Source organism: Apteryx rowi, unplaced genomic scaffold (genome assembly GCF_003343035.1).
Source record: "Apteryx rowi isolate R43461 unplaced genomic scaffold, aptRow1 scaffold_87, whole genome shotgun sequence".
Classification (NCBI taxonomy): Eukaryota; Metazoa; Chordata; class Aves; order Apterygiformes; family Apterygidae; genus Apteryx; species Apteryx rowi.
This window is the reverse complement of record NW_020451171.1, coordinates 976,508-1,048,596: the sequence shown is the minus strand read 5'-3', so window position 1 is coordinate 1,048,596 and position 72,089 is coordinate 976,508.

Genomic DNA, 72,089 nt, shown 5'->3' with positions numbered 1-72,089 from the left:
GACTTAAAAAAATTAAGAGTCATTAATTGCATGGTTGACATTCTTGCTGTAGCGATAAAGTGGAAACCTTCATGAAAGTTATGTTTACTTCAGCTACCTAGTGAAACAACAGTAACATATTCACCAGATTAGTCATTCATTTTCTTCCATGGAGAGCAAAGTTTGAATTTAGCCCGACCAAAGTCAGCAAAATAGTAAGGTCAGATAGCTATAACAATAATAAAAATATTGATAAAATAAGTTCAGTGATCCCAGTTAAAAGTGAATAAGCTGGCATCCACATCAGAAAACCATGATATGTTTGACACATTTGATAGCATGTGCTCCGAAGAGAGGTTTAAAATTAATTGAGCATGGCAAGTGAACAAGCTTCACAATATACTGCCCTCTAGTTAAAGGTTGATATGCTCTGGTGAAGCCAGAGACAATATCAGGTATATCTGTCTCATTGAAGTGTCACTATCTTACACTACAGAGTAGCTGTGACTTAAAATGAAAAAAAATATATATGTATATATATATAATATATACATATATAAATATATATAAAATAATAACAGCCTGGTAGCATGTGCTAGTTGGGGAAAAAAACTGACAGCTCTACCCTTTCACCTGCAGACAGTGATTTTGCTTCATTTACCAAGCTTGCTGAGTGTGTTTAACTTTGCTACCAGTAACGGTGAAGTTAAGACAAAAGAGCTAAATCCACCTCCACTTGTGCCAGGTCTAGATTTATACAACAAAAATAAGGTATGTCTAGATCTCTTTTTCAGCTTTAGGATCAGGAAATCAGTGTGATCATTTAAGAAATAGATTGTCTAGTATCCAGAACGAATGATCAAGAGCTTGGTGAAATATTTATAATAATAGAAAAACATCCATTTCTTGGAAGAGCTAGAAGATTTTCACTTCTAGTTCTTTTTGTACTGTACAGGCTAGAGATGCATTTAGTCCCAAACAGGGTTACACTATTTTTCTGTACTGTTGTTACATTGAAGTGTCAGTTGAGTTACTGAATTATTTCTGACTTATTCCAGATAGGTTTCTGGCTTCCCATATAATAAAAACAAATAATAATGGTAACAACAGCAAGAGTAGCAATTTGAATTTACTTTATTTAAAAATTGCTTACCCCCAAGCCTGTTGGCATGCGAGTACTCTGTTGACCATATGACATTACACTTCATCAGGGTTGTGCTGCCGTTCAGAGAGATCTTGACAGGTAGGAGAAATGGGCCAACAGGAATCTCATGAAATTTGATAAAGTGAAATGCCAGGAAAACCCCATGCAGCCTGGGGGTCAACTGGCTGGAAAACAGCTTTGTGGAGAGCAGGACCTGGGGGTCCTGCTAGACTACAAGTTGGACACGAGCCAGCAATGTGTCCTTGCGGCCAAGAAAGCCAATGGTATCCTGGGCTGCAGTAGGAAGGGCATTGCCAGAAGGTTGAGGGATGTGATCCTCCCCCTTGACTCAGCACAGGGGAGACCACATCTGGAGTGCTGTGTCCAGTGCTGGGCTCCCCAGTACAAGGGAGACAAGGAATGAGTCCAGCAGAGGGCCACGAAGATGATTATGGGCTTGGAGCATTTGTCATATGAGGAGAGCCTGAGAGAGCTGGAAGTTTTTAGCTTGGAGAAGAGAAGACTGAGGGGGTATCTTATCCATGTGTGTAAGTACCTGGTGGGGGAGGACTAAAGAAGACAGAGCTCTTCTCATTGGTGCCCAGAAACAGGACAAGAAACAATGGGCACAAATTAAAAGACAGAAAATTCCATGTAAACATAAAAAAACCTTTTTACTGTAAGGGTGGTCAGACAACGGAACAGGTTGGCCAGAGCAATTGTGGAGTCTCCATCCTTAGAGATACTCAGAACCTGACTGGTCAATGTCCTGAGCAACCTGCTGTAGCTGACCATGCTCTGAGCTGGGGGTGCGAATTCAAACATACGTCTCCAGGTGCTCTCCCCTGTTGTTTCTGCTCTTGCAGAAAGAAAGAAAATTGTACATAGAAAAAATCTGAACTTGGTAAGTTTAGGCAATATTTGTCCACCATTCTGGTTACAGAACATATTTTGAGGGGATTTGAGGAACAACAGACAACCAGCCAAGAAGTCTTAGAGCCCTCACACTGACAATTCTGAAGGTTTGATCAGCTAGACTTTTTGAGGAAAAAGGGGGAAAAAATCCAGGAAAACACAGCATAAAGTTAGGAAACTTTTGTGTGTGTGTGTTTTTTTAATATTTTATTTCTGTTTTTTAAGACAAAAGGTGAAATGCATATCTATGGAAAGGTACAGGTAGGCCATAAAGGGAGGGATTCTGTTGCCTACACATAGGTGTATATTGTCATTTTAAGCAGGTGAGATATTTCACTTGGCCTCCCACTACCACTCGAGAGAAAAATGTGTCTCCTGGGGTCCTCCATTAAATCTGTCATACCCATGCAAATTGAATGTCTTAAATGTCATAGGGCATCTCAAATAGTAAGAGGCATCAATTTAGGATACCTGATTGGGATTCAGTTGTCTGTCTCTTCACCCATTCTGACTTTTGGGTTATTACAACAGCAGTGCATAGATTTATCAGATTCTTTAATGTAGGCACAAAAAGACATGCTTTTTACCAAATAGGCCCTAGAGATCTGTTAATAGCTTGCTTTCATATGCACATGCATTGAAAATTGTATGGTAGTCTGCATTTTGTTTTTCATAAAAGTTGTCTCCACAATGAAATGCTGTGCCTTAAAAATCTTCAGATCTCCTCTCCTGCTTGCAATGCTGATTGCCTGTATTCTTGGTAAGTGAAATAATATCAAATAGATGATATGTGTAACAGGACATGACAGCATCCTCAAAAAGGCAGAAAGAAAAGCAAATAAAAAGCAAGTGCCCTCCCACCTTTCAGACCCAATTCCTGATCCTCAGTTTTAACTTTGTTATTTCTTTTAATCTGTTTGGAAAAAACACTTCTAGGCAGGGCATCCTTATTGCAGGAATCATTAGTTTGAAGAGAGGCAAACGAAAAATAGGGAATTTGTATTTCAGTCACAAAATGGATCAAAGAAAACTTTCCTAGGGCAAGGTGCTGTTGTCAAGTCTGTCCTGAAGAAAGGAAAATCATTACAAAGGATTATCTATAACAGTAGTTCTCTACCTTTCTTTCAGTTTGTGTACCCCAAGGCAGAAATACAGTGTGACTGATTATGATTACCACACATGCACGCAAAGACACTCTTCTACAGATCTATTTTTGCATGTGTACTACAAAGTATTGTGATGTTTTTTCCTGAAAACTCATCCACTATGTGCATATTCATAAGCCCAGCTCAAAAACAGTAATAATGAAAAAGCTATATATTCTCTTCACTCTCCCAGTCAGTGTGATTCAACAAATCCAGAAAATGTATCCTCTGCTTTGGAAATGATGTGACCGGAGATTAATTCCATAGCTCTTCCTCAATTAGCTCTCACTGGAGCTTCTCAAAAGGTCACCATTTTAAGGAGATTTTTCTGGGGAAACACTTACCCTTTCAGCACTGATTATCCCTAGATGTGAGGTGACTGGTGAAGAGGTATCCCTTAATTCTGTTAAGTGCACCCTTGGATCTTACTTAGGTACCTGGAAGCGCTACCTACATCTGTACTATTCAATAAAAGATCCCGTTCTCAAGGCTCCCCACCCTGAGAACAGCCCCTTGGAGCGGCTTGCACCTGTATGGCTAAATCTGCTCCCCCTGCCAAAGCAAGCTGGGCCTCATTCTTGCTCCCTTTTGGGAACACAGCTTTGTTGTGCTGTGTCTGAATATCAGACAGATTGGGGTAAATTGTTGTGGGCTGAAACCATGCCAGGAAGTGCGCTAGCAATTAGCTTCCGTTAATTAATTAAACACAGTTGAACACAGCACAGTACTCAGGCCCACACTGTGGTCCTGTGTAGGTTACTAGTGTAGATAGATAGAGCTCCTGGGGCTACAGGAACATTCTCAGCTCATGGACAGGACCGTTTCCAGAGTCCTGCTCTTTAGGGAAGTGATATTAGAGTTCTTGTAGATGTTACTTATTACTCAGAACAATGAAGCCCTGGTTCAGAATTTGGCTTAGAGGTGCTCCCACAACACAAATTCTACCTTATGGATATACCTTCTGGGTATCCAATAGCAGAGGACTGTAGTTTCTTTCCTCAGCACTTAATTTCATAATGTTTCAGTACACCCAAACTCGAGCTTGAAAGCTAAAAGATGTTGAAGGTCATGTCATGATCTTTCTGAAAACATATAGCCATTGCTCTCCCTGTGTTAGGCATGAAAGAGAAGGAATCACATGCAGAACAGGAAAAAAGGAGTTCTTGCTTCCTATTCTCCGTGCTCTACGCCAGGTTTGGTGTGGGATTATGACAAACCATTTCTCCTTTTTTATTTTTCCATTATCAGAACAGAAGTAATGTCTTTACGCTGTGACTGTGAGGAAGGTACTATTATCTACAGAGCCCTTTTAGCTCTTTGGCTAGAAGTTGTGAGGTTTTAGTGAAGACATTTTTTATGACACATTATTCTATATTTGTTAAAGGGGTGCTGGTTCACACTCCAGAAAAAATTTCTTCCTAAAATGATCATGAAGAAACGCAAAAAAATTGAAGATCGTCAACTTCCAGGCTTATTAAAATAATAGCAGGTTCTTCTGTAAAAATACAAGTGTCTTTAAAACTAAAATTCATATTAATTGAATGTTAAATACAAAAATATAGGGGACCCAATATAATAATAATTAGCTCTCTATGTCCTGCAGATTTTCAAAGCACAAAGGATGTTACAGCTTGTTAGAGTACAGGACACTAGGAAAAGAAAGGTTCCTGTGACCGATCTGCAGTGAAACTTGGCAAAATTTGTTTCACTTTTCTTTGATTTTTTTCCTTTTCCCATGCTTTTCTGTCTATATGGTACTCTCCGTCTTGGAGGGAGGATGTCAGAGAGTACTTAATACATGAGTGAGAACAACACCTTGAACCATAAAACTCCAACTTCTGGTAGTCTTCTAAACTCTAGCACAGCAAACCGTAATAAAAATAGTGTACTAAGTATGTTTCCAGTCATTGATAAGCAGAGTTTGTGTGTGATGAAATCTTACAACTATTTAGTCACAAAAATATCAAGATTTGTTACTCCAAAACTGGTTGTTTTACGATACTGATCAGGGACATCATTATTTAGAACTGTGCTTAAAATACCTGTCTGGTCTTTCTGTTATATGAATCCTCTTTGCAGCTGTGCTGTCTTGCAGCTGAAAAGCAGAATGAAATGAAGTTGCGATCACAGCCTGCTTCAGAGACACCTCAGCTCGTTGCGATTCCAGATACTACGCGCTTCTACATTTCCCTTGGAAGGGAGACAGCTGTGCATGGCCGTGTAGGCACAGCAGATGCTGAATGCCAGTTGTCAAACCCTAGCGGTTAGTTTAATTGCCCCTTTCCACCAATTTAAAGTGTCGCAATGGTAGGAAAGCAGTAGAGGTTGCTGTCACTCGAGCTCTCCGAACTTACAGTTCTGCCTGAAAAAAAAGTGGAGGAAGTAAAAAGGAAAAGAAACTTCCAYGGGCCCGTGACAAGATAGTAAGCAAAAATATGAAGGGGAGTAAGAAGAGAAGGGGGAAATTTTTGACTCAGTTGTAGATTCAAAGCTGTACCTGAAAGTTTCATAAAGCAGCTGCAAGTGTTTTACAAGAGACAGGATCCTCAGCAGCAAAGTTGCAGCATGATGGGCTCTGACATTCTGTAAAACTGTAAAATGTGTCAGTAGCTTTAACAAGCAGGAATGCTTTGACCTCCTGAGGTTCCTGTCCAATTTAGCCATAGCAACTGTTCAATTCACACAATTAATGGTTACATTCAGTCAGGGGAGGGAGGGAAAAGGGTGACAGAAAACATCACCTTAAAACCAAGATAGCATTTCTTTTTTCTGCTCTATCTCCCTTATCAAAGACCCCCCTCCAGTCTCCGCTGTAAGTTAAAAATTTCAATAGCTCTAATTTTCCCTTGGCATCTGTATTTGTAGGCCTCTTGCCCTGTAAATGTGTATTAATGGGATAATTCCAAGCAAGTCTGATCCTTTGACTAAAAAAATCATAGGGTTATTTTGCAGACATTTTATTTTACATCTGATAGCTATTACACAGACTCCATGTTAGTCTGGTCGTTTTGTTATTTTTTCTGTTTTGAGGCTAATCCTGATGATGTCTGTAATTTAGGGATCATGGCTTTTCTCTGGAGTAAAAAGGGTGCTTCGACACCTTGTACATCCAAAGAACAAGAACAGAAGCACAGGGGACTTAAATCTATGCTTAGAGGATGAATCTTGCTAGTTATTAGTAGAAAGGTGCCAGTTTACAGAAAGCACTGCAGAGGGGAGTCATTTTCTTTCCTAGCAGTGCTGCAGTATAGATGAGACATAAAATATGAGGATGCTCATTTTTTGTCTTCTTTTACATGCACACTTCCACGTGAGGGGAGGTGGAGAGGAAAATGCTTTCCAGCAAACTTGAAGAATACAACTTCTGAGAAAGCAACCATTGTCCAGACAGCAATGTGTGTTGCCAAGGCAGCTCCCCAGAGTCTACCCTAGGGGCTGTGAGCTGTGGAGTAGTATGGAGCTTCATGCATGTTCAGAACTAACTCAGGGATCAAGCAGAGAGATGTTTTCCATTGGCACTACATAATACCATACATTTGTTCCAGATTACCAACTTCTAGAAGAATGGTCACTGGTTATATATAGTTCAGCTGTACATAGGACATAGGATAATGTAGGTTGTAAGGGACTTCAGGAAGTTACCCAGTCCAACCTTCTGCTTAAAGCTTTCTTTTATCTCATTTTTCTGGTTGTGGCTTCTCCCTTTTTGCCATGTTATCTAGAATCTGGAACAATCTTTGGCAATGTCTCTGTTGCAGTCATGATGGATTCAAAATAAGAAAATCTACAAACATATCACTGTGACAGAAGAATACATCTATTTAAAGTAGCCTGGAAAGTTAGAGATAAACAGAATCTTTAGTGTGTGAACAGTGTATTCCATATGAGTAGGCATTACAACTCTAGTTTAATCCTAATGCCTATTTCTTCCTGGGATTTTCTAGACATAAACAGAGGAATTAAGCTGTGGAACTCCTTTCCGTAGCATGTTGCAGATAGTAAAATCTGACTACAGGTCAATGGGAGACTGGACAAGTTTTCAAGAGTGAAGTCTTTGAATTCCATGTACTGAAAGCACTTTGGCTCAAGAAGTCTTTTATCCTCATTTGGATGCTGGGAGAGTGATTACAGGTGGAATCATGTATGCTTGCTCTGACATTGTTCTTTCACATTGGTATCCACTTTTTACTACTGTTGGAGACACCAGAAGGATCTTTTTGACTTATTGTATCTTAATTTCTATGCTCTTGAAAGATCCTTAAATATGTTCCCTCAATGTGTCTCTTTCCTTTCTCTAAATATGGGTGGGGGCATATACCAAGTCAGGATGCTCCGGAGATTGCACAGTGTCATGACAGAGAAGACTACCTTCATGGGAAAAGCTGACAAGAATAAGTAAGATTTTCCCAGACAAGCCTAGGAAAAGTGTATAGGAAGACATGAAAACAGATGTAAAAGAGGGCACTTGAAACCTTGTAGTTGAGCACAAGGTCTAGTAAGAAAGAAAATCAGTCAAGTGTCAGACTTCTTGTACTTCCAGACTTACTTAAATTAATGTTTCCAAAGTCATTCACAGATGTACAGTATTTCTCTTGAAGGGTCGTCATAACTCAGTAAAATAGATTGGAAGATCATAAATGCTTGTGAGACAGGATTGTATCTCCCTGTTTGTTCATACAGAAGTTAGCAACAAGGATCTAGTCCTTGATGTGAGCAATTCCTGAGGATACACGTTCAGTGATCTTGCATCTTTTTGAGATGCTTGTGTGAAATGTCTGTTTTCCCTCCACCAAGAAACACTAGAGGCTGAAGTCTTTACTGGTAAAGCCTCCTAAAGGAGGAGAAATAACTAATGAATGTGTAACTTGCTATATTTAAATATATCATATTTCAGTGCAATAATACAATCAAACCACCTCCAGGATAATACTTTATTTTCGGTTTAACTACACATTGAAACAATTAATTCTCGGGGAGAACGGAAGGAGAATTCCGCCTTATGGAAATGATTAAACAGAGTCCAAGGAGGAGACCAAACTGTCCTGTCGTGCCTGTGGACATTTTTCTCAGAAATAAATCTCCACACTAACGCCTTGCATATCACATACTGTAAGACAACACAGAAATAGAATCATGAGAAACAAATGTCACAAATTTCTTACTTGAATTTGCATGCTAAAATTCTTTTGGTTTTTCATTTTCGAGTCTCCATTTGTACCACAGAAGAATGTGACTCTCAGGGCCAGATTTTATTTCTTCAAATATACTATACATATGTGGTAACTAGAGGTGAGGTTGACCAAGCATTCTCGCTGCAAGAAAAAAAAAATTTCTGTGTCTTGGAATAAAATGCCGTCCCTGACAGTATTCATACCAGTTTTATTTTCTCAGAATAAGTAGGGAAGAAAATACCTTTTCTCTTTTTCCTTTTTACTTTCAGCCCTTCACTAATCATGAAATCTTTCTATTGCCACAGACAAATGTTTGTTAACAGCTACATAATCTTGTATAAATATTATATGAACAAAACTGCAGGACAAATAAAATATGCTGAAAACTGAAACCCTTATATTTTATCATTCTCTATCCAATAAGAAAGATATTTATATCATTCTTCTCAGAGCTGGTGAACTATTTCAAAAGATAATGCATAGGTAATTATATGGATACCTTTTCCATTAAAAAAGCTCCAGAAATATGATTGCATTAATGATTTATGGTATATTTTATTTTTATTGCAGTTCCTATACAGAGTATTTAAAAGTGAATGCTGACTGTTAAGGTATAAGCTTTACAATACCCTTGCAAGACAAATATCACAGTGCTTATTTTACAGATGGGGAAATTGGGTCATGAAGGATGAGAGGGCTATATTCTGGTGACAAAAATTGCTGTATGTCACAATCCATCCAACACCTTCCGAAAGCACTTTGAATTAGATATTTGAAATCCTGAGATTTCTCTATTGACTAGTACAAGGACTTAACTGGAATTCAGATTGTCCGAATTCATCCCAGACTCCATTTTCAAAGCCATGAGAAGAATCTGACATCTGACAAAGGGAATCCCACCAAAATATTTTTTATTTAGAAACCTAAAATAATTTCTGACTAATACAGGTATGGCATGGATGTTGTAGCATAAGCCAACTTTATATTTGTCTCAGGGTAATACTAGGTTCCTGGAAATCACTTTTTTTATGTCTGTCCCTTTCTTTTTCCTGATGCCTGTTTCTACAGAACTCAGTGTATCAGCCTGTCGTGCATCCCTTTTCATAGACAGCACGAATACCTGTGGATTCCAGTCACAGAATTTTTCTTTCCAGGTTTACAATGAAAAAAAGAGGGGGGGGATATAATTAGTTTTGTAATATTTTTTCTTTCATCTGAGATTCACCTCACCTAACTTTAGGCATATAAAAATTAGTAATTTAATTAAAGTAGTCACCTAAATTTCCTCTCTAATGAAAGCATAGGACAAGGTTGCTTCAGAGAGTGATTTATCTCACATTTCTTAAATATATATTTTAGGATGGGATGAATTCCCCTCTGGTGATACCTTGCTCTCTCCAGTCACTGTGGAGGCAGTCTAAATAATGGGCTAAGACTAGAAACGCATAGTATTTAAATGGCTAGAGTTAGACAAGATAAATGTTACTTGCAAGTTTTTAGGATTTTTCTTCATTGTGCTAGCTGCTGTATGTGCATAGAAAATCAAGTTATCATTTAATCCTTTGTACAAAAATACAAAGGACACTACTTATTTGGGCAAGAAACAGTGGCAATGCTGTGCACATGTGTGATTTAACAGTAGACCAACTTTGTATTTTGAATTTTGAAGACCTAGGCAAAATGTTGTCATAATATTGTCAACTGATGTTTAAAAGAAAGAGAATTTCAGACTCTTCATAGAAGAAGAAGTAATTGCCAGAGGAAAAAAAAAATTGCTATGAAATTTTTCTCTTTTTCAGTTGCTTTGTTCTTCAAAATCTGCCTTTCTCCAAACCTCTTAGTGAGTTTCTGAGGGCCACACATTTAACATATTTCCAAGAAATGGCATAACATTATTAATAAGGGAAAAGACTGTATTTTGATTACTAGGGACATACACATGTTGTGACATTTGGATTCAGCTTTTCAGGTCTGTCATTCAGGTTTATTCATATCCACGAATGCAGCATTTCAAAAAAAAAACAGGCTGCAGACCATGAGAACAATAGGCGGAAAAAGAGATAACAATTTCATGCAAAGCTTTAATTAATGTTAAGCCAATTCTGGGCTGTAGGAAATGTCAGGTTCCACTGGATAAATCAGGGCTGCTTCTTGGCTTTGCAACACATCATGTTCTGTGTTCAATAAGATGCCAGGTTGCTTATTTTGCCTGTCATTTATGTGCAACGTTTTTCATGTGGTCCTAGAATAAGGTGCCAAAGTTGTCTGGTTCCCTGACTTTATTCTACCATTAATAATGCATTAGCCTAGCAAAATATTTGCTCCTGCTATTACTCTTGAGGTTATGAAATTAAATATATATAACTGAAAAATACAGTAAGTATATAGGAAATAAATCTTTCTCTGATCTTCCCTTCCCCGTTTTCATTAAGGCAGCTCTTTTAGTTATAAAACCAGCTCTTGAATTTCAAAACATATATACAAAAAGACTTCATTAAACTTGCTCAGCTCTGATTTGCCTGCTTCTGTGAGCTTAAAAGCCCGTGCACAAACCTAAGTCCTGTTTACCACTGCGATAATGCAGCTTTACACCAGCACAGCTCCATTCATTCCAACAGTGACTTTGTCACATGCATCAGACCTTATGAAGCTTCATATAATTAAGAATAATATTTTAATGATGTCTAAAGAAAGTATATACAGAGATCCTGATCTTTCCTCAGGAGCAAAGAGGGACTGAGGAAGGAAACCTTTACCCTGTTTTCAGACCCGATGCCTATCCGTGCTGTGTTACATTGCTGTGTTTGCTCACATGCTCTTCTATGGAAACTCTCCTCTCCAGTGGATGTCCTGAGGCACCGAGAGAGTAGCACTTGCCATTTCTGCTCTTTGTATTCATGTGACCACTTAAAAGCATTTTGCTTCTGCATTTCTTAGGTTTTTCTTTCCAAAATATTTTGCTCCCCTCTGTCCTTTGAAGAGTCCCTAGGAGTGTCCTCCACCTCTGAAAGCAGCTGGTTGAGCTGCACTCTGGTCTCCTCTGTGGAGCTGGGCAGCATCGGCTGAACCTGCTGAGAGAGAAGTGCTCGGGAAACACTGAAACTCCATTTTCTCTCCCGGTTTGACATTTTTAGCTTCACACACCCAATGGTGTGTTACAGGATGAGCTTACTTGTCCAGTTCCCTCAAGCACTCTACCTGCCATCTACCAGAAGCAAGTACCTCTCAGCGTGGGACATTGAAGATTTGCATGTTCTACCTCTTTGGAGAGCCGTGTGAATAAGTGATCCTTTGGTTTGGCATCTAATCCCAAAATATTAGTGTTAATAATAACAGAGAATGGTTTTCAGCAGACCCCAGATGATTTTTTTTTTTTTTAACTGGCTAAACTGAAGAAAAAGTTTCAGGCTGAAGGAAAAGTTTTATTCCATTAAATGTTTATAATTTCTTTCTAATTTATTTTTATGAAAACCTTATATTTTCACAGTTTTATAAGCAAGCAACTGCATTTTGAAATGAAGAATTGAAATGCTCGATTCAAACTGAGATGCTCAAAACAAACTGAAAATTTTACATTTCTGTTTTTTTTATTCTTCCTTTTCAAAGCATTTGGAAAGTTTGACCCACATTTCTTGCTTTCTGCAAACTGTCAGAAAAACAATAATTGCTATTTTTTAAGAAGACTATTTCTATTATTTCAGCTTTAAATTTCATCTCTGTTCAAATGGAATTATCTGAATTTCCTGCTCTGTATTCAGCTTTTTGTACCAAATATGTTTGCACTGCTCCCATTCTTTGCAGACTTTTGTTTATGTTGGTGACAGAATCCTGGGCTAGATGGCTTGATATTTTGATGAAGTAAGGTTGTCCTTACATTCTGCTGTTATCTAATATTAATGAGGATGGATAGCAAGGAGGATTGGGGTTGGGAGTACAGATACCTTTGTAATGGTCAGAAGACAATCAGAGAGATAATTAGTTTGCAACAGCAATACATAATTAATGCCATATAATGGGACAAATTTCAATCTGTTGCACTGGTGGTAAATCCAGAGTAACCCTATTAATGTCAGAGACAGTTGTTTACATATGTTGTACATTGATTTAACTGAGATTTGATTCAGGCTCATTAGGTGACACATTTTTTACTCGTAGCATTTGTATGTGCAGACTGTGGATGATTAGCCTCAGCTGGAATGCCACTATATATTAACTATTTTAAGATACGTGAATTAAACTCTGACCAGATGCCAGAGATCTTCTAATTAGAAGTGCAAACCATCCTATGCTGAATTCAAGGTTCCTTGAAGACAACAGGCTCCACAGAATGTTTATGATCACCAGCCGTGGGCAAATCAATATTTTAAAGCAGTCACTAATCAAAACAGAGAATAATATTTTATGTAACTGCATGCAGGTTTGTTTGTTCATTCCTTTTTCTATTTGTATGAGCAGCATAGAAAATGTCTTGTTAAAAGAGGAAGAGGTTTTAATGAAAAGGGACAAAACTGTGCTCTGAAGTAATGTTTTCATATTATTTATAATGGACTGATATCACACCTAATACGTGCTAAGAGAAGCTGCGATGGAGAAAGAGAGGCACCACCCTTTAGGTGAATCACCCTCTCAAGATGCCTTTCTTTAATGTGACAATAGGGAGAGCACCAGACTCCTGGCTTAGCTTAAACAACCAGCTTTTAGACACGCATAGTTAGGTAAGGTGATTCACAGCTGTCTTACGACATCTAAAGAGTCAATATAGTCATATGTGACCAGGTGCCTTGTTTTGTGAACTGTCATTTCTTTCAAGCGATTCAGACTTCTGCGTTAGACGCAATTGTCCTGAATTTAGTCTCTTTAGTCTCTGTCTGTAAAGGTGAATTGAACGTGCTGGATCCAGCAAACAGAAAGGTCATTAATTTGTCTTAGGCTCCAAAACAGGTAACTGCATACAAACTACCTACTGGGAAGAGGCCCTGGCCAGTCTAACTGCCAAACTGTTCCTCTCCTTAAAATCTTTTGTCAGAGTACTGGTTAAAAAAAGGCCAGATTCATGCCAGAGAATAATCTAACAGTGTGTTATTGTAAACAGGTGCATTTCAGTGCTTAGAAAAGTTCACGGATGCACTTTATTTTATTATTATAGAAATAGCCTACAGTATTCCCTTAATTATTGTACAGCATAAGATGATAGGATTAATATTCTAGGGGCCAGCTCAGATGTAGTCTGAGTTGATGTAAATCAAGCTATGCCAATTTCTTGATACGCAGGGTGATTCAAAGCCCAATTAAGTTAGTAGTGAAACTCCTTTAATTTATCTTGGTCTGAAATAGGCCCTGAGAAGGTGTTGTACATCAGTAACACCCGTTGGCTTATCTCAATATCAGATTCAAGAGAATGAAAAATGCTGCCCTGTCTCACAGAGGGGTTGCAGAGGTGAATTCATGAGTTTCTGCTAGACTTTTGGATACTACAGAGAGGAGCATCATGGAAAGGTCCATAAGGAGTTCACAAGTTACGGATGGTTTGGATGGTGTGAGGTAAATAAGCCCCAGACTGGCACAGTACACAAGGGAGAATAAAATACAGTATTGAACAGCTGAGATGTGCTCTGGGCTCTACCCAACTGATGTGTGGAATGAAACATTGTTTGTGGGGAAAAAATAACTGAAGATTGGAAAATGAAGGGGCTATCTGATAATGCAAGCCCAGAAAAGGAAAAATTAAAGCTGGATGGGAGACTGTGGGATTTCCTGACTTCCCAGTGTTTATTTTTCCAGTCCAAATGACATTCTCTTATTCCAGGATTTTACTTTTCATTGAAAGGTGTTGATTCCTCAGGAGCTGAGGTTTTGTTAGTTTTTTCCTTGTTTCAGTCCACTGCCTGAATTTGTTCACAAAACACTTTCTCTCTCTACTTTATCTTGAAATAGAAGAGGCTGTGGAAGCTGTGCTGCTGTGAGGGTTTCTCACACACAAAAGAACTAGCTTCACATTATATTTCTGCCCTACACTTCTCTGTGACTTTGCACATGTAACTGTAGAACTTTCCATACTTTCATTACCTGTACTTTTCCCCTTTGGGGCATTTTTTCTTTCATGCAAGCTCTGTGGTATATAGTTGGGTTATTGGGTTGGGTCATACAGATAACACGTTTGTTCTATTCTTTTTTTCTGCTACCTACTCACGCTTTCAAAATTTCTTTGTATTTTTCCTTTCTCTGTCTTTCTGCTCTTCTTTTTTGTGTTTTTATGTTTTTTCCCCTTTTTCTTTTTTCCACTCTTTCAGATGCAAATCAAAATTATTTCCCTTGATTCTTTGTCTATTCTTAAAGTAAAAAAAAAAAAAAAAAAAGCAAGGCAGGTAACTTGTTGTTGCTGTTTTCCTAATTCACCTTCCAGATTTCTAATTGCTATTGCTTCTAGCACCTTGACAGTTGTTTGACAACAGTGTCTACGTTTAGTTACACCTTAAATATTATCATAAACCACAAAGAAAGCTTGGTTTCTCTAGAGAAAATTCACTCTTGCATCTCATGTTAAATCTGTAGGTCTAACATGACATGCAGAAACCAAAAATGAAGCTCTCATTATTATTTAAGCATGGCAATGAGCTTTACTGCTTTATCTATGAAGCCACACACTGAGCATTTTCTTTTCATTTAGAAACACGACATCAGTACCAATATCATAGTGTGCTTTTTTTTTTCCTTTGAGAAATGCCTATAAATCTAAAGATCTATACTAAAAGTCTGAGTTTGCAGTCAATAATGCAAAGGTGGACTACTCCATTGGCCTTGAACAGTGCAGTCTAATATCTGGGTAAGAAGCTACTCCAAGAATAAAGTGGGCTCACTGAGATCAGATGGAGCTATTGGTTTTCACTTTTCAGCCAAAATATTTAACTGCCTAAATATTCATTTGAGACAGCCTAAATATTCATTTAAGTCCCCATTTTACCCTGTCTTAGCAGGCTTGCATGTGACATGAAGGACATTGGTAAGGTCAGGACTCCAAAACTACAAAGTCTGAATCCTGAAGGATCATCTAGGACTAGACATAAAAAAATCTTACCCCATTTCTCTCGTGTTGCCAACCTGAAGTCTTGTTAAAGTTTAGCTTACAAAAAAACACCCAGCTTGAACTTGAAGACATTAAGACATGATGAATGTAACACTTTCTTTAACAGGTAGTCCCAAACTAAAAACATAAATCTGTAGATTATCTGGCTAATCTTCATTAACCAGGTTGTGAGAAGATCTTGAAAAAAACAGTTACTTTTATTATGCTTTTCTCCTGCCCTTTGCAGAATTTTGAGGAGTTCAGACTTCAGGCCTAGCATTTTACCTTTGTACTCACTCTCCCATGTTCTTCACCTCCACATTTCTGACTTGAAATGATTCCAGATAAGCTGATAAATTTACAACCTCTATTACATGTCATGTAATGTAAGTTAAACGTGTATTTATGGCCTAATAATTTTGTTGGAACTTTAAATGAGCTATGAAGTATTTTGTAACAGAGATTGTCTCCTTTTTTATTTGCCAGTAAAAGCAGTGAAGGGAAGCTACAAAAACTTCGTGTTTTCATGTCACTGAGGATGGCCTTGCTGCTGTACTACATTGAGTCCAAAGAGACAAACCACTCTGTGGTTGCAGTGCCGAGGGAATTGCAGGTGTCATAGTGGGAATGGCAGTATACAACTGGTCTAAAAGGGTCAGGAAAAGGCAGCTGAGTCATCTTTCAGGGTCTAGCCAGTCTGGACTTTGTTATTGCCTAAAACAAGGAAAAAGTACTTGTAAGGTCTCTCTCTCCTCTTTTAACCTTTGGGGTAAGCAGATCTAAAAAGTGTCCCCAATATAACTAGGTCTGTTCTGTCATGTTGCTCCACTAAATGAGATGAACTGGAGGACCCTTGAAATCTCCAGGTTGGTGACCCAGGCAAAGGTGTAAATCACAGAAATCTTACATATTTGGATGTATTCCCTCCTGTCTTTGTGCCAATATAAATGCAAGAGGAGATAAGAAAGAAAAGATAACTGTGTGAAGAAATTTTAAAGCTGAAATGCAGAAATCTGAAAACAGTCTGTATATACTGTAACATACAGAGATAGGAGAGGTAAGTGCTTGTTTCTGGGTATAGGTCGTAGTACAGATTTGATACCTTGCCTTTGATTTCTTGTGAATTTGCTCTGACATGCAAGAGAGTACTCTTGATAAGTCCTCTGTTGTGTCTATGTCATTTGCACCCAGGAATCCCAGCTGTGGGCCAGGACCCCATTATAAGAGCTGCTGTACAAACATAACAGTGAACAGATTTATGTCATCTTATATTCAAATCAAGCAAGATAATTGATTGGTGGGTTGTATCTGAGCCAAAAATTAGGTATTTTATTTAGTTTATGTGCACAAGTACATGAATGGGATCAGATTTTTTTACTTCAATTTAAATCAGTGCAAATACTGAAAATGTGAATTCCTTTTTCTGTATTTCATTTATTTTTCTTGCTTACACTTTGTACAAAACCTAAACCTGGAAGAATGATAAATCAGATCACTTTATCACTATTATTCTTTGGACCCCAACAGTGTTTTAAAAGAGCTAATCAAAAAATCATTTGCAAGTGTTTATGAACTAGTGTGTATCTCCTTTTGTAAATTTTGCAACTACAATTGGTATCATCTGGAGATGTTACAGTAGGCAGAGAATTTTATGTTGGATTTTTTTCATCATGAAAGAAGCAAGCCCAAACAAGGTGTTTCATTATTATTTCAATAATGCACAATCAGCAAAGCTTTCATGCATCTTGATTGTTGATAGCCACTGATTAAATAGGAAGAGACAAAGTTCTCTCAGGTGGAGACCCACAAAGATGCAAGTCACCACAGCTAAGCAGCATGTCCATGTAGATTTAAGTCTCAGACAGAAAAGGCAGCGTGTGGAGGAGGGGTATCAACACCTATTAAATTTGGAAAGGGACAGAAAGAGTAGCCTTTGCTGACTGACAGACAAGGTTATGTGGCTGAACGATAATTTGAAGGCTTGAATTATTCATGTCCAATTCAAGGTAGAAGGGTTTAACCTGATGATAAGGTCTTGTTGCGATATTTCATTAGGGCAAAAAATGCTATTCTTTTTCCTGTCTTTTTTATTTTTACCAGCTTTCATATCTTATATGTGAAAATAAAGAAGGGCATGAAAATAACTGCTAATTTTTAGTGAAGAATGTGTGTCTGTATTAAGATCCCAGAACAAGGTGTTATTAAAAAAGTAAACAGCGAGCAGAACGCTGCCAGTGCAGAGTCTGACAGGAGATCATTAGGCTTTTCTTCCACCATACCCTACTCACCAGAACTGTCTTTCTTCTGTGTAACTCTCATCCTTACAGGATAGAGCTGAGCATGCTGCTGGGATTCCAGCCTATTCTTTGAGAAAAAAAGATGAAATACAAGTTACATGTGTGTGCTAACAGGAAATAAAAACACTAACAATTACATTACCATCATCTGTCTTACCATCAGATAGGACTTCCTAATTTCTCTTTTCATGGTATCCACTGATCATGATGAAGAAGTAATGAACTACCCAACATTATCACACAGCTAATTCCTTTAGAAAGGATCAACAAAACAGTGCAGGCTCCACATAAAGACACATACAGATAACAATAAACTTCGGAAAGGACAGTCCTGATTAAGATTCCCTTTTTTTTCTTAGCAGTAAACATTTTATCGATGAATCAGTTTAGCATGGGACAATATTCTTTCACTTCTAATTCCAGTTAAACAGACCTGAAAGTACATATTCAATTGTAGATGCTCTCGTGGAACTGCAATGATACAAAACGTCCTTCCCCCTAACTTGGAGATGCCTTTCCTGCTAAAAAGTCCCCTACCAGTTCCATCTGTCCCATTTTCCACAGTATTCTGTACGGTTAAGGTGACATGAAGTGTTGCAATCTCTGAACCTGGAATTAATTCTAGGATGCATCAGTTTCCATATTTTGGATCCTTTATTCTGAACCTCTGATCTCAGTAGAGTTCCAGAGGAATTTGTGGTGCCTTGAGGAACTGAGCCAAGGACATGGTTTGCGGTCCCAGATCAGTGGCAATTTACAGGGGTCATCAACCACCATTTTCTTTCAACTATTCCACAAGTATAATCAAATGTGGTTCCCTTTCTTAGAGTTCACTTTTATTAAGATAAATCTTGCATATGCCCACCTGAATACTCCATTTTAATTTAATCATACAGGCCACTAGCTTCTCAATTTTGCTTTCACAGACCTCTTCCAGACTTCTTACCAAGTCACTGGTATCATCCCCACTTCTTTTCATATTCTATCCAGAGATGCTTCTCCCTCTCTCCCCATCAGGTCCAGGGAAGATCTTTTCAGTTACAGGAAGACTGTGGTTACTTTCCTTAAATGCTCTGCTCACTCAGTGACATGCCCTGTAGTGATTTTAGAGTAATTACCTGTAGGTATTAATCAGTGTTTCTCAGTGCTTGCTTTCTTCTTCCAAACAGTAGTTACCAGCCCACCATAGGTATGACTCCAGAGGCACATAGGAGTCCTTGAGCTCTGCACTGACCGGGGAAGAGTCATCTATTTCACTGTTTTCTCCCATACTTCTTTGGTGCTCTTGACACATTCAGCCTGTATTGTCAGGGTCAGATCTGCAGGACACTGGGAAAAAAAAAAAAAGAAAAGTGTCAGCTTGACCTGAAATACTTCTAGTTTTGTGTGTCGTGGACCTAATTTTCTTACAGCTTTGAGACATCCAGGTGTTTTGGCATAGCACGTTATGTCCACATAAACACTTGCTCAGTGTTATAATTTGTTGTTTTTATTTATGCAGAAACGAAGCTACATGAGGGAAATAATACCTTTTCTTAACCAGACTCAACAGCAAAAGCAACTAGTAAAATTTAGTATTGGCTTGACTTATAAGATCCATCTTGGGTATTCATAGTAACTTACATCAAGTGTAAACAATCATAATTCACTGATAATTTTGATCAAACAAAATGAGGAGTGCATTCTTCAAACTAGATAGAAATTGGAACAGCATGTGAGAAATCTTAGAGTCATCAACTCACTCCGGACATTATCTTCCAAGCAGATAAACACTGTTCAGTATAAAAATAATATCCCTCTGAGAACAGAGCATGAAGGAGAAATCTGATCTGAATGTAAAATGCCAAAATACAGTAACTACTGTACACAATGTACTGCCCTAAAAAGGAGCATTTCTTTTTCAGCCTTCACTTGGGACTAAGCTTAGAAACAACTGGTCTATTTTGTGCTCACTTCATCCAAAGATGGTTTCACAGATCTTACTTTCATAAAATCCTCGGGGCATTTTAGCTACTTCTGTGTCATGTAATCCATCACTCACTAAATAATTAATTTACTCATGTAAGGAGGATCTCTTGGGGTTTAGGAATTCTGAATAAGGAGAGATGACAGCTGATGTGCTATTTAAGAAGGAAATAGCGAGGGAGAAACAACCAACAACCTTTTGCTGCTACGTTCTTTTCCTGCTTTTTTTTTATTGTTATTCACTTTGCAGTCGCCAAACTTCTTTCTCGGTTAACCTTTTCCATTAGGCAGATTAGATTGCATTCCTTTGGTATTATTTTAATAAGTAGGGCTGGGAAACTAGTCTGTTCTGTGTTAATCAATGTGCATATCAGGCCAGTAGGGGATTGAGAACCAAGTCCGACTCCTCCTATAATCAATTGCAATGCCATAGGAGCAGGAACAGGTCGTTACTAAGGAGATATTTTCTCTCTTTGTACTGGCAGCTTTAAGCTGTACATTTTTCTCACCATGCTTGGAGAGAACAATCAGTATTTGAGCAAGTCTGGGTATGAATGAATGGCACATGGCTGAGAGCATGGGGAAGGCTGCAATCGTCCTGGAGAGACTGGTGAGGGGCACAGACTTTGTTGGAGGGAGCCTCCTTGTAAAACTGTTTTTATAAACAGTATATCTATGCATGTATATCAGTGTGTGTGTGTGTGTGTGTGTGTGTATAAACATACATACATACATACAAATTCTGTTACTGAACATGCTCATAGCTTAGGGAACCTGTCTGAATTTTTCACTGCCTTTGAATGATAAAATAGCAAATGCAACCAAGCAGGATATATTAGATAGATATAGATAGATATATTTAAATTGTTTGGGCATAGTGATTTCTTTCCAGTAAATATTATTGCTGGGATTAATCTTCAGTAAACTAAGGAAGGGACAATACCCTCTACCTCCTAATTCCTTCATGAATGACTGTTAGAACTCACTGAAGCTACCTCAGAACTTTTCACCAGAAATACGTCATCACCATTCCCATGTGTGAACTAGTCATGTGTTCTGTGACCTTCCTTTTCCTTCTCTTCAGTCTTAATTTAGACTTAATGATTAGATAATAATTAGTGTCTCATCTCTGGTTCCTTTTAATAACAAAGAACTATTTTACAGTTGTGCAATCTCCATCTGAAACTTCATTTGCCTCCACTGTTTGAAATAATTCATGTTAAAGGGACATTTCCATACTGTCTCCAAAATTATCTCAATTCATAACTGTTTTGATAGATTTCAACTGTAAATTTTCCACAGCAAATCTGAGAACTAAGGAAATACTGCTTTTTCGTTATGTTTCTTGCTGAATAGCCACCTTATGTGAAGACTTGCAGATGTGTGATCTATAGGTGAGTATTGAGAGGTTTGTTTTAGGTTATAAAGTCTTTTACAGGCGAGTCACATACAGTTTGTGGTATCTAACCTACAAAAGTAAAGTACAGTAAAAACTCTTAAGAGAGTTCAGTTTCCACTGGAGCTTTCCTCAACCCTTTTGAAAATCGCACTGTAATTGTCTTTCATAACAGAATGAAAGCTTAGAGTGAAGTCTTGCTTCTTTATGCTACATTTCTGCCATCTGACACATCAGAGCCAGCAGGTCCTGAGCCCCACAGCAGCACCAGGAGGAAGCAGTGAGTGAGATAGTAGTGGGAGACTCTGTGCTGCAGAGGACAGAGGCCCCCATCTGCTGATCTGATCTGTCATGTAGGGAGGTTTGCTGCTTGCCAAGGCTTGGATCAAGGATGCTATGGAGAGACTGTCAAGGCTTGTCCAGCCCTCAGACAAGCCCTCTGCTGCTCTTCCACGTGGGCACCAACAATACTGCCGGGGAGACCTGAAGCATATCAAGCATGACTATGCAGCTCTGGAGGCGATGGTCAAGGGCATGAGGAGGGCTGGTTGGATCCTGCAGGCTAACAATTGGTTGTATAGCTGGTGTCGGCAACAGGGATTTGGTTTTTGTGACCATGGGACCCTCTGAGGATCAAGGACTGCTAGGAAGAGACAGGATCCACCTGACTAAGTGGGGCAAAAGCATAGTTGCCAACAGAAATGGTTCAACAGGAATCTGATTAAGGTCAGCAAAGGGAAATGCCAAGTCCTGCACCTGGGGAGGAATAATCTTATGCACCATTACAGGGTGGGGACCAACCAGCTAGAAAGCAGCTTTGCAGAGGAGGATCTGGGGTTCCTGGTAGATAACAAGTTGGACATGAGCCAGCAATGTGCCCTTGTGGCAAAGAAGGCCAGCGGCATCCTGGGCTGCATTAGGCAGAGCACTGCCAACAGGTTGAGCGAGGTAATCCTCCCCCTTGACTCAGCACTGGTGAGATCACGTCTGGAGTGCTATGTCCAGTTCTGGGCTCCCCAGTGCAAGAGAGAGAAGAATCTACTGGAGCAAGTTCAGCAAAGGGCCACAAAGATGATTAAGGGTTTGGAGCATCTAACATATGAGGTGAGGCTGAAACTCTTCTCAGTGGGGCCCAGTAACAGGAGAAGAGGTAATGGGCACAAATTGATACAGGAAATTCCGTTTAAACATAAGAAAGAAGTTTTTTACTGTGAGAGTGATTGAACACTGGAAGAGGTTTCCCACAGAGATTGTGGAGTCTGTATTCTTGGAGATACTCAAAACCTGACTGGACATGGTTCTGAGCAATTTGGTCTAGCTGACCGTGTTCTGAGCAGGGCGTTAGATGAAGTGAACTCTAAAGGTCCCTTCCAAACTCAACTGTTCGGTGTTTCTGTGATTCTTCCCTTTTTGATATACATCGAGAAGTGACATGATCTTGCACAGGGAATAAGATGCTGATCTTTAAAGAGCTTGTCAATAAGGACGGTGCTCATGAAAAGGTATGCATACAGACTCAGATATTATCAGGTAAGCCAGATAAAATCCTTCAGCTGCTGGAAAGAGCCGAGGATGTCATGGGTTGGTATAGCAACATGGAATCTTTTGGTCGTAAGTTTGAGTGGGAAACTAGGTCGATAATAGTTGAATAATGTTTCCAGCTAGTGTTTTTTTGCTGACCGATGTGAACTGTTTTACTTAGTCAAGCTTTTACTTGATCGACATCTATATGAAAATAATAACAAGCAAACAAGCAAGAAAAGTTAGAAGAATAGGTGTGCCTGGTCCTAATAAAGTCTTTGATACCTTTGCTGAAGTTCAGTGTTATTTGATGTGTGTAAATTAATCAGATTTTGTCCCAAAAGAAAACCTTATCCCAAGCAGTGCTGCTTTTGTGAAAAGCTTAGAGCAGCAGAAGGACAATACAGATCTTTTCACTTTTGATGCCTTTGCTGTTCGGGACAGCATTTTATTTTGCTGAGAGCCACGTACCTTTCAGTACAGAAATTCCCCCTCTGGTCAGACATGGAGCAGGAAGATTCCACAGGGATTAAAAAGGACAATAACAAAAGGTATAGGGGAAAAGAAAGGTTGACAGTGACACAAGTTTTACTTATTCCTAAAGTGTTTTAGATAATGTTTCCAGGTCTATGGATAGCTCAAGTGTGACAGAAACATTTCCTGGGAAAAGAGGTTATGAGAGTGTTAATCCAGGGAGTTGATGCAAATGGATATAAAGCCATGTTTTTCTCATTATCAAGTTGAATTGCCTGGAAAATTCATTTAACTAACTAAGGAGGAAGTTAATATGTTTCTTTTTTTTAAATCTCGAAATAATATAATTTTTAGAATCTCTGAAATAAAAAACATGTTAATGTACTGTTATAGTTTGTAATTTGGGAGTGGATGATATATCTGGCTGTGACTGTACTGCTATTAAATCTGGTGTGTGATTAGAACCATAATAAATGTATTTATAAAGAGACAATGTTATTTTCATTGTTCTGCACAATAATTGAATGTATTTACCTTTTAGGAAAAGATTTTCAACTAGTATAAACTGGCTAAATTTTCTTAATATCTGTGGAGTTATGCCAACTTATATTAATTGATGATCTGTCCATTACATTTTTAGCAGACTTTTCAGCTTGCTGAAAAAGAAACTTTTTTTTCATGTCATAAAAATAGTATTCACATCAAAAACAATTAAAATATAGCAGCATTCACATTCTGAGGCTCCATGTCTTCAGCCACTTCCTTGTGTCGTTTATTACTTCTGGAGACTGTCAGTTGTCAATTTAGGAATATTAGAACTGTGACTTAACTTGGAAATAATAAAATGTTCCTAATTTCAAGAACAAATCTAGACATTCTTTTTCATTTGTATGCTAACTAATACTTGCCACGTTTTATTTTGTAAAAATGAAAATGCCTGCTTGAAGTCAGAGTAAGGGATGGCATGACAATGAAACTTCTGATATACACTCACACGAGGATTGAAGTTGTCTAACTTAAGCCATCAGAATTCTTGCTAGAGTAGCTATATTTACCAGAACAATTCTAATTATCATGTATTTTGCTTGGAAGGTGGAAATACTGACTGCACAGACAAGTATTCCCATTTGATATTATTCAGAGTAATAGCTACTCACATGAATAATGATTTCAGTTTTAGGTAGTTTTTTGAATTTCAAGATCCTCAGGGGCTCAGTACCATTAAATATAATATATCTCTTGTGTTCCTTGTAGATAATGCCATCCAATGTTACAGATTCCAAGAAAATCTCATGTCCAACCCAAAGACTAGTACGCAACTGAACTGTGCATATTCTTTTGTTGCTTGCTAAAGCTTACTAACCAAAGTACTCACAGACATGGCTCATGGTCCTGTTGATGTCGGCAGAGCATGTGTAAGTCTTCCCTGAAGTGGAACCTCCATTCCAGATTCAGCCCCCATGTCCACACTGTGCATCAGACCTTAAGAAACACATACTGAAATATTTTATTTTTATGTATGTTTTCACAGTTCTTGCATTGGTCCGGATTTAAAGTCCACCAGAAACCAAATTGCTTTGCTTATATGTTAAAACCAGAACTGAACCGTATTCAGGACATCTACAATGTCTCTAATATGCAAGCAACCCCGATGTCAAAAGTGGGTGTTATAATGTACACCAAATACAGTTTCTCATCTGTTCTCCTCACAGCTTTAATGCTGTACTTCAGATGTGACAATGTCTCCTATGTGTGATGGCTGGAGATCACGACCCTTGCTTTTGTTTCTGAACTGAGGTGAAACCTGTGCTAGAACAACGTTGTATATCCACATCTGCATTCATACTTTACATGGCATTCAGTCCTCATCTATGTATCAGGCTAACACTGGAGTGAGAGGGATTGATCCATTTATGTCTGGACTGGGGAACCACTATTACTGTTGGGAAAAAGTAGTAAAGTAGCATTAATGAAGCCAGGCTTTTTTATTCTGTCTCAATCTTTTTGCCATCTAGCAGAGTTTGAACTTAATGGTTTTCCTATTTGGGAGGCCACTATCATGATCTCTCTTCTATCTATCTGGCCCTTTCTTTTCATTAAACACATAGAAATGCACCTACTTGATTCTCTTCTGTCACCATCTATCTACCCTAGAATATCTTGTTGTGATTAGTCAACACATTAAAAATCTCTTACCTGAAGATGAACAACCACAGATATATTGTGACTGCATAAACCATAGTTCCTCAGAAGCTATGAGGGGAAAAAAAAAGTAAAAAAACATGGGGGAACCTGGAAGGAAGGGAGGGTTGGAGGGGTTAAGAGGCCAGGGAAGCAATTCCAACTTCTGGCATCATTTGTTTATAGCAGATGGAAGCTATAAACAAGGAGAACAATGTCAGTAAAACTGAATTGCTGTTTGGGTTGCTTTCACGCTTGGGATTATTATTATTATTATTATTTTTGTCCTTTCCCTGTTCTTTTAATATACGGCCATTARCTAAAGTAGCAAAGGGGGAAAAAGATATTGCTTGTTTCACAATTACATTGGAATGTTGCTTTGCTAATTAGTTTGCAGAAGCTGTCATGCTGGTCGATACTCTCTTCTCTGCTGAAGACAGCATTATTGTCTGATTTATGTTTTGACTCATCCCCTTGTCCCCTTACGTTAATCGTCTGCTGTTGATAGCCATTTAACTAAATGTGTCTAGGGAAATAGGGTGAATAACAGTAATGTGGAAGACAAGGATTATAGCCATTACCCATAAAAAAAAAAAAAAAAAGATTTTACACATTCACAAAAAGATGAGCCAACTATTCCCTTCAAAGAAAAATATCTGACCTTTGGGGCATCTCTAGTTTCTCACAGCAGATCACATAGGATTGTAATTATATACATATGTGTATATATATTTATATGTACACGTGCATATGCAACTTTCATAACCTTTAATATTGATGTATTATTTGCGCACTGACGGAAAACCTTACAAAACAAAAATCCACAGGTGGAGTAATTTGCAAGACTCTCCATCAGAAAGGTTGACCATTAATTCACCAGCATTGGACTGTGGGGTCAGAACAATGTTTTGTGATCTTTTTACTGCTGTCTAGTAGATTTTTCTCGCTTTCTCTCTAAATTTACGTTGTATCATCTGAACTGTTAGTTTCACCAAGATGTTCTGGCATTATCATAAGTTATAGTGCTACGATTTCATTTTTGACTGAAAAACTGGTTATTGGAAAATAATATAAAACATTATTTTTATGAAATACCTAGTTCACCTGCAAATGCTTTTCTTTTGTTTGAGGGGAGTGGGGTTTTTTTTTTGGATTTAGGTTGCTTTGCTGAAAAATTCAAATAAAATCATAGGAATGTAGACCTGGAAGAGATCTGGAGACATCTAGTCCAGCCTGTACTGCAGGCAAGGTGAAGTATACTTAGGCCACCCCTGAGGAATATTTGATTCAGAAAGGGTATCTTGTGGCTTCATAGCATTACAGTTCAGGAGCTTCATGATCTTAATATACTGTGTTTGGTATGTTCTCCAGCCAGATGATATGGTGCCCTGAAGATATCTGTCAAATATAGCACCTACCCTACTTAGGTAGGAAAAATATCTGTCTGAATTCTAGTGGTGGAAGAGAATAAAAGCATGAGATACCCAAATGCATGTGGCACCATGGCCATATTATGAAAGCAAAATATTTTTTTGGGGGGGGGAATATATTTTTTTTTCCTTTCTCTACTAAAAGTCAGCATTTTCCATAGAAGGAAGGGAGTTTTCTTAGTAGTTCTAATCACAATGCAATAAATGCTAGAAAGGTTTGCCCATATTTTGATACCTGTAAAAAGGATGTAGACCTGAAAAAAAGTCCTGCTTTCCTGTTTTTTTGCATTCAGAACACAAAGCCAACTTCAGTCCTAAAAAAGGACAGAAGTGAATTTAATCCTTTCCTTTCGCTTACAAGAATGTTGGATTTAGCAAAGCTGTTCAAGCCGTCAGAAATTATGAGGCTCTTTAGTCTCTCTATGTTAATTATGAGTTTTAAGCGGTTCGTTTTTGTTTTTTTATCTTGCCTTCTGTTCTGTATACCACTTTAAAATCTGCTTTCAGGGCACTTTAGCTCATAATAGGTAAACACTCAATATATTCTGCAGTTTGACCTCATTGGATATTGGGCCAGAAATATATGAGGTGCTTCAGAAGTCATCTCAGAGCCCTTGGATCTGTAAAGTTCAGCTGGACGTCTCTAGAAGTGTTCTTGCAAAAATGCTAGTAAAGACATAAATAGTACACAGCAGATCTCTCTTATCAGCAGTTCTTTCTCTTTTTAGTCCCAACAAAGCCAGAAAATGCAAGGATTGAAATTAATTCAATCAGCTGTTGCTTTTATTTTAGTTGAATAAATATTCAAAATCATGTGTCTGGGTTTGAAAGCACCTGTCCTTTGACTTCTGAGGGGAAATTTATTCTAAATCATGCAGCTCTTTTAGTAAACCCATCTTTTCTTTTTGGTGCTTTTTAGTTCATCTAAAACAGGTTTACCTTTCCTCATGACCCTGCCTATCCTCTTCTGCTATGGATTATGGTGGAGATGAATGAGTATTTGTGGGACTTGTGTTTCCTAGAGCCTGTGTTAGATTAAATGGTCCTGGTCAGAAGCTGAATCCTCTATGGTATTTCAGCCCCTTTGCCGGTATGCAGCGAAGATGCTGAGAATTTTACTCATGCAAATTAATTGATGTTTTAGCCTGGGAATTAACATGAAAAACTGAAGAGGAAAAGAAATTTCTCCAATGAAATGCATATTTTAATGAGAAAAGTTCATTACACGCTAAATAAAATGTTCTGTTCAAATTTTAAACACATCTTTCAAAGCTATGTTCCAGTATGAAACACTGTGAGGGATGAAGACTTTAAATGCTTCAGTCAGAAAATATTTGACTTTTTTTCCCCAATAGCTGAAACTAAGCACCAAATACCACAGTAGAACTGCACTTTTCATCCACGTTGTTCCCACAACCATTATCTGAGCTCTCTACATAGTATCTAATCATTTGCCACCATGCAGATATGCAAAGCACCTACTCTTTCCACACACTAATTCATGATAAGCAGTATTTGCCACTAACATGCACACATACCACACTTAGCATGTATATGTTGACACAAAGCAAAGTTACATCCCATACCAAGGCAGCCAGTGTGTTCTTCACCAGGTGCGAAAATGTATGTGCTATGTAGCATTTCCTTTAAAAATGTATAGAATTGAATAGAGAATGATTTCTTTTTTATAACTTTTCTGAAACAGGAAAAGGGATCAGATGAGCATTAGAGGCAGAATTACCACCTCAATGTGCAGCGCAGGTTTTTTCACTCCTGAAAGTAGCTTTGTTAGAGGTAGTGAAAGATGGGCTCACTTCTCCATTCCAAACTGCTAGAGGGATACTTAACTGGTAACACTGGTCTTTTTATTCAAATAACTGGTTCCGGATAGGTAGGAGTGAAACCAATTTCATGCAGGCTTTTTGAGTCAAACCTATTATCTGGTGAAATGGTATAGAAAATCATTGGTTTTGCTCTAAGCTTTTGATGTGCAACCGCATCTGTTTATTGTGACAGTCTATTTAAACTTGTTCTAAGTAACTCACAGAGGCCTTGCAGTTTTGCTCTGTGTTGCACTTGGCAACAGAGAATATATTTTGCTAATGAGAGGTGGATTAAAAACAAAAAAAAAACCCTTCAAAATAATATGTTTTAGAGAAAAATTCTGAAGCTTTTTTTTTACCATTTACTTCACTTGGTTCGAAACAGAAAAAGTACTTGAGAGACTTTTTATAATCCTATAAATGAAAAGTAGTATCACAATCTTTTTTTTTCAAATATCATGTTGCAGAAATCATAATAATAAAAGGCCGCTTTGTTAGAAGAGACATTTAGATTAAACATTCCCAGAAATAGACCCCAAAGTTTTTTGGTTTCTGTTTTCTTTAAGGAAGGTGAGTCGAGTCATCTTTTTTATTAAAGGTGAAAAGACTCATGGATTAACCAAAATATATGTCCACTTGAAAAAAAAAACAAAAAAGCCCAGCCAGGGCTAAGTGCATTATGGTACCACATTTGGCAGCTGAGAGGCAAAAACACAGCCCACCTATGCTAGGGAAAGCACAGACACAGACCACCAAATGTATTTTTAAAGCACACGCTGTAATATATTAAAAATCTCCTGCCTGGCTTTAATAAACATAGTTCAGATACCTGGCATGGCCTAGATGAAGTTCATCAAACAGATCAAAAATAAATAAAGGATAAAAAGCCACTATGTCCAGCCTGCACTGAGGTCCAGAGCTGGTTCTTATATCCTGACACTGATCTCCAGTCAGTAGTGAGCAACAGCGATTGGATGTTGTAGCTTGGCCAGGATAGCCCCAGAGGGCAGGGACTGTCCTGGCATTCAAAACACAACAAAACACAACAAAACAAAACAAAAAATCAGCCTCTTGCTTTGTCCCAGGTGTCCAGTGGGCACATCAGGAGTGCAGAAACTAGGCGCTATGGCGAAAGAGGATGTTCCCACCACATGTAGCTCGTTGCAGTACAGTGTTTCCTCCGTTACATGACCTCATGTAGGAAGCACAGCCGTCTGCACCCCGAGAAGGAAGGAAGGAGAAACAGGTCACCTCACTATTTAGCAGCAGGAACATCCCCTGTGACATTTTGTCCAAGAACCCTTTGTGGGCCCATAAAATTGTAATAGATAAATATGTTTGTGAAAGAATTGAAGTAATGTAGCCCTGAAGCAGGATTAGTTTTTTGAGTTTTATTTTTGGAAATACATTTTCTTCCTTTGAACCCTCATGGACCTGGCCAGTAAAGACTAACCTGGGAAATGATAATCCGGTTTGTATTTGCTATGTGTATTATGGATCCTTTTGAATTGACAGAGAAGTTCGGAAGACTCTTTTTCTCTTCTATACGAAGGATTTGTTGTGAATAAGAATGAATCTCTGCCTTGCAGATAAATACAGAAGCATGACCTATAAGAATTTTTATCTCCTTTCTTTTTATTGACAAACTTTGGGGCATACTTCCCATCTGCTGTGAGACAGGAATTTGCATAAGTCAGAGGGCACAGAATAATGCCTTCCTTTTGCTCTTCCTACAAACTCAATGTCTGCAAATAAGCTCCCAGCCCCTGCTATGATCCAGAGAGGTGATCAAAGAGCGGGAAGATAAATGGCTCAGAAATAAGCCACCCCTGGCCTTATATAGTCTTGAGGAATAGTAGCATTACTTCTATTTATTTATTTATTTATTTATTTTTGCAGGCAGAAATATACAACCGGATTTTATTTGCTGGATTTGAAATAAGTTAATTTCAAAGTACAAAATTACTGAATCAAGGAGTATAGCTTTCATCTCAATTATGCGTTATTTATCCCTCATACAAACTTTTATACATTTGAATATAACCTACAAACGATTCCTGAAAATTGCTACATAATTTGATGGGGACAAACCTAATAGGTTTCTGTAGAAATACAGCAGAATTTCCTAATACAAAGCAAACAAAAAAACAGCCCATTAATAATCTATAGAATTTAGTAGCAAATTAAACCTTTCTGTATTTAATAGATCATTTTATCTGCACATAGATTTAGTAAATAAATATCATTCTTCATTACTTTACTTTATTTGAATCTTTATTTTTATTATTAACAAAATAAACCTTAAACTATACATGAAACTATTTGAGGGGATGTTTTTGCTTAGAGTAAACAGATTAGCTACTATGTAAAAATACTGTAGAGATGTAGCGAACTATAACCTTAACGAGGATTTTTAAATGAACAAAAAAAAATTTACAATAGGAGTTTAATTCTTTTATTACACTCTGTGGCTTCATAATTCTGTATATAATTTAAGGACCATATTCTCATTTACGTTAAAGGTCTTTTGCAGACATTCATAATGATGTGTTAAAGATGTGCCTACACTCTATGTGTCCATGTGTGAGCTAGACATTTAATTTCCCATTATAGCCAGTGGAATCAAGGCTTGATTAACCTGCCTAAACATAGGCATCCAGAGCTATCCAAGATGGTCTGGAGAAACTTGCCTGGCCGCCAGCTGCTGATTTACAACAGCACAAGTTGCCCTCAGGTCCTGCGTAGTGTCTGCCAGCTTCAGGCTGGTGTCTTGGATATGGTAGGTCATTTCAGATGATACTAGGCACCTGTGTTCAGGCGACTGAACTGAGCCTTAAATCTGTGTGTCTAACTCTTGCATAGTGGTAGTTAAATGAGAAAAATCCTGTACTTGGTTATTTACATTAATCTTTATTACAAACCATGGCAAAAGAAATGAGCAACATTTGCATTATTGAGAGAAAATCGTATTATCATTCTTTTTGAAAAAGGGATGCATTTTCTTGTTTTTCTGCATATTTAAAGTATATTTTTGAATATTTAAAATTTTGTTCCTTCCTAAGGGAAAAAAACTAGAGAAAGGAAAGATGAGACAAGGGGTCACTACAGATGGTCAGCAAAACTGTATGTGCTTCTGCTCTCCGTCACTAGCTGTCCCTACGTGTTACCACACTGCGTAAGGTCAGCGAAGAGCAGAGCTGGAATAGTTGCAGTCAGGCAATGCCTACATCTATGCAAATCCACGTGTCCTCCACTCAGGGCAATCAGCCCAAAACTCTTGTACATTTGTCAGGAATATAATTCAGCTTTCTATAAAGAGAAAGTAGGAGGACATAAGTTTTTAGCTATGTGACAACGATAAAGGGCTGTACTGCTGTTTTCTTCAAGGTCAGATTTTATGATCTCAAATCTACAAATGCAGATTTTTTTCATCCTGAAAAAAACCCAGGATGGAGAAATCAACAAAGAAAAATGGAGATAGAAACTCTGCTTAAAAATATATATAAAAAATATAAAAAGGTTTAAAAATAGGGCAAGTCCCAGAAAGAAATTATATATGGACTATACCGTATCCTGAATGAGAGAGGAAGAGGGAAGGAATAGCACCTGCTTATCTGTGGCCATTTAGACTATGAGATAATGAGACTTGCTTCCACTTGCTAGGGAATCCCAATACTTTGTGCAGTTACTTGTTCTGGAAATGGACTTTAGCCATGTGGAACAAGAGCAGGATTTCCTCAGTTGTCTCAGTCTAAGAGACCTGCAGTTTTGTGAGGTAGATGAATTCCTAACAAAAACAAAACAGGGAATATTGCAATCTTCTTTTCCAACCTGAACCCGTTAATTTTTCTTTCTGCTACAGTGCTGATCAGCTGAAACAGCAATGATGGGGCACTTTGTTTAAAAGTGCCTATTTGCTCTCACTAATTAACACCTAATTCGGTGGCTGGACAGACAAAGATAATCAAAGTATAAGACACCTGGCATAATTGGAGCTTAAAAATGTCTTCTGCCATCTGTATATTTTGCAGTATATGCGTTTTCTTTCAGCTCCGTGCCGCAAATCCTTGCTCAAAGGAGTCATTTGTCAGTGTGAAAAGCTGTGGTTAAAGCTCTCTCTTTTTTTTTTCCCCCTTACAGTTTTTATTTATACATAGGCTATTCATGAAACAGTTGCTTATACTTGTTTTCTGACAAAGACGTAACTTATAGTGTAATTTCAGATCTTGAAATATTAGTATTTTCTCCTGTAATTGTCCTTAATATATTTCCATGAGAAGAAACTTTAGATAAAGTAGCTTCTTTTGGGGTGATCTCAAAAAAGAAAAAATCCCATCCAAAATCGGTGGAAGGTAGGAAGTGATGCAGACCAAATATATAAACGGTTCATATTCATAAGGATTAATCTATTGTTGTTATTAAATAAAATGCTCAGATCAGCCTTCAGAGCAGCACGTCTAATTTTCTTATTAGCTTCCTTGGTTCAAATCCAACGTTTCCTGACAAGTACCTTATGGTGACTACAGTGGGACAAGTGTAGCTGGCAATAAGTATGTTTTTTCCGTTAGTGTACCACACTGGGTTCATTCAGAGATGAATATAAGAGTCTTTCAACCAGGGGTTGGGTGCACTGAAGGGATGGTGTGCTACTAGCGCCTGGTAAACGAAGAACAGGCTGACAGCTGTGGCCTTTGAGGAGCTAAGAACTGAGCTCAAAAAAGAGTTAGGTGTAAAATGCCAGGTGCCACACTCTCAATGATGTAAAAGAGAAGTTGAAAGCTTAAATATCTTTGCAGATCTGTATCCAACCTGCCAGTCCCGGTTGTCTGCTGGTGGACTGATGGCTCATTTATTTGTTCCTGTTCTCTTCGTAGAATGAAGCAGAAGATCATACACCTTTCATAACTTTATAGCAGAAAAATTAGGAATGTAGGACTGGAAGAGACCTGTTGGATCACTGAATCCAGCATATACTTATAGGAAACTAGGTAAATAATATTTATTCCAGAAGAGGCAACAGAATAGCAATGCTTTTGCCTCCACCCTGAAACTGAGAGACATAAAACATTTTCCATTATTCAAATCAAGAATAAAAATAATTATTAATTTCCATTAACTAGTTTAGGTGTTAAGATTACGTTTGGCTTCTTAAATATCTCATTCCACAGTACATCAAAGTGAAGCTCTCTGAAAACCTTGGTCGTGGTCTGCATCTCCTCACTTGTACTTCTGGCTGATTTATCAGTTCGAAAATGTGTTGTAATCTGCATAAAAATGGAGTCTGCAAACTGATTTGGATTAATCAGGTCTGACTGTAATTCCTTTTGGTATCCTCATTTTAACAGCACATCAATCACAATGACCTCTTTTGATAATAATGTTACTGTAATATCTAATTTCATATTAATTCCATTGTAATTTAGTGGGCATTCATTCTAACAGTAATTCCTATGGAATTACATCTGACGTTCCCGTGAATACCAAAATAATTCAACATGATAAATGTTATTACATCGAATACCAAAGGAGGCAATAATGATTTGCCATTTATAATAAAGTTTTGTCCGCAAACCATTAGTGGACGTTACTGCACAGTGTTAAGGATGTGCCTGTGTAAATCGGTTCACATCCAACTACATCCTGAATGTCTCCCCTGTGTGTCAACAGGAGCCTGAGTAGAGTTGCTCAGACACCCACTTTCTGGACTCAGGATACATATGATTTATCAGCAGCTGCTGAACCCATTCAATCAGTGATCTCATATTGAATCGCACAAGCCAAACCTAGCCAGCCTGTCAATGAGGAGAGCTCGAAAGAGCACGGAGCTGGTTTCCAGGAGTGGTTGTGCCGAGACGTTTCCTGATATCCTCTTTCATTAGTGTTAAATTAGTCCCTTCACACAGCAGTAAGAGGCACTCAGGTCCTCGAGGGCTCTGCATTTTGGATGAGGTACAGACAGGAGCTCTTGTTCATTTCTGTGTATGCATATATATTGTTATACATGTACATATATATCTTTATTCAGTGCCTATATATCTCAGTTGATGTATATATAGCTTGCAGAGGCAGAGGGAGTGTGAAAGGTGGTTGCCAGCACAATCTTACAGAACAAATGAGACATAATTTGTTCTCAGTTTTTAGACACACCATCATTCTTCAGGAAATAAGACTGGCCAAAACAGAGTACAGGTATCCCTCACTTGCCTGGTTGACAGCCCCAGGCCATTGCGGGTCAGTTCCAGGGCTCACAACCACGTCATGAGAATGGGATTAAAGAGCAACTGGTGCCTCAAGCTTTGTACAGCTTCATGCCTGCTGTTTCTGCAATGGCTTCGTGCTGCCACCTCACAGGGCAGCAAGTCTCTATGTGACAAAAGCCTGTTCCTTTTTAGCTGGCAGCATCGCTAGACCTAATGGCTGGTATGCGTATGGGTTGGGAGATAAATGAAGAATGTAATTTTGCTTTGTACATCTACTGAGCAAGGAGAAATTAAGGCTAAGGTTCAGATGGAATTTGTTTGCCTCTTTTTACAGTGAACCCCATTAGGAGTTGCATACATCTGCGAGCTGCTGTAGCAAGTCTTAAGTACTTGGTAGGTGTTTCCCCAGCTCAGTGTTCAATCTAGGTATTCCAGCAGTGGCAGAATTTTCAAGCCTGAATCCCCTGCAGCTGCTATATTCAGTAGTGTGGGGGCTCAATATTACTATCAAGTCAGTAATTGTTAGAAGAGTGGAAAGCAGGAAACATTTTATATTTTTTTCTTCTGATGACCATCAGTGATTAGGCTACTTTGAAGATATTCTAGATATTTAGTATACTGGTTGACGGGCTCGTATTTGTGCAGAACCACCTGTACTCTAGCTTGATCTTTCCTTTTGTGCAGTTTTTCTGGAAGCTGCAAATGAATGGGGGTAAACTCAACAGTAGACGGTCTCTTACCATTTCTTGCCTGCACAAGTCTATTTTTGTACACATTCTGCAAGTATTGATTGCTTTTGTTGAAAGTGGACTTGGTAGGAAAATAGAAAAAAAAGAAAACAGAGTTTTTCCCCTTCCTTTAGATAGGAATGGCTTTCTTAGAAAATCATTGGTTACCTTCTCTAGTAATCACTGTAAGATACACCTTGGGGAACAGCCTATTCATAAAGTCACCAGGGTCACTTTTAGTTATCTAACTGACTTCTTTTTTTCAGGCATTTCCTCCTGAATGTAGTTTAGAGGCATTACCCTGGAATTGATCATTGAACTACATGAGCAATTTACAACAGCAGAAAAACACAGATCGCCTAAGCAACCAAACGTACAGTTCTCTGCCCTTGCTTCGTCAGAGGTACGTCAATGTAGCACTAAAGGTGTTCAAGTCTTAAATAGCCTGAACTGGTGTTGAGAGCTAAAAGAACAGGTGAGGGAAAGCTGTGGGTGTTAGGTACATTGCAAGAGCCAGAACTGACATAAAGCTCATAAAGTCTGTTGGCAGGTAGGTATAAGAACAGGGTGTACAAAGCTTGTCTTAGGCTTGTGTTTCATACCGATACAACATACAGTGTTCATCTAAGATCATCGCAGCAGCAAGTTCTTTTTCAAATGCAAATGGATCAGATTGTTCCATGGACTTTAGCTCTTCTGTCCATCTATCTGGTATAAAATAGGCCAGTGAAAGAAGAAGCATCTCAGATGCTGGACGAGAGATCCATGGTTTGCCAGTTATTCAAAGCTTTCATAGGATGGTACTGTATTAGACACTGAATTTAACTGGCATGGAGTAGAGAACATTAATGTGATATGGTCACTTCTGCTTTGGAGATGGCTAAGTGGTCTGTCCAGGGAAAAATATTTATAGTTTTCCATGTTTTCTGAACAGAAGAGATCACTGTAGTTAGCATAACACAAGGACATTCTGTAATTAATTTCTCCTACATCTGTGTGGTCGGATAAAGCATACATTTAGGAAGAAAAGAAAAATTGATCTAATTTTTTTTTATATTTATGTCAAGTACAGTGCAATCCTTTCACTGTCCACAAGTGGGATGTAGAATGAATGGTAGAACTTGATATAATATTTCGCTACCAAGCAAGCACTGGCACCAAGCACAGAGAGAATGGAATGTCCTTAATTTTGTTCTATGATACTCCATAATCTAATGACATAGCCCTAAATGACACTCTGGAGTACCTTATCAGATGATTATTCATCACTATCCTAAGTACTACTTAGGGTGACCAGGAAAAGCCTTTTGGCCAGTAAATATTGCTTACAGCTTTCTTTCCTAGATATATAGCTATATATTTTATCTTATCACAAGCTTTTCCCAGATTGTTCTGTAGGAATGCTGTGTCATTTTTGTTTTCTCCTATTTATCCATTTTCTTCTTTTGTGTTAGCTGCAAACTCAACTAGTAATTTTTATATGTGCATGAATATATATTTTTTGTTAAAAAAGATATTAAATAGCATAGAATAAATGGTCAGTCGCAGAGGAACTCTTCATGATTTTGATCAATGTAAAGCCTCAAAAGGAATTTGTGATGAGTAAGAAGAGGTGACATATAAAAAAAATAGAGGTTGATCAGTTCACAGAAAATAGCTGTCTTGGCTCCTAGTTCTCTGAAAAAGCCTGAAAAGTCCTGAAAGTTGATTGCAAAGTCCAATCTGTGAGCACAGTTTGGCACTGCATTGGCATCTTTTCTCATTCTTTATCGCCCTGCTTCAGCACTTTAGTTTACCTGTAGATCACAGAGACCCCTGGTTTGGTTTTGTGCTTTTATGTACCATTTGACTTACATATGARAACAAGTAAATTTGAACATATAATAATGTTTGTGTTCTGCTCAAGGTACCTTTAGTTCTTTCTCACAGTGGTGGACTACACTTGTTCTGTAGAATTAAGCACTTTTAGCTTTAAATTAGCAAGCTTACATACAATTCAGGCATAAAGCATGCAGTTGAATATAGGGCAATCAGTCAGTTATTTACAGGGTTTTTGCCATAGAGAGAGGTTTTGCTGTATGTGCTGTTATGAGTACACAGTATTGACTGTTCTTGTACTGGATAATTTAAAACTACAGTAGACTACAATTACAGCAAGACTTTAGAGAGGATCAAACCATGCTCTCTTTCATACACATATGCACCCGTGTACACCAAATTAAACCTTTTCTGACTCACTGAAGTTCTTCCCTTTTTTCCGGCTTTCAAGTGAAAGTGAATGCCCTCTTGATAAAACCTGGCAAGTGTAATTAATAAACGAGCACAGGAAATTGCTAACACTAATGCAGTAATGGGAACTGAGTCATAGCTTCAGCAGAGGACCACACCATTTCAAAAAACGACGACGACAACAAAACCTCAAGGCAGCAGTTGCCCACAAGAGCTTTACCTTTCCTGCCAGTTCTAGGAACAAACTGAGAAACGATGAAGAAAATAGACTAAACATTAGCAGTCAAGTTCTCATTGTGTGCATATTGGTAATTCTTGAAGTCAGAGCTTTCTTATAATACTGAAGCAGGACATCATGATGCTGCACTAATTTCTGTCCATTAAAAATCCTGGCAAATGTCCTGTGATACATAAATGGTAATAGACTGAAATGTACCTTACGATTTGCAGCTATAGCATTTGAAAAAGAAAGAATTATATACAAACAATGATTTGGGGGAGACTTATTCAAAAATCTGACTACTGTCTTCAGCAGATACCATCCATCAGGTGTGAAGATGCCCAGAAGGTCGGAAGTTATTATCTACCTATACCACTGTATGATCATAAGCATAATATAAGCATTAACTTGCAACTTGAAGCTAGAACCCTAAGGCAAGATTCAGGTTTGATGTACTCCTTCATAAATTCATAGGTAGTTCCATTAGTTTACTTTGTTTATCTACATCCAAACAGAATTTGACCCAAATACTTTAAAATGCATATGGATATTTATAAAATTTCTTCTGCAATGAGTGTTAGATTATAGGGGTTTTTTTCTTTTTCTTGTTACGGACTTTGATGTTTTCATTGTAACTACTGGAACACTGTTCTCCACAGTGTGAGGATTTCTCAGATTTCAAAGGAGGCCTTTGGCTAGACAGCAGCTATCAAGATTCATGGAAAACAGACAGATGAGAACTGATGAAAAATAAATAATAAGAAAAACAAGTGATGTAAGGCTAGATAGCTCCTTCGCTCCACAACTCATTCATTTTAGATTGTGGTGTTCTCTTTATTTTGGATTTTTGTTTGTTTGTTTTTTCTTTTATCTAGTTCTTGTTAAATTTTGAATCTTTAGTGGAAGTATGGCAGCAGCACAGGCTGTGCCATCCAACTGAGATGAATGTGGTGTAAGTTGCTTCCGATAAATTAAGCTCACATGCTTAGTAAATCTGTTATAACAAGCTTGGGATGAAGAAAAACAATTCTGCCTGAAACATCCCTATTTCACAGCCAGGTGACACACCTCTTGCCCACCCACAGAAAGTCTCAGGCACAAATAAATTGTAAACAACCACCACAGTGACCAAGGAGAACCAGAAAGCAAGCTGACAGCAATAAATATTCTCATGAATCAAAGTGCCAAGCTTAATTCATAATGGTTCAGAGGTGCAATGGTATGTTGTCCTCAAATGTTTGAACAATCTGCTGGTGTTTATAAAGATGATTGCAAATTCCCTAAATGTCCTGAAATAAAACATGATAGATTATACCCCCTGAAAGCTCATACTGAAAGTTAGTTATTAGCATTTATTTCTCTTTTCCACATAGGCACTCTGCTACTGTGCAAATTCTTTGTAGCTGTGTCTGTCCCTTACAATGTGTTCATACARCGTGGAGCACAGTGGGACCTTGATCTTTACTGAGACTTCTTAACATGAAAACAATGGAAATAATGAATGCAGAACCATTTCATTATCCTCCGTTTATAATGTGTCAGTCTTTGAAACTGAGAGCAGGAAAAAAAAAAAGAAGAATTTATCTTGTTAGTCCCCCATGAGTCATAGTAGGGGAAGCAAAAGTATCATTAGCAGCCTCCRTATTCACATGAATTAGTCATATCATTCAGGTAATAATACCTCACATTTCTTTAACCTGTTCAATCAATGCACAGAATAGCACGGCTGTTCTTGCTCATGTTGAATTTTTACATTCTCTAAGGATATGATGCGCTTAAGCCTCTGAGATTTTTGCCTGAACTAGAAGAAAACACCAAATGGGTCAAAGTAGCAGATTTGAGTTCACTCCCATAGGACCTTCATGGGATAAGAAGAAAAGGGAAAAATAACCTTCTTTCCAGTCAGAATGCAGGAAAGACCTCTTGAAATCATAAATTCTGCATTAGCCTGTAGACACTAAACATAGGCTGTTTCTTTAGTTATTTCTAGTTACATGTATTATTTTAGTTATTATAGTTATATGTATATGTTACCAACCTCTACATTACAGATGAGCAAGCTGAAGAAAGAGGGGTGGTCCAAAGGCCACCTGCTTATGCCTGTACTAGTAGGTTAAAAAAGCTCAGGACTGTTCTCTTGCTGAGACCGGGTAGAACGGGCACTCCATTTCCATCCTATTAAACTCCCTTATTCTCCAAACAAGCCTAAAATGCCTGTTGGGAATGGTCACTGGGCTGCTGTAATTTGCAAACTGGACCCACAAATTGTTGGGGAGAGTGCAAGTTACACTAAGGGCTTTTCCAGCCATCTAACAGTATAGATGGTGGTGTTCTGGTCATGGGAACTTTCTCTGTCCCTGCTCAATTTACTGTTGTAAGTGTAGCCACTGAGGCCACAAGGAGACTTTTCATTCATATCAGTGACTTTTGGAACATTCAATAAGCRGCTGGTCTCCAGATGAAAAGTCTGAAGCCTTAAACCGATATTCTGAGAGGAGCAGAACAACTTTCCATTCCCTTTCACTTCCTCTCCTCCACACATTACAAAGCATATATTAGCATAAATGGAGAGATTAGATCTTTCTTTTACTGAAGTGACCTGTTCTGTGAACTGTGCCCTTCTGATCACACTACCAATTGCATCCTGGCAGATAGATCTGCCCTGGGTGGAGGTGGTCGCAGTGTGTCCTTAAAATATCCTTTAGTCCAGAAAATAAATTCTGCTGCTGTCTGCTGCATTTCCACCACCACAGCCAGAAGCTCTTTTGCAAGCCAAACATGCTTGCTGCCATTCCTTCACATCTGTAACATTTAACTTTAATGCCTCTGCCCCTGAGGAGCTGCAGAGTAGCATTTCAATTCACCATCCACGGATTTGTCCTAAAGAATTAGAGACATGTCAGCTTATCAGTCTGTGACCTTTTCTATTAACATTGTCTTCAGGTTGACTTGGCAGCACACAAGGAAAATAAATCTTGTTACCCAAAGCTGGTCTGGCTTGCCAGGATAGTGCAGCTGTGGCTCAAATCTGTTAAATTTTTAAATTGCAAACATTGCTATGACTACATAAAATTTATTAGGTAGAACAATCCCTGGGAAGGGGTGGAGAGAGGAAAGCAATGGAATAGAAACCATTAAAATAGATATAACGGAGCAGGGGGAGGGTTGCAAAGCCTGGAAAGTTGCATTGTTTAGCTTATTTACAGCCTGCTCTGACACCCTGGAGATAATGCAAATGGAGTCATCATGTAAATTATGTGACCTATTCATGTTGCAATCTTTGGGCGATCTAAATGGAAACACTTCCAAGCAAGAAGCATGGACTTTGTTYATCACCTCCTCCCAGACTTCTGCATCCTCCTTCTCTGTTGTGTTGCTTTGATGATGAAGGGATGGAGGGAAGCATGGTGACCTCAGGATTTGATATCAGGGATAAGTCTTCTGACAAAACTGTCCAGGCACTGCAGCCCCTGCATTTCCCACTACTCTGATATTCTGTGGCATCCCCATTACTGAGCACTGCATGAACTGCCTGTTTCAGAATACTCTCCATTACCATATAGGGACATTCAGGGCTCAGCACAGGTGCCTAAACACCCAGTGGTTTCTGAGATAAACTGGAATGACTGAGACATCTGCAGCAGACTTGCAGATTTGATATGGGACCTATGTCCCCTAGGCTTTTGTGCTGGTTAGGCAAAGATACCCTAAGCTGTCTCAAACAACACGATATTTAGACAAATTAATTAAGCCCCAATAGTGGGATTCAGCTGCAGATTGAGACATCTCAGTTAGTGTCTGTGAATCGATTAAGTCCTAAACTTCCATTTTAGTCAAAGGAGACCAAATTAATATAAGCAGAACAGCTTGGAGAGAGAGATGCAGCCCACCTTAAATACCTATTTTTGCTCATAGCTTTTGTGACTCCATGCATTATATTGAGCAGATTTCCACTGACTGTAACAGTAATTTAGACACCCAATTCACATTTAGACATGTACGTGAGGGCACCTAAATACATTTTTAAACTCGAACTGAATCCTACTCTTAAAAACTGAAGGGAAACACAATAAATTGGAGTTGGAAAGGCTGTTTCACCTCTAAGTTAGTATAGCAAAGACTACAGGATAGCTTTTTTTTTCCTACTACTTTCTAGAAGTGATACTGGCTGTTTTCTTTCTTTAGATAATAGGTTTTTTTTTTTTTTTCCATTCAGGCTCTCCCATTATGCTTCTACAAGTGTCTGATCTCATTGGTTCCACTTGGACCCTATTTTGACAGTAATATAATTAAAACATCAGAAAGATACTGAATTTACAGTAAAAAAGAAATAACAGAGCAGTTTCGATCCATGCTGGTAACTATTTCAGTGCAAGTCTGTGGGTGATGTCATAAGATAAGGCAACCAAATCCCAGACTAAATATCTTCACAAAGCCATTTGTACTGACAAAAGTAAACCTGGCTGATTTTATTTAGTAAGTTAGTTGCTGTTTCTGACCTTAGTGAACACATTCATCTTTTCATTTAAAAAAGGGTATTTCTACCAAAACTAAAAATAAAAAAAGTGTGGTCTAGGAATTCTTTTGATATTTTAGATGCTCTTACTCTTTTCTATAGTCCAGAAATAAATGTTGGATTACATCTTCCATGATGCACAATATTCTCCCTTTTTTGGTAAGGGGAAGTGACAAAGTAAACTACCTGGTATAATGAAGCAGGGCTCCATAGGCTATACAAGAAAACCGGGAGCTAACACACCTGACAGAGGCACAGCATCTGCGTCTTTTGCAGTTCCTGAATGCAATTTCCTTCAAAGTACCTCTCCTTTATTCCTACTGTTTTCCAATTTTTTGTGATTATAATGTATTTGAAATTGGAACAGTGGCTTAGCTTGTTGATGATTCAGACAAGTTAGAAACTTCATTTCTATTTGTGAGTGGTGCATTTAAGAGGCAGCATAGATTCTACAGCAGTTAGGCAAATAAATAGAGGAAAGTCCTTTTAAACAGGAAATCAAGAGGTAAAACCCCAGGGTCAGGAAATCCCTGTACAGCAGATTTCTGGAAGCTGCCAGGATATACGGGTTGCCTTGTTCTTATACTCTTCCTGAATGTCTGTTCTTATCTATGGTAAGACACAGGATTTTAGGCTAGATTTTTAGGGTAGGCATTTTTGGTCTAATTCAAAATGCCTGTTATTAGATAATGAACTGAGCAAAATTTCACATTGAATCAGTAATCCCTTTTTCTTAGAGGCATTTGGGCTTTTCCTTGAAGATCTCTTAGACAAGTACTGAGCAGCACTGGATAAATGATCTCTTGTCATGGGATAAAAATTCCTAAGTGACAACAGAACAGAAACCTGTCTTCAAAAAGCCGCTTGATCCCAGATGTCCACAGGCATTTATCTACCTCCCATTGGTCACAAAACAAATCAGTTGCCTCATTAACCAGGAGGATATAGACCTTAGGATCTTAGTACTGTAAGCCTCAAAATAAAGTCATAGTGAATCACAGTAAGATTAAATACTTTTTGTCAAATTGGAGCTGATGAAATTCAGGACTCTTAATGATGAATACCCTGAAACTCCTGAGATCAAATGCTGAGTAAAAAATCTCAGCTTTAGGCTGAATTTTTTATTCTTTGAAGCAGGTATCAAGAAAAGCTTGGACCAGTGCCAGACGGCCACCTAAAGAACCCAAGGAAAAAGGACCCTTTAAATTAAAAAGCAAGTCTTGCAAGTCAAAACACCTACTGATTGCTTGACTCATACTTTTAGGTAGTATGAGCTGGTAATAGTCTCTGCAGAGAGCTAGACAAGATCTGGACCATAGATCAAGATATTCTAAGTTCCTCTTTGTGCAGGGGACATGCCAGAGGGTCCTAAGCAACTTTGCAAGCCTAGAAAGAGTCAAACAGACAACGTTTAATTGGAAGAGCAAACAATGAAACATCACGCCAAATTGCCAATTCGGTGACTGGCTGCCCATCGCATTTTCACTAAATAACTTGCTGATTTATGACCTGACTGACAGTGACAGCAATAGTTCCTCTCTTCAAAATGAAGGCACCCAAGTTTCGCACTGAATTTGGCAAAGAGTATCATACTCAATATTTTACATTAGCTAAACTAACACTGAGATTGGTGCTGTAGACTTATCTTCACAACTTCTCACCTTCTTGTGCATTGTGCAGAATTTGGGCAGATGTTGATGCAGAGAGAGAAGGATGGCATCATGCTCAGGGTTTGTGTCTCCTCTCGCAGTCTTTCTCTCTCTCCTCTCTTCCACCTTGATTATGACCAGCTTCATCCCTGTTTCCCTGTCTACCTAGTAGAAAATTCAATATATTTAGTCTCTTTGCCTGCTGTCAGAATATCTGTAAACAGACAGTGAGACCTCTTAAATGTATTATTTATATATATAATTTAATTTACATTCAGTAATTCAATATACATTTAAAGATGTATTAATATTCATTACATTCTTAATTAGAGCTAACATGCTGTTCAGAGCAGAGTATCAGCACGTAACATCCTGTATTTTCACTGAGAACCAGAGTCCTTGGCTAACCATGTATTTGGAGGTTCATTTGTACTGCCTGTTTGCATTTTCTACAAATAACTTGCACATTGTTTTGAAATTGTGCTGGTCTTCAGTGGATATTTCCATAATGTGTAATATCTAAGTTATGTGAGGTCATATAATTTAGGGTTGCTTTTTTTGGGGGGGGGGGTATTGGGGAAAATGTGTCATCACTTTGATGTGGATTCACCTGTCTAACTTCAGGTACCTAACTGAGGTTCCCTGTTAAAGGAAAATTTTTGGCACATTCAGGGGAATTTAGCCTGATTAAGAGCTTAAGGAGCCCCTAGAGTCACCTCACGGTTCCAATATAGGAAATGTAGGATGACTAGGCACCCAGCTGGGAGTATTCTGGTATGTTAAGGTTAAGTGGGATGAAGCTGGGTCTTTCAATACAAATTCTTAAAATCTGATAGCAATGAAAGCATTTTTCTAGAACATTCCCAAACAAATACACTAAGAGGACACTCACACTTATGGAAAATTCATACTGAAGGAGACAGACAGAGCTACATGAATTGATTAGGAATTTGAATGAATATTTACAGAAATTTCATGCARTTTCTTCAGTTCGGACTCTAATAGTGAGAAATAAACATTATTGTCATAAGCTCCTTTTCCTCTACAGTCTCTGCCATATGAACTAGCCTTCACATATTTCTTTCCGCATCAGTTTGCTCRTCTATTTTAAATTCTCATTTCAGCATGTCTTTTCATCTTTACTTAAATCTATTTTCCTCTGGGATATCTATTTTTTTTTAACTCTGTAAACTATTGTGGGAGAGAATTTGTATGAAATACCATAAAGAAGAATTAACATTGTTACCATTAGGCAGCCACTTCCTAGACTGAACTTCTAATTATGTTATCCTTGGTTCCTGCAGGGGAGTACTAACCATATGTTTCTAGGGATACCAGGGTTAATTGTCTGCAGAGACTATAGGGACTGCATTTCTTTAACTAACACAAATTGCTGAAGGAGAATAAGTAAAGCTTTCTGAAACAGAATTACATTTTGAACAAATAAGAGTTATATCCAAAGTATCTTCTTAGGTCACGTAGAGGTTCCTGGTAGGTAGAGGAAGATTTGGGCAGCCAAAAGGATAAGATCCATGGCAGAACAGTTAGCACAAGGGCCCTATTGAAGGAAAAGGGACAGATGGAGCAAAAAAAGCTCACCTTGACAGAGGGATTAAGTCACTGCATTTCATTCGGATGCTTGAGTCTCAGTGTCATTGGATAGTAGTAGTCGTTGTTCATACACAAGTTAGCATGGTACAACAGTTACCAAATGAGGTGAGAGACTGAAGAGAAAATATAGGATTTGGGAATTGCTTGATTCACTATCCTCCAAATAGGAATGAACAACCTTATGCCATCTCTAATTCATTGTTTTTCCAAATTCATATATATTACATTATATTATGTTTCATCTTTTTTTTCTCTTTCTTATATTTTGTAAAAGAACATGATGTATATTGCAAAATTTGTGACAGTCCTGTAAAATGGAAAGAGGAAAAGAGGGAGCGCCAATTTTAAAATGTGGGTTTCTGCTCTGTCTACCCCTAAATTAGCATATATAGTCAAATAATGCAGTAGGATATCTCTAACATTTTGAAACAGTAGCCTTGTGACAAGCTGTCTTACATGTTTCTTTCTTTTGTGTGACCTTGCTTCTTACAAGGAGCAGTGATTAGAGTGGAGACACAAGCTTCCTTCATTGGGTCCCTACCTACCTTAATCTATTAAGAGGGGATGATAAAACCTTGTCCCACTCTTTCTTTGAGCTACTTAGATACTAAGATTTTCAAGGCAAGCTGCGCATTGGTAAAATGCATTATCTGGGGTCTCTAAGCAGGCCTGGCAATTGGAAACACTCCTAAAAAGAAGCTGATAACAGCAAAATACATAAAACATCTCCTCATCCTGTGGTAGTCTCTAGAGGGGGCTTTTAGTCCTGTTCCTTTAGCGAGCTCAGCGAATGGGGCAAGACATATGGAATATCAGGTATATGTGTGATACAAGGATGAAATTCAGGTTTTCCTGTAGTTACAGCTGTAGTGCAGCTGAGTATCAGGGGTATGCCTGTGAGCACACCGAATACACCTAGTCATTAATCCCCTGCCTGGTCCAGGAGCTCCCCAGCTAGTCTCTGCATGAGTGAAACGATGGACTGGTTTGACACAATGGACCAGTTTGAAACTAGGTGATTGACTGAATTCCTAGCTGCCTTCACAGCAAAGCATTTGACGGATTGGTGCAGGAGCTTTCCAGGTGGGAATTAGGAGCTTTCTAGGTGGGAATTTCAGACAGTCCTGGTGATTTCCCCAGGCAATTCCTGTTAACCCCAGGCCAATGGATAGACACTATTTGCATGCTTCAGTGTGTTGATTATCATCCGGCTGTCCAAGACTCCCCAAGCAGTTCCTGATGCAGATCAGACATTTGTAAAGATAAGATATTTGCAACTAATCAGTAGAAACTGTTTCTGCAGATGCAGGAATGGTCACATAGGACAGTCTTTTGTACATAGTTAAGATAGATAAGAGATGTTTGTACACAGTATAAGAAAATCCATAGTAATGGATTGTGCATGTGCTGGAGTGGTCACACAGGACCATGGACCAGCTGAAAATAAGAACTGAGAAAAACAGCATTTTGAGTAGTCCCTCCTGATCTAGCTGAAGACATGATTGCAAGGACCGTGGCAATGGAAACTCCCTTCGCTAACCAGGCAGTGACCARCCAACCTGTCTGAGGGATTTGATTCCCCATGTGAGCTTTGCCCTGTGCAAATATCCCAATAAATAAGGTTTTCTTTTCTTTCTTTCTATTTTTTTTTTAAGAAACACTGTGTCTGTGGATGCCTGTGCAACATGGATATCAGATGAATGCTCACCCCAGCACTGCACCCTGGCAAAGCACAGCCCAAGGTGTTGGTAAGAAGCTGACCCAAATATAAACCAAGGTTTCCTTCCTTCCTGTAACCCTTTAGCAAGCTGTCAGCACACGTTGCTGGAGGCAGAGTACTACCACCGCTACTGTGATTACATTGTGCTAATTGGCTTCAAGCAGCTCGTATGAATCATTTCAAATCACAGCTTAAAGTAAATTCCCAGCTCATAGTGAGCTGGTGACGTGTACAGCAAGAGCGTTACTGAGCTGGCCTCAGCTTTTCCCTAGACATTAAACAGCAGCAATGCGAAAGTTTAGCTTAGTCTCCACACTCTCATCTTCCAAACTTGCTCAGCACTGTCTCGAATAAGATTGTGTCTGGCAGCAATCACAGAGCACGCCTTGACATGTGAATGGGATAGCTGTTATTACATCAGCCTAAGAATAACCAGCACTGCCTCTTTTTCTGGACCAGCTGTTTTCCAGCTGTGAAGAACTGGTGGCAAGCTGGGCTGGGTGTCAAACACTATTAAAATTGAGGCACTGCTGCTGTGTTTGTTTCACGCCCTGCGGGACTTTACCTCACTTACTTCAAAAATAAAACTGAATACATTAAATGGTTTAGCAGCATGGTGGCAGGCTCAGTAACCCTACAGGAGCATTTTCCTCTACATGTTTCTGACCATTCAAAGCATAATGCAAAAAATAAGCCCTTTTAGAATAATAAAATTCAATAACTGGCCAGTGTGACTTTTTCCATTACCTACTGCATAAAGCCTTTGGCCCAGCACTTGTTTGTGTATGCTTTTTGGTTTTTTACACATCTACCGATGAGTCTGGTAGAGGTTTGTGCAATTGTCTCCTGCTGCTCTGCTTATGGCTTTTGGGGCTGAACTGCAACTTAGTCATTGAATGGTGCTACTGATTTTCGAGAGATGTACTTGTAGAGGAGAAAGGATTCAGGAAAACAGTGATCTAAAAATTTAGCTTCTAGTCTTTATGTGCTACTTTTGGTTAGCATATAGGTGTATGCCTCCATATTTTCTCTGGCTAATTTGTGTGTTATATCAAAGAACCAGGTTGGCAAGGCTGACTGTAGATCACTTAAGTACAGACTTCTAGTTGTATTCAAGAATTTATTTGCTTAATATGGCAAAGTTTAGGGAACAAATTTTTAAGTTAAGATATTCTAAGGTACACCCAGTAATGCCCTTTGACCCAAAAATGTATTTTCAGAAGTAACTATGTGCCTGATATCTAATATCTTCATAATATATTTGTTCCCTGATTGGTTAAAAGTTCAGATCAGATGATTACTGGAGAGAGAGCATTGACAGTATAAGATTGTAACTTAGAGGTATTGTTACACCTCTGATGGAGGTTTCCACTTGCACACCAAGTTGGTAGAATGGGTTGTGGAAGCACTCCTCATCTGTTTCAGCACAAAGTCAGCTGGCTCATGCTTAGTATCAGTTTTAAAAAGTAAGCTTTTGGCACCTTAATTATTTCAGGCATGAGAAGAGAGCAGGCAATTCAGTGTGAGTTATGTAGATCAGAAACAAAGCTGTGATTTAATTAATGCACACTTCAGTCTGTGAAGTGCAGTTTTATTTAAAAGTATGTTTTGAATATAGACTGAGATCGTAGTACTGCTGTGAAGATTTGAACACGTTGTTATTCAGAAGTGCACAGGATTTGTTGCATCTGTATCCTTGAGGTGGCTTTGAAATTCTCAAGTATAGTTCACRGAGTATTTTAAACTGTTTGAAAATTTCTCAGTGACTCAAAATAGTAGCTAACTCAGACTTCAGAGCTTATTGTCTCAAGACCTACACTGAGCATGTGGCATAAGAAACATGCTTATCTAGCAAAACTTTCACCTACAACTGAAACGCATCTACATCTTCAGAATATAAGCACACAGATGAAAACCAGTGATCCAGCTAAACTTCAGTAATCCAAATTTATCCAGTTCCAATATGGGCCATGCACCATTTACTTATATACTTCTGTACACCAAGCATACAAGCATACTTACTTTTTATTCATTATTGCATAAGAGATTAAAATTGCCCAACAGCTTTGGACAAGGAATAAAAAACGTCATCTCTAATTGATAATTACATAACACTTTCATTGAGCAAAATTTAACCATCTGAAATAGCTGCCAGGTCACTCAGGCTAATAATCAGTAGCATCTTATACAAATAAATAATCACCGTCTTCTAATTTGCCAGCTCTGTGCTTTCCTCTACCTGGTTGATCCTCATCTGAACTTATTTTTCTTAATACTTATTTTAAAAATATCCCAAATGCAATCTAATCCAGCACTTTCTGAAATTCCTATCCAATTAAGCATTATAATTGAACCCCTCTGCTGACCTCCTTATGTTGTTAATATATATATTCACAGTTATCTGACTCCCATCCCATTTAGTGGGCTTTGAATCAGACCATGCATGGTCTTTCCTCTTTTGCAACAGATCATTATTTTTAATAGTACAATGACTTTTTTCTGTTTCAAAGTCCGTCCCTGGATATGACCTCTAGGGATTTCACAAACTTCTGTAGCTCTTGTGCAAGACTCCTTATCCTTTAAAAATCCATAATAAATGCCTGTCAGATATTGCTGCAACAAGATAACATATTACCTCTGCGTTGGGATCAATCAAATCCCAGGCCCTGAGATTCAATACATCTTGTCTAAAAGATGTGAAATTTACTGAATAAATTAAGGGGTAAGTTTAAAGACCTTGTGGACATAAATTAGGAAATCTAGTTGATACACATCTAAGATGCAAAATCCTCATGCAGTATGTAACTAATGAGCTATGGGATTGCTTAAAAAATGTATAGTTCCAGAAACAGAGCCAGAGCTGCGAAGGCCACACATAATTTTTCTAATYATCACATATCCCTTTCTTTTGCTGTAATTATGACTTCACTGGCATTTCCATCTATCAGTGTAGCAGTCTCATATGAATTCATGCAGCTTCAAGGCACTACTGCTTGGCACTACATAGTTATTTATACTAGTGCATATTTTGCGTAAAACGCAGCTAAGTCAGCGCTGTTCTGATTTTGCAAGGGAATAAATGGCTTCCTGATTTTGCTATTGGCCTATCATGACTTTTCATGACAAATCACTCCTCCGCATCAAAGTTTCTCCACTGTAAAATGGAAATTGTTTGCACCTGAAGCATATGCTTGTTGAGTGACTTACTTGCAGGAGGATTGGATTCAGCCATTTTCCCTTATCTTGAACTGTGGTCTCAGTGCACTCCTATGGATGTCAGAGAACATAGCTACAATAGATTCATCTTCACAGACAGCTAAGTCCTCACTCAGGCTCCAGCAGTGCTTTGAAATGACTTGTGACAACTTGAAGTGGTGTCTAATGGGCATCACTTGAAAAATTATTGAGTTCAAGAGTCCTGGGAGCATGCTCAAGACCAGAGGCTTGTCACTACACACATTTCCACATCTACTTCCAATCTTGCCAGTTTTTCAAATCATTCAGAGTCTACCAGTTTGGCTTCCAGAGGTTTTCCAGAGATCTGCTGATCCTTTTTAACATGATAATTAACTTAGAGAGGGATATTAAAGAGGGATCTGTTGAAATCAAAGCAACCAGAGCCATCAGGAAAGCAGCCAAGGAAAAAGAAAAAGTCTGGGCTCCTGCATAGACAGCAAGTGGAAATGCTTGCAAGTAACTGTTTCACACCAAGCTGTGAGGCCCTGTTTGCACTACTGATTAAAGCTGGTCCTTTTTTCTTTTCCTTTCCCTTCTTTCTATTTAAAATCTGAGAAATAACTTGATAATTCACTGTCATGGGAAACAACTTCATTAATGGATATTAATCTATTATATAAGATCACCAAAGCATGACATGGTAAGGGGGGGGAAGGATTTGTTTTTATCTAACATTTGCAATTAAACTATATATTCTGAGGAGTTGATGACCTCCACTGTTGAAGTAGATTCCTGGGATTTCAAATCTGRAAGGACCTATTGTAGTAATATAGTCTGAATCTTTACATAGCATACAGCCAGAAGCATCACCCAGGAAATTTTGCATCAGGATCATAACTCATGCAAGAATTACAAAATCTTTCTGAAAATATCTAGAAATTCTTATATCAAGACTTAAAGTAGTAAATTTATGKTTTTTTTCCAAATTAATTATTCCAGCAGTTCATTACCCTATTTCAAAGGTATGCTTCTGCTGTTTATTGTTTGTTCTGAACCTTATTGCCACAGGGATTGTCGCAACTTTCCCACATGAATAATTAACACATTTCTTTGAGAGAACCTTTTCTTTTAAACTATRCATTGACCCAGAGGGATATAATGGAAAGTTTTACTTAATGACGGTCTCCCCAGAACACATTATATTTCCTACGCAGAACACAGAACAACTACAATGTCTAATTGTCTAACCTAACCTGGAAATTTAATAGCTAAACGTAAGAGTCATCATAGTTTTATTAATTGTCCATAGCCTTTTCCAGTTTCTGAGATTCTGTTTCACTTCCTGATCTTATATTAGAAACCATATATATRTGTGTGTGTGTCAGTGTGTGTGTATATGAGAGAGAGAGAGCAGACAGCTAGTTTTTATGTGCGTGTGGATAGAGGCAGAAAGAGCAAGCGATATGTCATGTACAACATGTAAACTGGCCTCGCTTTGAGCAGRAGCTGGACCAGATGACCTCCCATGGTCCCTTCCACCCTAAATCGCTCTGTGATTCTATGATTTGATATACTGATCATTAACTGAGTATCTGAACCCTTGACATATATCTGTAGATGGACATTCACTACCTCTCTCCCAGCTCTTTCAGTATTTATTCCCATAGATACATAATYCAACATAATGGCAGCAAAAGGTAAAAGGCAACTAAGTTCTGCTACACAGATTGACTTACCTTCTCAAAGCCTTCTTGACAACAGTTACATCAGGCATGTGAGACCTATCTATTTCAGATACTTCTGTGGTCTTCACAACATAAAAATTAGATTGGGATTTACTGTTTACAGGTAGGGAATGATGTTGCCAGCTGACTTAGGTAAGGAATCATAGAAAGGAGGTAGGTTTCTCTTATGTTAATTTTGTAATTTTGGGGTGAGCCCTTATCTTTCACACAAAAATTCTTGATTAATTTATAACATACTCTCATGTTTTGCTTTCCAAACGCTATTGCCAGAAACAGAAGAGAATAAATGAGATGTTTCATATGTGTCAGTTGGTCCTAAACTAATTTAATGGAAATGTGTATTTCAGGTATAAGTGTTCAAAGGGATGTGATGTCATACATTGCCAGTAGCGTCACAGCTACTTCTGCTGCATGATGTTTTCTCTCAATATAGAAACTGATATTGATTGTCCTTGGCTCTGCAAAAAAGCTGTTCCTTAGAGCGTAAAAGAGCTGTTGTGTCTCCCTTTTAAAAGACTGGGATGATGATGTATCAGAAATTGCTTCATAAGAGTGTCTTCCTCATAAGATTAATGACAAACCTTAAAAACATTACTTCACATGAGGAAAATGTATCTTTCTTCTAAAAGTACATATAGATATGTAAGTGAAAAGAACAGGGGATTGCTAAGAAGGTGCTGGGGTAAGAGGCAAGAGATCACTGGAAAGATATGTTATGTAATGTGTATGTGTAAGCATTTATTTTTTTCTTTTACCGCTTGTCCATCGTTTATTTTCCAATCTGTATATTTCCACATTGTTGTTTTGGTTTAGATCAATTATAAGTTATGCAAAATACAATTACACTATTGAAATAAATAAGAACTTCAGGTGCTCCCTGTTTCAAGGAATTTAAGAAAATGACCTGAAAATGGAAACCAAATTAGAAATAAAAAACTTTCACAGATCATTTATTTTAGCAAAACCTTGAATGAATTAGGATTTAAATAAAGACTGGGAGATTTACCCCTGTGTAATAGTATGAAATTAAGGCACAGTTTTACTTGTGTTGTTGCTAATCGACAATATATTCAATTGCATACCAAGCCTGATTTACTTGTTGTCTGTGCAATTAAAATGCAAATGTACAGGTCCTAATACAAGGAGCCTGCTATTTTGATTGTAGCACTATGTAATACTGTTGCTGCTGCTTTTAATAATAATTCATATGGAAAATTATCCCAGCTTTAACCACCACCATGTGCCATACTCATCCTGAAATAGGACTTTATGTGTTCTGGGCACAAGCCTAAAGTGTTTTGCTGAAGCCTGTATACAACACATTTTGGTAAGAGTCTTAAATTGCTTCAAGGGCCTCTGTTTCAGGTACGTCAATGCCCTCTTTAGCCAGCCTTGCWGAGAAATGATTCCAAGTAATATGTCATCTTGGATCTCTTTTTAGCTTTATTCACTTCAGTGACTTGCGAAGTTGACTTCCAACAGGCTCTTCACCTAACGAAGTATGAACATTAGACTCTCAGTGGGATTGTTTCCCTGCTAACAGGCCCAGGCAATTTTGGCACAAACCAAAAGGAAAATCTTTTTTTTCTGAAATAAAAATAAAAATATTTCTCTATGACACCTTTTTAATTACTGAAGGCATTCAGGATCGAGGTAATCTTATTTTGATTTCCCAGCACATAAAAATTTTTATTACCAATTAGAACATACCTCTATTGTACATGACGTGAGCAATGCCAGCAAACACAGAGGTTTGGCACGTGTTCATAACCACTGTCCGTGGTGATACCAGCCTCCAAACTGGATGAATTCTGTGCAGCAAACAATGAGCATCATCTACATAGGAGACAACCTGGCATGTACGTATTATGTTGTCATGCAAAGGTATCTGTACATACAGATAAAGGTGTATTTTATTACTTCCCAGACAATACCAGAAGCAAAATCTTTCTTATGCTGGCCAGTCTAGGTAGCTTATGAATTCCCAGTGTTAGCCTTATGGGAGGCTAGAGGAATATTTTGTTGCTACCAAAGAACATACAGAAGCCTCAAAATTGCTATTTTATTATAGCCTAAGAACTCTGCAATTGCTGAATAAAGAAAGCCTGATGTTTGTAGCTGCTAACTTTGAGCTTATCACCATCCAAAACCTAGAAATTAAGTGTGCATCAGTTTGTCTCTTGCCCTTGAAAAAAGGAATGACTTTGTTTTGTTTTTTTTATCTAGACCTACTTATGAGCTATCACGCCTGCTACCTACAACATCCTCCTGGGATAGATAATAAAAGGATGCAGTTATGTTTTATTACTGCTGTGTGATATAGGAGACATCTTGGCTCTATCCAAGTACTTGAGTTTTTCAGATTTTAGAAATGAAAATATCCTGTAGCCAGACTATTTCCAGTCTGTTCCCTGGGCTTGACTACATTACCTGACAGCATCCCAATTCTACATGAAGGGAAAGTACAGGTATGTGTTAGTCCCCTTCTGCTTCACATATCCCTGCGTGTATGAAAATGATTCCCAGGAGCACGGGCTAGAAAGAGCAAATTCCAGACTGGACAATAAAGCTGTACCTATGTTAAAAATTGCACCTGTCCCAGACCATTCCCAGACATTGAGGCCTCCTGACATGGAAGGGCCTTCATCTGTGTTACTAAGTCCTTCCAGCCCCCGAGACAAGGGGTTGCATTCAGACTTTCTATTGGAAATGGCTCTGATCTGCTGTAAGTGCTGAAACCTAGAAATTGTTTGGGATAGTGCCTGTTGGCAGAAGTCAAAAGTGTGCCAGGGACTGCCCTAAATATTTAGTGTATAGACAAGTGAATTGTCTGGAAACATGCTTTGCCATGTTCAATTTATTACTCTAGACATCACTCAGAGTATCAAAAGTCCAGGGCACCTCAGGGCACGCTCCCTCACGTGACCTCGCTGCACTCATGAAGCTGCRAATCTCCTTGATGCCTCAGTTGTGCCAAGGACTTGCCATCCTTCACACAAAGACTGATTCAATGATGCATCTTTTTTTTAGTCATTGTGTTATGCCTTTAGATATCACTCTTAACAGATAACAACCTCTCTTCTGTAGATGTTTCAACCCACCCCACACCCAAACAGCTTCTTCCAAAAACTGAAGATAGTATTCTTAGACTACATATAAGCAGTTGACAGGATTCACCTGACAGGATCAAGTGAAGCAGTCCAGACTCGTCCATGCTGACATGTGTCCACAGTGCATAGCAGTTGGCTGTGGCTTTTGTTGCAGACCTAGTGGTAGTTTCATAATCCTAAAGCATCAGTATTATTTTGTGAATGTGAGAGACGTTGCAGCCCTTAAAATAGTATTTTTATAGTGTGTTGTGGTCTATGGCAGGAAAGTATGCAGTGCTTTAGGGTCAGAGGGCCTGTGTAGATAGTGTAGAAAGATTGTTTAGGGTAAGGGAAGCCAGCTGTATATCTGACTCAGCTGGATTATCAATAAGGAAAGTTTCTGAGCTAAACTGTCCCTAGAAACCATGCAAAGATTTGGGCTCATTTTGGGAGGAAATGCTGAAGTAGTCTAATATGTATGCACTGTAGATAATCAAGGGGCCAAGATTTAGAATGAAATAGAGAACAGAACTTTTTTATGTTGTAAATATATCCATTTTATAGCTTATCATCCCACCTGTTTGTCTTTGCTTGTATCTAGTTCTAGATCCCATCTGATGATGAATGAAAAGCTTGGTCTTTGCAGAACACACTAACCTATGCTTACAATTCATTTGGTGCCAAACCGATCATTTACCTACTAAGAGCCACCTGGTCTGTGAGTCCCAAAATAGGAACTCCAAATTTGTTTGCTGCCCTGTGGGTCCTTCAGTGGGTGACAGATAAGAAGGATCATGTAGAGGACTCAAAAAGGAATCTTTCTCCAAGTTTATTTTTAACTTGATATGTGGACTTATTTCCTAAGACGGTGCATGTGCACAAGTATACGTGTGTGTATGTGTAAGAGAGAGAGAGGGAGAGAGAGAGAGAGAATTTATGTAAAAGCAGATCTCTTTTTGAGGGAAAAAAGCAGATGTGAAATGTCTTGCTATCATAGAAAGACCGGGCCTTGAGGCAGAATGTGGCTTTTATCTTTGATGAAGAAAGACAAGATTTTTTCTCAAACAGCGTGAGTTACAGTTTCTTTGTATAATGTCACTGAAGAAGAATGTCTCTAGTCTGTCTTTCATTTATAATGCCATTATTAGGAGATTATTCAACATTCTGAAAACCAAACAAGCTAAACATCCAAAAGAAAATAATAACCCTTAATAACCAGCAGGATAGGAGAGAGTGTATTCTCAGTTTATATTTATAAATGCCTCAGAGCTCTTAACAAATATCTAGTAATTAAGCTTCAGTACAAACCTGGGAAGTAGTTAAGCTTTTTTTATGTACATTCACATCATAGGCAATTGCAAGAACCGAGAAGCTAAATCACAAACTGAATCGGTAGCAGAGCCAGGAATATAACCTATGAAGTCATCTCTGTTCTTCTTTGAGAGGTTAATATCGGAATTGACGCTACCCTGAGTATCTTTTGCCCCTGAGAAGTGACAGTGGAAATTCTGTCTGCTTAATTTAGATGCCACATCTCAGCCCTATGGTTTTCTGGCCTTAAAAGGACTATCCAGTCCATCCAACAAAATGACCAGATCTTCCTACATAAATTCAATTGAGCAAAGCATTAACCTCTGAGGACTTGTCCAGCTTAACTGCCTCCCATCAAAGTGCTCAGGGCAGGGACCCTTCATCGAAGCGTAAAAGTAATGCTTCAAAGTCCAGCCTTAACTTCCTGCCATCTTGCAAGCTACTAGAAAATTCTTATATGCCAAAAACAGCTGCAGAAACCTGACTTTTTGTCTGGCAGCAAACTATATTGTTTGATGAGGGAAATCATGATAACCACAGAGCAAAAAGAGTCAAACTCAGTGAAGTGTGAAGCTCAGTTCAGTTGCCACATGTAGATGTCTGGTGCCCTTTGGGATGATGACAGTCATCCTGCCTTACCTCTAGCTGGTGCTCCAGAGGATAGCAGGTTTCCTATAGATCCTTTTACATGTTCGCCAGCCCTATGCAGCAGATATCCAAAGGTAAAAAGAAATGACGTCACATGCCTAAATATGACCAATGGCATTGAACTGTTAGGGTGAGATTAATTTCCCTAACTTAACTAAATCTTAGAGTTAGAAATTGGACTCTAAGCTAGTCACCTTAAGCTCAATTAACAGGTATAGGCACCTGCAGACAGTGATTCATTTTATCTATTTATCTATTTTATGTTAAAGATAGGTGAGAAGGACCACCCTTTGGAGGTAGCTGTATCACTATCATATCCCCTATAACAGGATTTTAAGGTAACAGCTGCCATTTAGATGTCTGAAGTTAGGTGAGAACTCGCTTAGAAAATGTACAATAAATGGAACGAGAGAGACTAGGAAGCCTGAAAAGCCTAAATTACTACTCCACCCCCTGGAAAGCTTCTGACCAAGTATCTTGGAGGACATGGTATRAGCAGATGCGACAGAAGCAGCCAGCTTAGACTGGAATGGAGAAATGGATCTGCTAAATTTAGATGCTGCACTAAGATTACAGACTAAATTTAGAAGAGATCTGGGAACCTGTGAGAGTGATTTTCAGTTGTTTTTGGCAAAATGCTGCTGCTGCGGTGCCACTGAGCTAGGAATAATCAGTGCTCTTTGCCTGCCTCCTTTGTGTACATCTTTCTTTCCCATCATCTTACCTGTGGCTGGGCATTTTAACTCATCCTAAGAGAGGTATCACCTTTCAAGGGGACAGTTTTGTGTTTTGATTTCCGTTCAGAAGAATGATCTGTTCTTCAGCCCATGGCAAATACATGGGTGGGAAGGCTGAGGAGGGGAAAAAAGCAGTATATCGAGGGTGGTGGTCCTCACTCCTTCTAGAACAATGGAAATACTACAAAGGACTGGTAGGATTCATTCTATCTCATTCCAGACAGATTTTACTTTAGGTTATAATTAGGAAAATGATAGAAATGAAAAGGAAGTGATTTATGAAAGTCACCCAGGAAGTCCTTTTTGCAAGCCAAAATAAAACCTACATCTCCGTGAAGGGAATCCAGTTTTCAGACTAGTATTTTTACTGGTTATATAAAGCATGAGGTTGACTTGAATACAAAGTGAAAACTCACTTGTCCTAATCAAGAAAACTTCCTCAAAGAAGACTGAAGCATCTATTGAATTTCCTTCATTTCAGAATTGTTTAGTCTTTGGAGAAGGTCCTAAGCAAAAGAATCAGTATCTTGCATGAGCTGCCTTCAGCAGGGAAAATGAAAGATAGCTCTCCTGTGCTGGAAGCAGGAGATCACAAGGGACTGCTTTCCTTTGCAGTGCAGAAGCAGACGAGATGTTTTCTTGGGAGCCTTCCTTAGCTTCAACAGTCCCTGTGGTTGCTTCAAATGTTGGCAGGGATTTTGGCCTCTCTACTTCCTCAGCAAAGCACTGCTCCTCTCAGATTCCCTTGTCCACTTCATCAGTTAAGCAGAACCAAACGTTTTTGACTACTTCAGAAAAGGTCTTGTGCTTACTCTCACCACTATTTCACTTAACTGTATTCATTTAAGGCTTCTTAAGGATCTTTTAAAATATGCTGTAAATATGAGATTGGCTTATGTATTTAGTCAATTTTACTTATATCCTTCTCTACTCTTTCATTAGGGAAGAGAGGGAACTGTCAAAACTCAAGGTCTTGGTTTTAGGAAAGGGGGCGAGGAAGTGATGTCTCTTTTCCTCAGTGTATGTACAGGAGTGAAATGGGAATTTAGATCAGTTCAGTTGCCCAAGGACAAATAATGGTACAAATTTGCTGCACTGGCACATGGCCTGCTGTTCAGTTATCTTCAAACTGAAAAAAAATCATTTCAGAAGAGTATAGAAAGGGGAAGCTTTATTTTTATGTCTGCAGTGGGTTCCACAGGCATAAAGAAAAAGAGGAGAGCCTCCCCTTCCCATTCTATTTCAATTGATTTTTTCATGGCTAATTAGAAGGGTTTGCATTAAATACTAAATATTGATTTTTTTCAGCATCTTATTTCTGTTCTGGATCTCAGAACATCTGTACTGGCATTCCCCCTACAAGGAGAGCTTGTGTTAATGACTCTCAGCTATCCTGGACAGTCGTGTAGCCAATTAAAAAAAAAAAAAATCTTCCTGGAAAACTTACCTATTGATTGGGAGTTGTGTGTTTACTTCTTAGGGGAGTAAATAGAAAACGAGGCACAGCTAGGATTATTTCAGGTTAGTTCTCTAGTGGGTGAACATAATATTAAAGGACTCTAGAGCTTTATGTGTGCATTTAAAGCATAGGCTCTCTTTAATTTTAAGACACTCAGACTGGTTTTCAGCACTGTTATTCCTGAAAATCCATGAAGCCCCCTCTTGCCCTTTGGCCTTTCACACTCACACTAGATTGTGTGCTGGACCTCCAAAAAGGCTTCTGCTTGACAGCAGTGACCAGGACAAAGTTGCTTTCTGTCTTTTCTATCCCAACACCTCATATTTTTCTTAAAGTTATGTTATTTAATCCTAACCATAGTCAGCTCCGTCAGCCACTTCTGGGTTGTTGCTGTCATCCGTCTGGTACCATAATGTTTTTCACCTCCACCTCTTGCTTCCGAATAAGGATAGGCAAAGGCTCTTCCACAGTTTTGAGCTTGGAATGAATTAGAGTAAAACTTCTAGCATTTTAAGACTGTGATTGATGAGAATATAATTCTGACCAGTGTTTAATAGAACAGGTAAGTAAATAAACATTAGAGGAAAGAGCTAGCAGAAGAGAGAACTGTGTGTCTGTCTCAGTTGGGCTGTTCACCGGTAAACTGATGCAAAGGGTGAGACACATGACATCTGCAGAATAGACAGTTGTATTTGAGCTGGTCACTCCAGGCTTGTTCTATAATTACAAGGAAAACCAGGCATTTTTGTGACATTAATCATTCAACCTGTTTAAGACATCCACTTTGGAATAATGAATTACATCCTAGAAACTATTTACTAAAAAAAGAAGCTTTAGGTGATTCATTCAGATGTAGATGTCTGTACTTACATAAATCCAAACTCAAATAGTTTAACTTCGCAGTTAACTTAAATATATCAAGTCTTTGTCTTCTTTTTCATTTAATAATAAGGTCAACATGACATTTCTCTGAATAGGGTAAAATTTGTATGTCAGCATACTTACAATACATTATGTCAAATGAATTTCTATACTTGCTTTCCTATGAACCAAACTCTCCTCCATAGGGACATTAAATAACATCATGCCAACAGTGGAAGACTAAAGCAAATATATAACTTGTCAGGTCACTTCAGAAATGGAATATCCACTCTAGAGAGAACACCAGTGCTTTCTGCTTTGCTCCTAGCCTCTTGCGAGCCTTTAGGGTGATTTTTAATCAATGAAGCTCTTACGTGGTGTCCATTCTGTAAATTGGCTGAATCTCTTTTGCAGCCCAGAACCTAGTCCCCCACATTGTCCATAGTATGTACATCTTAGTTTGCTCCCAGATGCCAAACTGAAGAAAGCCAAGTTGTACAACAGGAAAACCCAGACTAATGCAGGTTAGGATATTCCAGGATCTGCTTGTGGTGCATAATAGTGTGGTTAACAAAACGTGTTCACACCCCTGGTCCCAAGACCAGGACTTGCTTAATGTCACTAATAATAATAATAATAATAATAATAATAAATTAAAATAATGTCAGAGGCCCATAAAAGTCTACCTCAGACACTTTTCCCCTTACAGCACTACAACACATATCAGAAGTGCCTGAACTGGATATTTCTAAGTTTTAAAGAGGTAGAAAAAAGTCAAAGTCCCACAGTTTTGGACTAAAATAACCCATGAAGGTTAATGCACTCTATCAGTATCATATCTGTGGACTTTAAGAAATTTCTGCAAATTGCACAGAAGAGTTAAGCAGTCTGGAGGGAGGGACTTACCAGGAAATTTGTGAGGGAATAGATGATTCTATACTGAGAAAAAAATTTATTCAGGAGAAGTAGCTGTGACGTTATTGGTAATGTATGATGCCATATCCCTTTGAACATTTATTCCTGAACTAAATATTTCCATTAAATTAGTTTAGGACCAACTGACACATATGAAACAACTCATTTATTCTCTTCTGCTTCTGGCAATAGTGTTTGGAAAGCAAAACATGAGAGTATGTTTTAAATTAATCAAGAATTTTTGTGGGAAAGATACTGATATGCACCCTCATTTTGGATGCCTTCTTTTTATAGGTATAGAGGGAAATACACTGAAATACACTGCTGTTTTGATTTTGTAATGACTTCTATAACCTAGTTTAACTGGTGTTAAGGTTATAAACTACGTTCATGAAACTGCATTTATAAAAAAAAAAAAAAGTTTTATTTGCCTATAAAAGCCATAGTACATTTCTTGCACTCATAGTAGTTATACTGCATTCAGAGCATAGATACTGGAACAGGTTTGCCTGCATCCTGGTAAGATCTTAGTCATGGAGGGCTGCAATATGAGTGGGTTAATCAACCCTGTAGCTCCCATACAGACATAGCCTGAGTGATATATTAGATGCAACCTTTGTTTACCATCTTGCTAATTAATGCACCATTGATTTGGGATAAAAATTGGATCTCATCTGCCAAGAGCACTGCATGTGAATTGATCCGGTATTGGAAAGTTGTATACATTATCAACAACCATGTAATACTGTCTGCCATTTTTATATTTTCAAAGCTGTGTGTTAGAATATGTAAATGTCTACATACATGGATACAGAAATACCATGAATGTAAAATTATCAAGCACCCATAAGGTAAATTCATTAAGGGGGAATGCTTAGTCAAGTAGTCAACTTCTGTGGAATAAAACTGTATAGTTCCCAGTTGGAAAAAATAAATATGTAAGATTCCAAATATAAAACTACCTAGTTTCCTGCTGGAAGAAGATACTTATGTAAATATCTTCTGCAACTATTTAGTTATTTTGTCTCAGCTATGGTAGCACCTGTTATTCCAGGGCAAAAAACAGATTAGTGGTCAGACAGTGGATCCTGAGAGCTAGTGTTGAAACTTTTTTTTCAAACTGACTGCACTTTATCCCTTTGAGCATGTCTAAAAGGGGAGCGTACAAATTATCACTGAGCTTAAGCAGCTTCCAGCGCAGGCTGGGTCACTTTTCTGGATGAACACGGCAGTGCACGTGTCAGTGCTGTGGGAGCTCAGCAGTCCAACAAGGTGATATGAACTGATTTCAGGTGCCTCCAGGGTAAGACGTGGTCCGAATCACTCGCTTGGGCTAGACACTGTCCATAAACCTTGAAAAGCTTAAGTGTTGCAGTATACAATCTGAATACAGCATTGCAATGAGCAGCTTTCTCTGGGGCTGTATTTTCACCCAGCATCCTGAGTTAGGGATTACACAGCAGCTGTATATCAAGGTTTTTTACCCAGGTGGTTATACTGTTTCCCAATTCAGCATTTCTTAGAATTTGATCCCCAAACCAGAATTTTCCAACAGAGGTAAAAATGGACATATCAGTCATCTGTCTGAGTGCTCAGACTTACATACTTAAGTTGAAAACACTTTATTTTTCCTCAGTGATTCCGCTTGCTAATGTATCTCAGGTTTTGTGATAGCTGATTTTTGTTGCTTCAGCTTTGGCTCCAAGGGGCCATATAATGAGGGGGGGATTTCAACTTTCTTCTTTTAAAAGTAAGTTTATAGCTTCCATGTTTGTCAAGAAAAGCTTGAAAAAAATTGCACAAGTGTATCCTGACAGGAAGAACACAAGGATGTTAGCCAGAGGGAATATTAGGAATATTCAGTGAACAGATTTTTCAGTGTTTCAGGTCGTGAGAGCTCTAAACGTTGAATGAGATAATCAGATACTGCTATAATAGCAGCATCCCTCCCAGAAGTGATGCGAATCACTGCTATTATTTTGTAAGATGCTTTGAGATCATATGATGGAAAGCCCTGCAGGAAGGTAAGACACTATTTCTTATTGCCGTTGCCTTCTCTCTCTAAGCTATTCAATGCTCTCAGTTAATGACTACACTACTCATTATCTTTCCTATATTTCACTATCATACTATATTACACCAGTCACTGTCTTTCCTCTATTTCACAATTAAATGAGACTTACTTTTCATTCAAATGTTACTGAAGAAGTTAGTGCATCTAATTGAAGGTTTCTGACTCATTTACGGTGATTTTAAAAGCTTAATCTTCGATTTTGAGGGCCTGGATGACCCTGATTACATGAACCATGAGCTACAGTATGACTTTCTATATTTTCTCTGTCATTAAATACTCTGATTCATTTGATAGCAATATGACATATATCTTTCTACCTTCATGTGTACTACGTGTATATTCAGTGACATCAATAAAATAAATGCTGAAGCAATATGCTTAAGTATATTTATCATGTACCGCTGCTATATCAGTCTTACTGTTACAACCGTATTGTTCAATCACTTTTAATACAGATAGCTAAGTTTAAAATTCAGTTCTTTAGAAGTCTGTTTAGGAGATTTTTCATGTGGTTTTCTCCTTGAAATCATAGGAACTGAACAGATAGCAAAGGCAGGAGGAAAAGGAGCCACTTCTATGTGAAGAAGAGGCTGTTCAGGCTCATTTACAGTCAGGGAAAAACATAGAGTGTTTTGGAACTTTGAGGAATTGTTCAAAGAAGTCCTACTCATGCAAGTAATCCAATGGAATGAAGATAAGGCCTCCTTAGATGACTAAATCCAATTATTTACAAATGCTTGGCAAGACCTGGATGGAGAAAGTCTTCCTTTTGCAGAGAAGGAAGGGTTCAGAGGAACCTTTACCTATGTGAGTGTAGTTAAAATGAATTGAGATAGAACTCCTAAGGCTCATAAATAAGATCATACTACATTCGGCATATTTTTAGGTAAGTCTGTATTACTATATGTTATTAAGAGGGGGCCAACAATCTCACTGTGAGAAACTTTTCTCAATTACTTTTAACTTTTGCTATTTGGAGTGCATTTACATATAAGGTGTCCACTTCTAGATGAGTTTCTGGAGGTTTTAGGGGATATTTGGTATAGTTTTCTTAATCATCCATCAAAACAACAGAATCTTTATAAAGATGAAAGGAAAACAGATTGTTCCAGGGTACATTGAGGAACATGGAAAGAGTAAAATGGATATACAGTTCTCTAGAACTGGGACTGGATGAAGACTATTTAAATGAGCGGCAATCCTCATCTGTGCACCATGAAATGTGATGTCCTGGGCAGTCAGTATTGTGTGATTACTGAATCAAAGACTGTATCCAAATGCCTTCACAGAAACAGGCACTAATGGACACTCATATTTCTACTATCTTCTACTTTCAGAGGGCATACCTTTCTAACCTTACTGAAGCTCTTTTAATGTTACTCCCTATTTGGGACAAAATAAACAAAAAATAAACAAAATAAACAAAATTAGGTCACTCAGTAATTAAGATTACACCCATGTGCTCACAATCATTCCCAGGCACTGAAGCCATTTGACACAGACGTGTCAGTAGCCATAGGATTAAACTTTCTTAACCTCTGAAAAGGAATGGCTGCATCCAAATTTCCTATGGTGTATGGTCCCTGGCATGTGCTAACACCTGCACTGTGTCCTGGAATTGTCTGGGAGGATTTAGATTGACCTGGGCAAAAATTGTGCCAGGGACCATTCCAACAATTTAAAGTGGGAGACTGAGTTTCGGAGTGGTAGCATTTCCTGGTATTGTTAAACTGAAAAATATAAATTTGGCCTCTGTGTCCACAAGTTGTGTCATGTACRTCAATCAGCTTAAGGAAAGCAATTTTTCCTGGGGGATATTCAGGCAATAAAAACAGAATTCTGTTAAATGGACAAATAAACTTTGCAAAATCCTTGCCCTCCCAGCTCAAGCTGTGTGAAGGTACTTAACAGGACTGGTAGCCTTACCATGTAAGGATATGGAGTTTGCTCCAGAGGAGGCTATTAGGGCACAGGAGAGCACAGGTATATTTCTGTACTGACCCATTTATCTTCAGTTCAGGTCGCTGATGAAGAGGAGGATTCTACCTCCATATTTTCCCCCAAATGGCTACAATCATCTTCTATCCATCATGACATGTTTCAAGGGAGAAGTTAGAAATCTCTCGGCCCTCAAGGACTGACTGACAAGGTAGTGAATAAAAACACAAGTTTTAGCAGGCCAAAAGCAATGCCAGCCAAACTGCAGGAGCTGCAATATTTTTTGATATTTTATTGAATGTCACTTCAGACAGGGAAACGATCTAAAACTTAGTATAACACCTTCTAAGCTATCTTGAGACTCAATCTCTTTTCTTGATAGAGAGATACTATGTTTTATTTATTTCTTTATTTATTTGTTTGCATGGCATTGATCGCTTGCCGGGGCCTTGCAAACAGGCACAAAGACAAGATCCTTGCTCCAACCTGCAGCATGCTAAAACAATGGGTGGAATGCTTCAGGAGGTTGTGGGAATGCGTCAAGGCTAATATTTCTAAAAGCCATTAGTGATTCCGGGATAACCTCATTATTCAGTTCCTTTAGCTTGTGACACCTTCAATGGGATTTGTTTTGGTAATGCTGAGCACCCTCCTTTCTGAAAGTCAGATCCCTCTAGCACAACTGAACTCTGACATTTTAAATTACTAGTGATTTCTGAAAAGAGTGACTCAGCTCATTATTTGGTACAAAGGGCTGCGGTTCTTGAGTATTTCTGACACCATGGCAATGCAAATAAATCATAAAAGAGTTTGAATTAGTGTTTATCTTTTTTGTTTCATGAAGTTTTTCTCCTTGTTAAAACTTTGAGAAATTTTGGGCAATGCATTGTTCGTAAACACTTTCTCAGGGAAATGATAATGATCTGCTTTGAGAAAAGGGACCTTAATACTTCAGGGAAAGTATTGTCAGTCAGATCCTTTTTGTTTTAGTGAGGGTGGTTTTTGTTCCATCATCATCACAGCTTGTCCGTAAAGCAGAACAGATCAGTGCCCTACTACCATCAGCCTCTCAATATTGTCTCTATGCCATTCACTCTCCTGAGGGCTGACAGGCGAGGAAAGAAAGGGTTGAGTCAGATGGCTTTGCCAACGCAGACCACAGATGAAGAAGGTCAGGAAAATAAAATTACTTTTTTTTTTTAATACAAGAAAATGTTTAGAATGATACTTGCTGTTTTTCTAGAGAAACTTTACCCCCATTTCTCTTGTGGCTCTTACAGAGGCAAGCCCTTCGCAGGCCAGTTGCTCATCCCTTTCTGTCCTTGAAAGATTTTTCAGTTCACCCAGTGAATAAGGATACTCTGTGCTGCCTTTCAAGAGAACTGTGCGGTGACCCCCTTTCCCTCCCCATGCAAAGGGAGGGTGTCAAAAATCTGTTTTAACAGGGAAACTTCTGGCTTTGTGACCATCATTTCCTTTTCATCTTACTAACCTTTGTGCTGCCTCTTAAGAAGCTTGGATAATTTTGAGACCATAATGAGGCCATAATCTCATAACTGAGACTATAAACTCACAATTTTAAGACCATAATGGTTATCTAGTTTGACCTGCGGCAAAAAAATGGCCAAGGAATTTCATGAAGTGGCTCCTGAATCAAATTCATCATTTCTGCTGTAGAAACAGAGCCTCGGGTGATGGTCTGTTCTGCATATAAACATACAGAATGTGCTAGTATAAGAAATACCTACATCTCTTTTCTTTGCACTCCTGTCTGGTAAATCCCACACTACAGGGTTTGCAGTTTCCTGAGACAGGATCTCAGGGAACGACCATTATTCTTGCACATTTTCTTTAAAAAGGGMAATTTCTATTTGTCAGGGACTTTTCATTCTTTTGAGCCTTTGTCACTAAAGGACAAGAACAGGAAAAGATGTCAGCTCAATCCTCAAATACAGATATAAAGGAATGGATAATCTACCGTGTTCCTAGTTCAAATATGTTGGGCCAAATTGCCCCAAGTGCTCAAAACTGCCACATTTTGTTTTGAATTTGTTTAACATCTGTTTGAACCCATTGGGCTGGCATGACATGGCATTACTAGCTATATCAGAGAATTCTTTATCATCAGTTTTCTTCCATGTGACTGTTTTCAGACTATGATTTGCTCTTCAGTATTTAATAAATGAAATTCATTTAAATCAGTCTATGATGAGCTCCATACCACTTTAGCTAAACTGCGCCCACCATCTGAGATAGCTATTTAAAGTCCATAGTGATCTCTCTGCAGTGCATTGCAATCTGAAATAAAAACATATCGTGAGCCACTTAGGCCGCAGTTAGAGCTCAGATGTGTCCGTTCTCTGACCACGTACTTGGAGCTCAGGAAGGGAAGTTGACCTGTTTTGAGCAAAAAAATAGGTGCAGCTCACTCTTACCAATACATAGCCTTCTCTCATGCTTGCTCTGGACTTGCTGTGCATCCTGTGCATGACCGATGTACTTTTTCTAATTATCTTCAGCGCTGAGAAGCAGTAGGACAGTGCTCCCTTTAGCAATCCCCCCACCAGCCAGAAGGGGTTTGCGACCCCACGCAGAGCAGAGTGGGACAGTTGGCTGCCTGGTTTCAGATGTAGGCAGGAGACGGAGCCGCAGAAATCCTTTTGGAGATGCAATTCTCCTGACCTGCTGCGGGAGAGAAGTCATTTGTCATTTGTCCAAATGAAGGCATTTTTGCATCTGTGACAATCTCTTTTAGCACCTTGCTGGCTGGCTGAAGGTTTTGACCTCATTGTCTTTAAGAGATTTTTTTTCAGTGGTTGTGGTCTTTGTTCTAGAGTCAGAATTGAATTTTGGTAAGCAACATGCATACCAGAGAGTAATACTGCTGAACCTTAACCAAAATCCTTGGAGAACTCTTTGAGAAATACTTGTTCATTTGAAATGTTGTTTCATTATTGTTGTATTTAAAACAAGCACGTGACACAAACCTTAGTAAGTCAGATTTGTTTGTTTTTTTCTGTTAGAGTGTAGCAAAATAAACACTTTTTTAAATTTGATTTTTAAATTTGATTTTTCCATTTTTTTCTAGTGGAAGCATTTGAAAAGGCATAAATGAATTTCTTACCTCCTAATCAAAAATGTACATGTTTATATGCAAGCATACACAAAGTGAGAGTGCATCTAAGACATGGCAGTCAGTAATCTCAGTTATCCTAATGTTCTTCTTGAAATGCTGCATAATATAAATAGGATTAAGCTCATTACAAAGTTTTGGGTTCATATGTTATTGGTGTTAAGGTAATTGAAAAGGTGAGTTAGTGTATCTATCTGTTGGGTGTTCCAGCCTGGGCAATGACAAAGGGGTCAGCTCTCAGTTGTTCATATTAAAACTGGGTAAATGATATTTATATGCATTTATTGCTGCCCATTAATGCTTCAGGAAGTGTTTTGTTACTAGTGGATTTCAGCAAATACAAAGAGTCAGGTCCTTGCTTCCACTGATGCCATTTTACAATGCCCTGACAGTGTAAAGAAACATTATAGTAGGTTGGAATTCTTCTGCATATCATTCATGATGGCTTTGAGAGCTTTTTATGTAAATAACCATCTGGCCCTTATTTTTTTTTAGAAAGCATTATTAAACAAAACAAACAAGCAAACAAATGAACAGGTGCTTTACAGAACTGGGCAAGGGAGGAAAAGACATGGGGTAAATACAATATACTGGATTCTTAGGATTCACCAGCTCCTGGATCTTTTCTCTTGCTTTTAGGATACTCTTCCTAAAGGACTGCTACCAGATGACTGCCACAGCTTTCAAAAATGGATACAATTGGAGTCAAACCCAGCAAAAGACAGAGGAGGAAAGAACCAATACTTTACCCAAGTGAGCAGGGAAGCATCTATTTCGTTCCTGCAAATAAACTGAAGACAACAAGCAGAGAGTGCAATAAGGCTGTATAAGCCATAACTTGATGAAAGAATACCCAAAGGTGAACTTCGGTAAGTATAAGTAGGAATGACTTTCTTAGGATCAGTGCTGCTTCTAATCTAACTCAGCTAAACATTCATTTCTTCAGTCAGTGTTTCAGCAGATTGTGCTGAAATGACAGAATATTCAGGGGGAAAAGCAAGCCCATGGCCACCACCACCAATTCAGAGACCCCAATAACATGTCAGAGAAAAGGGAGGTGCAAGAAACTTGCAGAGGAGAAAACCAAGTGTCCCTGGCTTGCTTTGAGGCTTTGCTTGGGTTTTATTTCTTTGCATTTTTTTGCCCCATAATCATAACTGTGTGATTTGTTCCATCATTTGGGGGCAAGGAGAGCCTGAGAGAGTTTACTAAAACATGCTTCTGTCCACGGTGCAGGGTATGCACACGCCACGGCATCTCCCACAGTCCTGGCCCTCCACTGGCCGCGCTGGAAGGACTCCTGGCACCCTGACGTGGCTTTCTTCCAGCCCGTGTGCCCCAATTTTCCTTCCTCAGAACAGGTGTAGCTTGTGCCCAGGATATGCACATGGATGGATGCACCTAGAAACGTTTCTGTGTCCTCCTGAGAGAGTTACCCAGCGGTTTAGTCTCATTTTAGACACTCAAGGTTGGAAAAAGCTGACGTTATGTTTTTACTTCTTTCATAATATATACTGCCTACCTATTTTTTTCCCTTGAAACACAGCTTTCATACTTTCAGTTTTTTGCCTTTGGGAGACAATAAAAAAAGGCTGTTTCTTCTCATATTCTTGTGTTTTTCAATTGAGCRGGGGAAGGGGAAGTGAGAGCTGCAGCTGGTACACTATTTCTTGCTTTATTCGCCTATTATAACAATGTTATTTTCTCTTTCAAATTGTTTAGCACAGGAGCAAAATGTTGCTGAAATAAAGTAGTTCTTTCATCCTCCTTTATGCAAAATTTACAGCTACATGGAAAGGAATCCAGGTGGATACTTACCCACCAGAAGAATTAAACCAGACAAAAGAACACACTATTCCTCCCAGGGTTACTCCTAGTTTAAGATTTGAGAATATCTACAGAAAAAACGGTTAACAGTAGAGGAGAGGGGTTTTTTTTCTATATTCAATGGTGTCTTCCAGCACTGTAATTTGAACCACACTCCTTCCCTTAAGCATAAGATATTCACTGAAACGTTAATCAGAAGAGATTTCTCTGCTTCCTAAACTTAGCGCCTTGGAAAGGGATGCATTGCTCTCTGGAAGGTCCTTCTCTGTCCACTGATCATTGACAGAGCTTCGATGAACACCTTAGCATTCAAGTGTGAAACTTCAGGATGTCTGAAGTCAGGTGAAATAAGTTCCCCACATTATGAAAGCTGACATAAGACCCTATTTGATTTGACCCATTAAAACTGACAACTGCCCCCAAGTATTCAACTTCTGCATGACTTATCCAGATCAAATTTTAAAAATTTGTTTTCCAATCCATGAATTAATTCCCTTAAATTCATAACAGATAAGGCAGGACTGAGATTCTGCTATGACACATTTCAAATTGAACGCATTTAGATAAACCTGTAACAGTGGTATATTATTTCATGATGGAAAACCAGTCTAAATAGAAATCCTCTTTCCCTACACATACAGTATAATTGTAACATTGATTAATGATATAGCAATTTATAGGTGGATTGGGAAAATTACCAGTTTAACCAAAGCTCATTGTTTATTTACTTGAACTCTGTAAATTCTAGATGAAAGGACAACTCCGGTAGTTTTAGAAGCAAATAATGATAAATTAGTACATCTGTGCATGGGCAGAGTGAGATGTTTGTGTCTGAGAAGCAGCAGGAAAACAAATGTGCATTTGAAAGCTAGGACCTATGGTCCCTTTGTGCCTTACTCTAAATTCTGCTGCAATTTGGGATCAGTCAGAGGATCCCTTTAGAAAAAGACCAAACAAAAAAGCCACATGTTCTGATATAAATGGTCTAAATGATCCAATACGAGCAGAACATTTTAAATTAAAATAATACATGTGCTTTCCTCCCAACTTATCAACTCTTTGCTGGAACTTGGACATGCATTTCTTCCTTATGGAGGCTAATGCACACCCTGCTGCTCATTCAGGAATTCAACATGCAAAATGTAGCAGAGCGCAGGGATGACGAGCTACAAAATAGAAAGCAATATAGATAGAGTTTCTATTGATTCCCTTGTAACACATTCTCTCAAAAAGAGGTGATACTGTGATCTGAATCAGCATAGCCATTTCATAATTAWGGTGACTGGGGCTTCTAGCTAACGGAGATGAAACAGATAAGGACGCCTCTATCTGCAAAGTTAACGAGAAGACTGGAGTACTTTGAAAGTCTGCGCTTGCAAAACGACTGCTAAACAACCGTGGTCTTTGATACCCAGTAGTAGTGATCTTGTCAGGAATATCAACTACTGCATCCCAGCTGAGGATTTGCATCCCTGAAAGATGCTGTGACCTGGAAAAGGGAGGTTTGTGAGTTGGCCCCTCGGCTTTCACAGAGAAATCAGAGCCTGTCACTGACTCCGCAGCGGCAGCTGGCAGGGCTGGGGCAGGGGGCACCTGGGAGAGGGCCACGTCACCGTGGAGGTTTCTGTCAGCTTAGCAGATTTGGCAAGGCAAAATGAAGAAGGCAACCAAAGAAAACCATTAAAGCATGTCCTATTTTTTTTTCCTTTTTTTTTGGTTTGTTGGTAGTTTTTTTTCCCCCTCCCTTTCTATTAAATACAGGAAGTTTACTTTACATTTGCTGCTATTGCATTATTGG